This window comes from Elaeis guineensis, chromosome 13 (assembly GCF_000442705.2).
Source record: "Elaeis guineensis isolate ETL-2024a chromosome 13, EG11, whole genome shotgun sequence".
In the NCBI taxonomy this organism is placed as follows: domain Eukaryota; kingdom Viridiplantae; phylum Streptophyta; class Magnoliopsida; order Arecales; family Arecaceae; genus Elaeis; species Elaeis guineensis.
Genome location: NC_026005.2, coordinates 4,614,349 through 4,684,540, shown reverse-complemented (window position 1 = coordinate 4,684,540; position 70,192 = coordinate 4,614,349). Strand labels below are relative to the sequence as shown.

At 37.4% G+C, this 70,192-nt stretch overlaps 3 protein-coding genes across 6 annotated transcripts in view; 1 reads left to right on the top strand and 2 right to left on the bottom strand.

Annotated features, from left to right (window-relative positions):
* Nucleotides 1-26,727: 26,727 nt before the first annotated feature.
* LOC105060553 (ATP-dependent RNA helicase DEAH12, chloroplastic-like) lies at nt 26,728-59,671 on the top strand. The gene is made up of 3 exons (XM_010944320.4): nt 26,728-27,792; nt 51,817-54,958; nt 58,131-59,671. The coding sequence occupies exons 1-3, from the start codon at nt 27,010-27,012 to the stop codon at nt 59,339-59,341; spliced, it is 5,136 nt and encodes a 1,711-aa protein (XP_010942622.2). The 5' UTR covers nt 26,728-27,009; the 3' UTR covers nt 59,342-59,671.
* A 45-nt stretch (nt 59,672-59,716) lies between these two features.
* Nucleotides 59,717-60,727, bottom strand: LOC105060555 (uncharacterized). Its single transcript, XM_010944321.4, has 2 exons — nt 60,316-60,727; nt 59,717-60,236 (listed from the first exon to the last, which is right to left on the bottom strand). The coding sequence occupies exons 1-2, from the start codon at nt 60,579-60,581 to the stop codon at nt 59,864-59,866; spliced, it is 639 nt and encodes a 212-aa protein (XP_010942623.1). The 5' UTR covers nt 60,582-60,727; the 3' UTR covers nt 59,717-59,863.
* A 4,969-nt stretch (nt 60,728-65,696) lies between these two features.
* The window catches only part of LOC105060556 (28 kDa ribonucleoprotein, chloroplastic), a 6,374-nt gene continuing 1,878 nt past the window's right edge, over nt 65,697-70,192 (bottom strand). The window contains exons 4-5 of one of the 4 annotated variants that reach the window (XM_029260579.2): nt 70,141-70,192; nt 65,697-65,984 (exon numbers count right to left, since the gene is read on the bottom strand). The exon at nt 70,141-70,192 is cut by the window's right edge and continues 113 nt beyond it. In XM_029260579.2, the coding sequence (XP_029116412.1) occupies nt 70,156-70,192 (37 nt within the window). In that variant the 3' untranslated portion in view covers nt 65,697-65,984; nt 70,141-70,155. Of the gene's footprint in view, nt 66,332-70,140 lie in introns of all 4 variants that reach the window. The other 3 variants (XM_010944323.4, XM_010944322.4, XM_073247601.1) reach the window with 3 other exon arrangements.

The following is a 70,192-nucleotide window of genomic DNA, read 5'->3' as shown; positions in this document are numbered from 1 at the left end:
TCACCGTTCATTCAAAATCCACTTCTTTTTTCCACCAAAATTCTTCTTTACTCTTTAGTGATCCCTCCTCCACTGAATTCAAGTCTTCTTGTCTGCTACCTTATTGGATATGGCTCCAAAGATGAAACTTCCCCAAAGAAGGAAATCAATCCGAGAGCCTGAGGAAATTGTCCGAAAGAAAAGGCATGCTCAGTCTTCCACTGTTCCCAATCCAGTTTCAGTACCTGCTCAAGGTCCCTCTCAACCCTCCATAAGCCCCAATGTAAATCTTCTTTCTGATAGAAAAGTAGAAACCGGGAAAAATATAGATTTTCGGTTCTTTGAGAAAGAAGGCTTTACTTTTGCTACCAAGATCAAAAATCAAGGATGGGAACTTTATTGCTCTCTTAAGGAAGTCACCTATGTTGATCTAGTCAGAGAGTTCTACCAGAACCTAAATTATGGAAACGGATCTGTGACTTCAACTGTAAAGGGGATTGACATCTGTTTGGATTCTAGGATATTGGGAGAGATACTTCAGTTGCCTAGTGAAGGATACTCATATATGGAACTCCCAATTAAAGAAGAAGGGATCAGAATTATCTTAGGAGAAGATTTTTCAGGAAGTTTAAACAGATTGGAAGCAAAGCTACTGTCCATTGAGATGAGGGTCCTGCATCAGATTGTGACAAAACTATTCTTTCCTAGGAGTGGTAGACATGACTTACTATCTGGCAGAGATGTATGTGTCATGTTTCATATCATCACTCAGACCCCCTTAAACCTCCCTACACTTATGATAGAGGCCATGAGAGAAACTTTGAACAGATCCAAGGCACACTTGCCTTATGGTATGGCCCTTACTAGAGTTTTTAGGAGGTTTGGAGTTAGCTGTGAAGGGGAGACACCTACCAAGCTCTCACATGTGGACACTTTCAACCAACACAGCCTGCACCGAATGGGAATTACAAAGACTGTTGGTGGTTGGATCAAGGGCTCTGAAGAAAGAGCTGAGGAGAGAGCTGAGGAAAGAGCTGAAGACAGAACTGAAGGCAGAGTAGAAGAAGAAGGTCCAACTTCTCCTGTACATGATTTCAGGGCAGCTTCACCAGATACCCAGTTCATTCATGATACTGAGGCTGGCCCTTCTGAGTTTACTAGGATGCCCACACCAGTGTATCAGCCAGAGAGCAGAGCACCTCATTCAGAGTTCAGACTGGCTGACGATCAGATCGAGCATATATCTCAGCGTGTGGCTTCTTTGTTGTCTAGCCAGTGGAGTAGTACTTCTTTTGCACCTGGAGCTACTTCTTCTGATCAGACCATTACTCCCCACATCTCCACTATATTTCAGATGATTTCAGATCAGTCCGTCAGGATACAGCAGCTTGAGGATACTGTCTGGAGACTTACTGGCAGAGTTCTTGACTTGCAGGGGCAAGTCCTTGCATTGGCCCATCCCCAGCCACAGAGTCTACTATTGAGGTCACAGACCTCACTGCAGAGGCTGGAAGGCTCAGAGGAGCATTAGAAAGTGGATATGAGCTACTGAGGAAAGAGATCAGAGGATCGAATGAGCATGCTACCACCCAGTTCACTGCTCTACTTCAATCTGTTTCCAGAGCACTGAACGTACTTGATTCTATCAGACTCATGATATCAGCCCTAGTATCTCAGCATTCTCAACCACCTAGTTCATCTCGTTCTCCTGCTCGTGCCATCACCTCCACTCGTGGCAGAGGCAGACGGGGTAGAGGACGCACTTCTGATCCATCATCTCCTCACCCTATATCTGATGACTCCGATCCATGATTTGTCTTGATCATTGACTTATCTTGATCTTTACTAGGTTCTAGGAGTTAGTATCTTGTTCTAGGATCTATACCTTGGGGCCATGTATTGACATTTAGCTGGTTGAATTTTATGTATTGAAACAATTATGATATAAATGGAATCATCTTTTACCTATATTTCTACCTCTTTGTAATGATTATATTTTGGTTATATTTCAATCTCCGATACATCTGTTGAAATATTATCTTCTCCTTATTGTTGTTTGCTATTGATAATTGCTATATTGAGGGGGAGCAAACATCTGTGAAAAACTCTAAAGAGGAAGAAATTAAAGAATATTTTCAGAAAAGGAAAAGAAAGAGTTAACTATGTTTGATGATGTCAAAAAGGGGGAGAAATTAAAATTAAACAAAAATTGAAATTAGACAAAAAGCAAAACCCTAAATTATGAGAAAATGGGGGAGAAATTAAATTAAAACAAATATTAAAAAAAAAAATTAAATAAATATTGGAGAAATTAGACAAAAACAAGGATTGAAAGATTAAACAAAACTTTGAGAAATTTTGGTATCGAAATTTGGTATCAGACAGAGAAATTTGGTATCAGACAGAACTTTAATCCATCAAAAGCAAAATCATGAGTACAATGCAAATAAGTATTTTTTATATATATGCTCTGATATTCAAACTTGCTTTTGAAATTTTACTCACCTTGAGACATCAATAAGAAATTTGTTTTACTCTGATTCATCCTACAATTTCTTTCAACTTGATCTGATACATGATAACATTTGATCCGATACAGTGTGAAGGTTTCTCTAAAATATTATAACATTTGCTCTAATACTGTATGAAATTTGCTCTGATACATTATAAAATCTTTTCTGATATCATTGTAAAAATTATTTTTGCTCTGATACATAGAAAAAGTTATTTATCTTCTCTTGCTCTGAAATATCTTGAACTCAAAATGATCTAATACCCTTTTCAAATCTTTAAGAAAATGGACAAACTATTTTTGCATTTATATTACATGCCAAAAGAATCATACTCTTTTCAAGCATATACACCCATAATGGATTCTTTTGAAATTAATGCTTTAACATAAATATTTTTGTTCATATGTTTTGTCATCATCAAAAAGGGGGAGATTGTTGCTCCTAGATTGATTTTGATGATTACAAAGCAGATTGAAGGGATACAAACAATTGAAAAAGTCCTTATGCTCTTCAAGGGCAAAATCGTAATTTTGCTAAAATCCTGATTTGATAGTACCATTTGGTAGAACAAATGATTTGAAATCTATTGGTGAAAATTTCATTGTGTTTGGACTAATATTTTTGAAGTTATGAAGGTTTAAAGTGCATGAGTCGACTCATGAGTCAACTCATGGCACTATGAGCTGAATGGCACGAAAAAAAATTCCCATGGCACGCTGGATTTTTTGGCTTGGCACGACCTGTGAGTCGACTCATGAGTCGACCCACAAGGCATGAGTCGACTCATGAGTCGACCCCTGCTGATTTGAACCGAAAAATTCAGAAATCAGATCTTCTGGTCTGTTGCAACAGAAGTCGACTCATGAGTCGACTCCTGAAGCATGAGTCGACTCATGAGTCGACCCCTGCGACGGGAAATGTCAGCAACGGCTATTTTTTTGCCCGTTTTAATTGCCATTTATGCTTCCTAAAAATCCTCTAACGGCTCTTTATCTGCCTAAATTGTTTTCTCTTGCTTCTAATGCTACAAAATGCTTTAAATGATGAAAGAAATTGCAGATTAAATAGCGGATCAAACGTGAAATCAAATGTAGAGAAGAGAAGAGAAGAAAAGAGAGAAAAAAGAGAAGAACAGAAGAGAGGATCCGAAATTTGCAAGAAAAAGCCTGAGATCAACGAAATATCCATAGAGAAAAAGAGAGAGGATCCACAATATACCAGAGAGATTGTGAAAGAGAAAAGGAAGATCTTTCAAGGAGAGAATTCTTCACGCCTATCGTTTCAACCTTGATCTAGAGATCGTTCAAAGCTTTCAAGAGATCTTCAATCAACAATCAACCTCTTCTCAAGCGTTCAACCGTTCATTCATCTTGAGAAAATCTGAAAAAGGGGTTCTTCATTTGAGTAAAGCTTTTATTGTTATATTTGCTCATTTAAGGAGCTGTTTTTGTATTCATCTGTGCTCTAAATATTCTTACTCTTTGTGAGTTTTTGCTCTTGTTTTTGGAGGATTTCCAAAACAAGGAAAGGTTGATCCGAACCTGAAATCGGAGTGTTGTGGGTTGGCTTGTACCCGGGAAACAAGTGTTCTAGCTTGGGATAGCTAGGGTCGGAGTTTCCGACGTCCTGTATTCTAGCTTGGGATAGCTAGTGTCGGAGTTTCCGACGTTTTGTATTCGGGTTGAATACAAAGGATAGTGGATTAAAATTCCCAAGTGGGATCTTGGGGAGTGGACGTAGGTGCAAGGTTAGCACCGAACCACTATAAATCCTTGTGTTTGTGGTGTGCTTTATCGCTTTATCATATTTATATCCTTGCAATACTGCTTTAGTTAATTAATATTGATTTAAAGCCATTATTTTGTTCTTCATAAGTTATCTGTTGGGCTTAAAATTTTTAGAAACCCAATTCACCCCCCCTCTTGGGTTGCATAGCTGGGCAACAGAGGATATGCCATTAACTCGTCAGAGATCGAATCAATGCAAGTAGCTCTCACTTAAAAATCACTAGTCAGACTGTCGAACTTACCTTAGACACCAACCGGTTCATTAGTTTTAATTTGATCAACTTAGTAAATAGGGTTCCAGCGCGTAGCCATGAATTAAGTCCATCTTGGTCTAGTTAAAGACATTGAACCATTCAACTACACTATTGGAGTTGAGTCTAGAGTGTCCTTGACCTAATCTAATTCAACTTTTGATTAGATTTGACCAATTACTCTAATTTAGTCCATTTCTTTAAGCTAACCTTAGGTCTAACCCAATTATGGATCTAATCCATCTAACCTATTGACCCATAAGTTTATGTAATTATCTTAGGTCTTAATTCACAATTCTAGACCAACTAGACAATACTTAATTCTTTTAATTAAGTATTTGGGTTGATGGGTCGGGGTTTGGTATTTCAAAAATAATTTTTAAATTTGAAAGGTTTTATTTTTTGTTCACCAAATGTGTTGACTCATTTCACAAACAGATCAGCACATTTCATAAACAGCAATCCTATTGCTAATTACATAACAGAAAATAACTCAATCAAAATAAATCATGAATATTACTTTAGATCTAATCTAATACATTCATGATAAATTTTACAATTGAACCTTTACAATTAAGTCCTTTCGCTGCTTCATCTGTATGGGATATAATCGTATCGGCACCCCTACCGTCATAGGAGAACCCCATCGAATGGGAAGAGAGGGCTTTTAAACTCTACTTTTCTCCTATGACTGGACGACCATGGCAACCAACCCAATTAGACTACTTGCTACTTGGATCAAGTATATCTAAATATACCAATTTTAAAATTTAAATTTTAAATTTCAAATTTTAAATTTTGAATTTTAAATTTTAAATAAATTTCAAATAAATTTTAAATTTCAAATTTCAAATTTTTAAATTTCAAATTTTGAATTTTAAATTTTGAATTTCAAATTTGAAATTTTAAATAAATTTCAAATTTCAAATATTAAATTTTAAATTTTTGAATTTTGAATTTTGAATTTTAAATTTTAAAATTCAATTTTTAAATTTTAAATTTTAAATTTTAAATTTAAACTTTTAGATTACTACTTAATCTACGCATGCAAATGTATATCATATTTTAGAACTTTCTCTGATACCATTTGTAAGAAATTTGAGTGCCGGGGTAAAACGATAATTTTAAATTTTTTTCAAAATTATAATTTTACAGCAAAAATTATTAATTAATCTAATTAATTAATATTTATTAACCCTACATAATGATTTAAATATGATATATATAGCATACATTTAAATTTTAAACTTTTACAGTAAATATTTTACTGTTATGTGTTCAGAACACATTACCTTCGTGCAAGTAGTCGATCGCTGCAATCTGATTACCGTCGGAAAAGTTTGATCATCACAATACAGCCACACAGTATGTTTGGCCTTTGTGGATCATCCACATGAAACTTTCGATCTGATCGGCTCCTCACGAATGCTAGTTCGTTGTAGAACTCTTTCGACGGCTGATGCTGATCGAACTCTTTCGATTTTAATCTATCGACTCCTCAGACACTTCGGATCATCAGCAGATGTACTTGAGAGGTTGATGAAGCTCTCCCTAAAATCTGGTGGGCTCACGACACTCGTAGCTCACTTTCTCACTTTTCGAACCCTAGGCAGAAACCCTAGGGTACTCTCAGAAAACCCTGCGCCCACTTTCTTTCTTTTCTTTTCTCTCGGAAGTTTTTTGAACTTTGATCTTACGCACAAGGCCTTCTCACGCCACTCTTTCTTTCTCAGATAAGATCTTGCACACGCCCCACCTTCTCATCTTTTTAAAAATAGTGCAAGACGCATCTTTTCAGCATTTTCACCGCGTGAGAGGATAAAACTAGGTGGTTGCTCACTTGAATTCAAATCGAATTTGAATTCAAATGCCAACCAACCTATCTTTATCCACTCTATGCATGAGAAGAGAAGGGGCATGGGTTCTTTGTGCGTGGAGAGTCTACACAAGAAACTTTTTCTCGTGTAGAGAATAGGATGCATAAAAGGATAAGGTGGCGTATGGATTAGTTGCCCATTCAAATTCAAATTTTATTTAAATTTGAATGGCCAACCAACCATCTTTATCCACCCAAATGGTGCACAAAGGAGGGGCGTGGGAAGGCTTCTGCGTGGGAAAAAATTTATGAGAACTTGTTTCTCGTGAATTCAAATAGGCACAGGTGAGTGAGGTGGCGCAGGGAGATAAGTCAAAGGTGGTTTCAAACCTAATTGAACCAACCTTATTAAAATAGGTTAGGCACAATTAGACTAAGTTAAATCCAACACAATTAGGCTTAATTAGGCTCAATAAAATTTTAATCAAATCAAAAATTGACTAAGCCCAACCCTTGATCAGATCAGGGATCAAACCACCTCGACGATTAGGTCAACTCTTAACCTAATCGGGTCAAACCCAACTGAATCCAATTCAATTGGACTTGATCCAAAAATAATTACTCAATCAAATTGAGTTAATTAGTGATCAAATCACTAATTAAATCTCTCATAAATACTGAGTCCAAATCCAATGGACAATCGGGCATCAAAGTCCATCGATATGAAACCTTGATAGAAGAGCCCAAACCAGTGGGACTCTTGACTCCGGTACCCAAAATATGTGAAACTCGTGATCAGAGAATCCTGATTCTCAATCACAGAGTCTCCAAGCATAAGGACTCTTGGTCGAAGAGTCTCAGTCTAATGGGACTCTTCACCAGCCATCAAATCAGATAGGAATCTCTAATGTGTGTGACCCCGCAGGTTCGAACCTAAGTCGGTAGCACAGGAACCAATTTCTGTACTAATCGAAGTGACCATCTAGCAATGGTACCCGATATTTGGATAGGTCGAATAGTCGCAATCCCAACATTCAGAATCTACGTAAATATGGTTACTGTATAATTCATCTCTTTTGACCCCTATGTATAGGACGACTCAGGGTTAAACTGTCAACCCTGATCAGATCATCCGAATCGTGCTCAACTCAAACAGTCCTGTGACTCCTCACTAGGACTATCCTGGCCAAGATTTTGTTAAATTGAAACACGACTGTACACAGCTCCTGAACTGGAGTGGTCAATCCCATCTTGACACACGCACCGACAAGTCAAGTACTTGACTACACCCAGCAGCCTTCCGTCACTGAATTAGAAATTCAGGTAATCCAGTGCCTAAGTGCAGTGAGTTGCTCGCAAGTCACTGTGGCGGTCTCAGGTCGGAGGGACAGTTATACCTATATCCCATCGGAGCAAATTTTGACAGCAGAAAAAGCTCCGGAGTCGGTCACGTTCAGTGCAGATGTACCCTTACATCTCACCTGTATGCCATACCAGTGTATCCACACTCCTTGGTTAAGAGGACAACCAACCCATATGGAACACAACGACCTATGTTTGATAAACGTTGTTGTCCTTGGTAACAACATATCATTTGGTCACGAACAGATTTAAGGACTAAACGATAAATCCTCTTTTGTCAAGTCTAAATAGTCCTAAGGACTTCACCACAACACAGGAGTTCATTAGAAGATGAAATAATTTGTGATGAAAAATATCAAAATAACTTTTATTTATTTATAATTCATATACTAATACAAGAAAGAGCACAACCGTCAACAGGCTGACGATTGACTTTGGGACACTATTCCCAACACAAATCTTATTGGATTTATTCAGATATTTGATAAATAAATCAAATTTAATTAATAATCAATAAATATGAGATATAAGGTGGTCAAAATTTTTCTTAGCACAATTAGTATAATCACATCATGACTAGTCCAAGAATCCATGGTACTCATATTCTCTTTATGCTTAAAAAGTCTTTTTTGTTATTATTGAAAAAAATATCATATCTTCCATGATAATACATTTCAAACCACATCAATATTGTCCATTCATTTAAATGACTCAACCACCATACTTTCACTATGAAACTCTAATTAACATCCTCCAAAATTTCTTAATGATCCTAGATTAAAATTCTGTAAAATCCAAGCAAACATTTTGTTGTCTAAGTACATCAGAGATAATTACCATGTTTGCACCATTGTATGATCAAGATATTAATTTCAAAATTTGATTTGAGTCGAGCCAACTTTGGATAACCTTGGCCAGTCAATTAGACAATTCAAATCAATCTCTTTCTTTTGAGAAAATCAACTTCTGACTTATTCATCATGATCCTATAAATTACTGGAGCATCATAATTAGAGAAACAAATCAATTTTAGAAGATCCACTCACAACATTAGATAAATAAGATATTTTTTTTAGCCAAATTTTATCGTGATCATAAAAATCTTCTTTACTCGTAATATCCTTGAGTAATCATTCAATTACATTCTTTCTATTCTCTTTATCAATCAAAACAACTATAGCCTTTTAATAACTTTCAATAAATTGAAGATTGCTATCACATCATATCTTGATTAAATTTTCAAAATAAATCCAATGCTTAGCACAATATAATACAACCAAATTATATTATGCAAAATATATATTTCCTCCTATATCAATTATTTAACCTTGATGTCTTCTTCAAAATTTAATTTGTATCAATCTTTTATACTTCAATCTGAAAGACCATAATTTATATCCATAAGAGAACTTAGATATTGTGTAATAATTTAATCGACTTCGAGCACCCATAATTATTTTGAGATAATCAATCAAAATCTTAATTTCTATCTCACTCTTATTACTAATCTAAGTTCTCATGATCTTAAACCTAAGCTCTAATATTACTCTATTATGCCCCGAATCCAGCATTTGGATCGAGCATGTGATGGCCGCACATTCCTTAGGATAAGGCCCTAAAGAATATGCAAAAATTGTCTTTTTTTATCAATACACAATCCTATGCTCCTCATTGATTGATCCCAAATCTCATACTGGATTTGAAAAAAAAAAAAGATGGGGTGACCATTAATATCTCTGAGGGATCAAGCATAACTATTTTTTTAAAAGTATAACAATATAACAATAATATGTAATAAGATGATTTTTTTTTAAAAATATGCCATGCATATCAATAAATATCTAAAAAATTCTCTCTCAGTCTTCATTGACTATGGCCACGATCAGCCCTATGATAAGATCCAAGAGAGACTAATTCCTAAATATAGAACATCTGATCCATTGACGTGTAACAGTGATTAACCCCACTGGCTAGGCCCAGTAGAGAACTAGCTCTAAGTCACACAGCTACAATTTGCTCCATGATAAGACAAAGAGATTAGTCCTAAAATAAAAAATATATAACGCATCAGCATGTGCCAGTGATCAGCCCAGACTGGTTAGGCCTAAGAAAACTAACTCTGTTAGCGATCAATTTTGACTAGCTAGGCCCAAAAAATATATGTTTTTTATAACAGTATCAAATCAAATTTTCATATCTTCCAAATAAGCAACAATTTTTATTCGAAATTTCATGCATAGATGAACATATATAATTTTTTTGTAGAAATCATGCAATATTAATACAAAAAAAAATCATCTTTTTCTAAAAATTTATACCATCCAAAGGTGACATCATTCTTGATCTAATTTTTTAAATTATTTTTCATACACAAATACATACTTTCAAACTTTAATATTTTTTTAATATTTTATGCATAAAATCTATTTTTAAAAATATAAATATGTACAAAAGTAAACCCAAAGATAAGAGAGAATTTACAGACAATCGAATCTAAATATCATAATTTTCGAGATATGATCTGATCCTTAGATTTGTGTTTCTCCCAATAGATCAAAATCCTAGATCAAACATATTTCATTAATTAATGAAAAATTAGACTAGTGAGGCTCAATCTGATCAGTCGGAAGAGGTACAAAGGAAGAGCAATCATAGTCCGATCTATTTGATCTAATTCAACTAACCTAGAAAAGAATGAGATGCACGATCTAAATCGTGATTGGATCGAATCACGAGATGAATATAACCATCTCAAATTATCAAGATCCAATTAGATTATGATTCAATCAATGAGGTGATTTCAAAAAGATAGGCTTCCCTTTGACCTCTCCCCCCACCCCCCCCCTTTTTTTTTTTTTTCTTCATTTTCATTTTTTTCCTTCTTTTTTTTTCCTTTTTCCTCTTCTTTCCTCTTTTTTTCATCTTCTTTCTCTCTCTTCCTCTTGTTCTCTCTCCCCTTTTCTCTTGTTCTCTCCGGAACCAATGGCTTCTCATGGGAAAGCAAAGGGAAAGAGGGGTAGGGTTAGCAGTGGCCGACGGCCAAGGCAATCGAGCAATGGCGGCTGGAGCATCGACGGTGGTGGAAAATCCTGACGATGAGAGAGACACAAAGCAGAGGAAGAAAAACTTAAAATCTAAGACTTTAAAGAGGAGAACTAGCGGCGGTGCTTGACTTGATGACTGTCGGAGGTGAGGAAGAAGAAAGAGGGAGAGGGATTTTGATTGGTGATCAATCGGAAGGAGAGTTTAAATAGAGAAGGAGAAAGAAAGGGATAAGCTCGGCTTTAGATGGATGAATCCGCTATTTGCTGGTGTAACCATGTCAAACGGCTTATGGTTGTCCCTCTTTGGATTGTGACTCCCATTTGATCGTCCGCGCTCCTTATCCCTTTCCAAGAGATGGGATTGGGCAAGAGATGAGCTTCCCTTATTCGGATCGCTTCTTTAATTTTTTTTTTAAAGCTTTTTGGCGAAGTCGGCAAATCATACGGACTCCACCTTGAATCGGGTCCAATAGGACCGGTCCTCACATGCTTCTCCACTCTTTGATCCATAGCCAGGCCATGATACCACTTTTATATGGTATTGCTGGCTGAAGAAGACTTTATCTATTTTAAAAGAGTTGCATAGGAACAAAGAAAAGAAAAGTGACGACAAGATGACTTGAAATACTCTTGGTTACTTCAGGGGAACCGGAAACGTCCAATAAGAGCACCCAAGTGCCAGGAAAAGAGTTTCGTATGTAATTGTTCCCAACAAAATACAAAAATTCTTAACAGCTTGTTGACTAATTCAACTCAACTACAAATCAGAAAATAGTTAACATATCTAAGAATTTCGGAGATTTTACTAGAAACCAACAAAAATTAGTCAGGGTCCTAATGACTAGAAAGTCTTGAACGGAACATTCCCATCTGCAAAAAGTAAGTAGCATTTTAGACTTCATAGCATTTATTCAAAATTATTTGTACAAAAGGATATTATGCACTAAACTTACAATTATGATGACAATTACCAAGGGTGATTGTCGAGGAGGACGATAGTGTTACCACTATTCCTTGTGCTCCCATATTAAAACTCCCAGGGAAAATTGCAGGATGGGATGATAAGAGATATATGAAAATAACCTAAATTCAAGATGATTCTAATGTAGATGAATGATAAATAAGAAAAATGGTGAGGAGAAAGAAAGTGAATCATGCATTTCGAAATGTGATCTTTCAGCCAGATATTAGGTCCTTAAGCAGCCATCATTCACCCCTATATCATCCCCAGGCTAAGTTCTAGCTTTAGGTACTGGTTGTACTTCCAAACTTTAGATACTGGTTATACCCTCATTAGTCGAAGACCTTTGGGAAAGCTGTGGCGATCAACCACCTCCTAGAATTTCTAAGGAAACCTGGGATGTCATCGCTTCCACCACCTGCCCTGCTGGCTGATTTAGGAAGAAAGAAATAGAAGGCTCTTCCAGTTCAAAGCACTAATGGCAAACACCCTTTATCAGAGAATCTGTCAAATGTTACAAAGCTGGACGTCAGTTATCGAGGATAATTCTAAGCTAAGGATCCAATAAACTTTCCAGCAACTGAAGTAAGTTTAGTCCCAAGGGATTACTCATATCCTGCTAAGACTCTTCAACTCTTTCTCATGATCATCTTCTCTTTTCTTTATTTGTAGGTTGACCTAGGTCAACCAAACTCCTCAATCTTGACTTGTAACCTTTCTTTTTTGAATAAAAATCTTGGGTGGTAGCACCACCCATTCGATCAAAAAAAAAAAAAAAAACAAAAGAAAAGAAAAAGAAAGATCTAGCTTTAGGTGGTGGGAGAATCTTGGTCTCCTGATCATCACTTCAGTGCTTTGCTAGACCTCCAGGGTGTCCCTCACACTCATCTAGCCTTTCTAAGCATTTTTGGAGTTGATGTTGGATACTTATGAATGGCTAGGAACTTAAGTTTAGTGGGGTATTTATATTACTATTTCATGGTCCCAGATTAGGCTGTTGAAGGCTAGAATTTCAGAAGAGATTGAACAATTTGCAACAAACAAGATCCAAGTAAACCAGCCATAGGAAATTTACCCCCATTCTAAGCTCGCAATAGCAAGTCTTATGCCAATTTAAAAAGACAATAGGAAGTCTGCCATCAATTTAACCAAGCGGCAGCAAGTTTGCTACTAATTTTGTGGTCTATTGCGCTTGATTCCCATGGTTTCAATTTTCAAAAATGGAAGAGGTGGGAAAGGTTTATTGGAAGCTGGCGGTAGGGGTTCTGTCTTCTATTAAACATGTGGTGAAGATCTTCCTACAATTTACCCGATTACTGGTACTCGACTCCGATTTAAATAGGTGACAAGAAACCTGCCGTTAGTTTATCAAAGTCCTGATTTCCCATAGGATTTTTGAAATAGAGAAAGGCATATATAGTGAGGATTTCTTGGACCAGGGATGGAGGTATAATATGTTATGACACTTGGCTGTTCTGTGGAGGCACCCAAAGTTGGGCATCCACACAGAGGAAGAACTAGCTGAAATGAATCTTGACTAGGCTAATGTCCATGGGAATCCAACTTGTGGTGCAAGATTTACCATCAAAACCATCTAATGGCAGAAGTAGTACAGTGCATTCCATTCAATGGTGAAGCCACCACACCATCCGAACAAGTCCTTTAGGTTTAAGATTGACAACATAATAACTACCATGGGAAGGATTCCAATCGTGTAATCTTGAAAGAATAATTTCTTATGAAATGTGCTTAAGGCAAGATTTTTTAGTTTAATTATCTTAGAACTTTGTTATATCGAGTTTGAACAAAGTTCTAAGGATCCCACATGTTTCCTTTAATTCAAAAGGCCCTACAACCTATAAAAAAGGACTTTAGTTAAGATTCCTCGGAAAGGATTTCTCAAGATCCCATGGTGCATTTAATTTTTATTTAAATTATTGCTAAGTCATATTATTATTAAGTCACATCATTCAGTTCTTTGAGAAACATCGATAAACAAATTTTTCACTGCATTGGGAACCTAATAATGGCTAGCTAATGCTTCTTATGTCTGGCATGTTTTTTATTTTTGATGTTCATTTTCCGTTGATGTGATTCACTAATGAATGCGATTCGTACCATGCAAGGGTTGTTCCCTTTGTGGGATTAGGTCAAAGTGATTGTTGAGTGACGTAACAAGTAGCAAACTGTTATAGTCCAAAACTCAAACCCATCTAACAAGATTCAAGCTCAAAAAAAAAAAAAAAAAAAAAATAGGAAAAAAATCGAGAAGAAGACTTCCGTCTTCTTCTCCGACGAGACCTTGATGAATCGAGAGTCCTAGGACCTCTCGGAGTCCTAGGACTCTCTATAAAAAGACCCTCCCCTTCCTTAGAAGCCGATCATCGGTCTTCTTTCCCTCTCTTCCTCTCCGATTTTTCCGAATTAGAGCCGCGGATCCTTGCTTCGTTCTCATCGTGATTGCTCACCGGCGGGGTCACCGGAGGTCGAAGTAAGTTCTCCTTCTTTTCCTCCCTTCTTTCTTCTTCTTCCCGTGCCTCTATGCGCGACTGACGGCGACAGGTGTCGTCGATTTTTGGTCAGAAAAGAGACCCCTATTTTGGTCTCTTCTTCCCATGGATTTTTCGGCACCGGCGATCGCAACCGATCGCCGGTCTTGCCCCTCCGAACTCGGGAGAGTGGCCCTCCTCTGTCGTCGGGTCCGCTGTGACGGCCGTGGCCTGAATGGCCCGGCAAAGGAGGGGACCCGCCAGTCCCCTGTTCGGCCATGGAGGAGCCCGAGAAGAAAAAGAAGAAAAAAAAGAAAAGAAAAGAAAAAGAAGAAAAAGAGAAAAAAAAAGAAGAAAAAAAAAAGAAGAAAAGGGAGAGAAAACTTTCTCTCTCTGCTCTCTCTCTCTTAGATTTTTTAGAATTTATAGAATTAAAAAAAAATATATATATAATATATAATAATAAATAATAATAATAATAAATATAAAAATAAAATATAAGAAGAGTTTTCAGGGATCAATCCGAAAATCCTGGACGCTATCGTCTAGTTAATCCATGTGGGGACATTGGATTTTAATAAATTTTAATTATTTTTAATTCGATAAAATTTTGATCAAAAAATGATATTTGACGTACCAGGTCCGGAGAAGAATTTTCAAGATTTCTAGAATTTTAGTTTGGATTTTCTTTTGAGGTAAGTAGTGTTTACTTTTATTGAATTTATCTGTAAATTATAAATTCTGAATTAAATAAATTTATGCATGCTTGTGATTGAAATTATTTATTGAAATAATTGTTGAAATTATTTATGATTAAAGTTAATTGTAGAAATTATTTATGATTGAAGTTATTTGTTGAACAATTATTATGATGATGTATGATCAAAAGAATGATATGATTGATTTGACTCGAATATCATTTATTTATATTATTTTTGAAATAATATATGAATTGGAAGAAATATGAATTGACAACCTGACTATGTAAAGACCCGCCAATGGGGCATATACGTTGGCAATTGACTGTCCTGAGGGTTTATGTGCCAGCGAGACCAGCGACATGTCGCCAGAGAGACTAGCGACAAACCGCCAGCGAGACCAGCGGTTCCAAAGGACTTGACTGCCAGATGATTCGCAGCCCACCGCAACAGATACGCGGTATTATGACCTGCCACAGGAAATATGGTCATAGTCATGGTTGGTAAGAAGAACTTAAGAAATTATGAATTTAAGATGAAAGTATAATTTAAAATTATGATGAATTGAATTTTATATATGATTGATAGTATGAATATGATTTCATGAAATTACATATTGATTTTGTTATTATCAGTAAATCGATATGTATAGATTATTTGTCTGATTTATTCAGTTAAAGGTATACACTACTTACTGGGCTGTTTAGCTCATGATGAGTTTTATGTTTTTCTTACAGATCCAAAAAATTAGCGTGATGCGGGATTTCGGTTGGGAGAGCGATTAGAGATGGAGTTAGCTCATTGATTTAGATTTTTCTCAGAATTGATTCAAGACTTTTATTTTAAGTATTGACTTTGTCAGACAATTATTTTCTTTTGGACACTGAGTTTTTATTTATTATTTGAACTAAGGTTTGATTTTAAAAATTTAAAAAATATTTAACTTTATGTGTAAGATATCATGATGAATGCCTTGCATGCTTATGGAAAAAATTTCTATGAGTATGCGGCGGTTGCCATGACCCTCGATTCAATCTCGGGTCGGGGGCGTGACAATTAATATGGTATCAGAGCATAAGTGGATAGATAAAGACATGTAGAATAAGTGAGCGAGTGATGGTAGATATTAGGAAATTGAAAGGTTAGTTATGATGATTATGATCTGACCTGTCTCAAGTAAGTTATAACCTTATTAAGGATAAGTTATTATCTCAAATTTATCATAGGTCAATATGCCTTCACGACGAGCGAAGAATACTCAAGGAGCGTAGGAGGGACATCAAATCCACATGGCATAACACTCCCCAATTAAATAGCGGCACAACTCAGCAGGAGGAATCCTTGATCCTACCGAAAATACTCCGACAGTATAGAGGAGCCGAATATGACTCAACTAATGCAAACCTGATCGGAATAGTTCAAACACAGCAACAGTTACTTCAACAACAACATGCACAGCCCGTCAGTATTTTCCACCGACACCTGGACATGGAGAACATCGATGCAGAGAAACAATATCGTCGAATTTAAGAAGCTAGCCCCTCCAGCCTTCAAAGGGACCATCGAGCCACTGGAAGCAGATAACTGGATTATGAAAATGGAGAAGGCCTTCGCGTGCAAGAATGCCACGATGAAGAGAAGATCCGCTACACAGCATATCTGTTACAAGGCGAGGCATACAACTGGTGGCGTATACTGAACAAAAATATGAGCACGATAGGATACCACTCACTTGGGAGAGATTTCGAGATGAATTCTTTGACAAGTATTTCCCTCGAAGTGTCAGAATACAGAAAGAGCAGGAGTTCATTCATCTGAAACAGGGGAACAGATCCGTTGCAGAATATGAAGCTAAATTCACGGAGTTAGCCAAGTTTGTTCCAAGATTAGTTGAGATTGAGCAAGACAGAGTACACAAATTTGAAATGGGACTGAAAACAAAAATTAGAAAATAAGTTGTACCTATGAGTTAACTACTTATGCCTCAGTTGTGAATAAAGCTCTAATAATTGAGAGAAAGTTAATGAAGCTCATGCGGAGAGAGAACGGAATCAGAAGAAGAGAAATAGGTTTGGTGGAACTCAAGGACGAAATCAGAACAATAAGGATCCAGCAAAGAAGCCAGCAATTGATAAGAATCGTGAGAATGAGGCAGCTAGATGTTGAGATGTGGCCGAAGAGAGCATGAGTCTTCTAATTGCCCATGGAATACTGGTTCGTATTTTAGATGTAGACAGAAAGGATACAAGATTGCAGATTGCCCCTAAATGGATGAGAATAGACCCACAAAACAAAGGATGGAGGTCAAAGGTCGAAAACTCAAGGAAGATCTATGCACTCACACAACAGGATGCTCAGGCCTCCAATGCCGTGGTGACAGGTATCATTCCTGTATCTGGTATTCATGCTTCAATTTTGTTTGATTCTGGTGCTACACACTCCTTTATATCTACTACTTTTATTAGACAACATGATATAGTATGTGAACCTATGAAAATCAAATTATATGTTGAGACACCAGTAGGTGATATTCTGAGTACCGAAAGTGTGTGCAAGTCATGTAGTATCAGAATAGGAGAAAGAGAATTACCGACAGATTTGGTGGTCCTGGATATGCATGATTTTGATGTCATTCTAGGAATGGATTGGCTGCTACTTATCATGCCTCTGTAGATTGTTATGGAAAGAGAGTGAACTTTCACATACCGGAAGAATTAACATTCAGTTTTGATGGAAGTACAGGAACCACCCCTCCACGTATTATTTCATTTGTGCAAGCTAGACAAATGTTAAGAAAGGGATGTAGAGGTTACCTAGTATCAATAAAGAATAAAGAACATGATGAATTGAAGTTACAGGATATTCCTATCGTAAATGAATTTTCGGATGTATTCATTGATGATTTAACTGGACTACCACCAGACAGAGAAATTGAATTTACCATTGAGGTGGCACCCAATACCAGTCCGATTTCTAAAGCTCTTACAGAATGGCCCCTATGGAGTTGAAGGAGTTAAAAGATCAATTACAGGATTTATTGGATAAAGATTTTATAAGGCCTAGTGTATCCCTTGGGGAGCTCCAGTCTTATTTGTGAAGAAGAAGGATGGTAGTATGAGACTTTGTATCGACTATAGAGAGTTGAATAAGAATACTATTAGAAATAGTATCCTCTACCTCGAATCGATGATTTGTTTGATTAGCTGCAAGGTGCACAAGTCTTTTCTAAAATTGATCTTCGTTCAGGATATCATCAGTTAAAAATCAAAACAGAGGACATACCAAAGACTGCATTTAGAACTCGTTATAGACATTATGAATTTCTAGTAATGCCTTTTGGGTTAACCAATGCTCCAGCAGCCTTTATGGATTTAATGAACAGAATATTCAGATCCTATCTTGATAAGTTTGTTGTCGTATTTATTGACGATATCTTGATATATTCAAGAAGCAAATTGGAGCATGAAGAATATTTACGGTGTGTACTACAAATATTGAGGAAAGAAAAGCTTTATGCAAATTTAAGAAGTGTGAATTTTGGTTGGACAAAATAGTCTTTTTAGGACACATCGTATCTAAGGATGGAATTTCTGTGGATCCACAAAAGTGAAAGTTGTGATGCAGTGGAACAGACCTACAAATATTTTTGAGATTTGAAGTTTTCTGGGAATGGCAGGATATTACAGACGATTTGTAGAAGGATTTTCCCGCATAGCTGCACCTTTGACTCGTCTTACTCAAAAAGGGTTAAATTCGAGTGGATCGAAGATTGTGAACAGAGTTTTCAAGAGTTAAAACAACGATTAGTTTCAGCCCCTATCCTTACTATACCAACAGGAGATGAAAGATTCACAATATATAGTGATGCATCTAAAAAGAGACTCGGCTGTGTATTGATGCAACATGGTAAGGTAGTGGCCTACGCCTTAAGACAATTGAAACCATATGAACAGAATTATCCGACACATGATTTGGAATTAGCTGCAGTGATTTTTGCCCTAAAAATTTGGAGACATCACTTATACGGTGCGCAGTGTGAAGTGTTTACTGATCATAAGAGTTTGAAGTATATTTTTACGCAGAAAGAATTAAATATGAGACAGAGAAGGTGGTTAGAACTATTGAAAGATTATGTTTTAACAATCCATTATCATCCTGGAAAAGCTAATGTTGTTGCTGATGCCCTTAGTAAAAATCATGTGGAAACTTTGACGATTTTAATCACACATCAAAGTCAATTATTGAAGGATATAAGAAAACTGAAATTAGACATCCGAATATATGACTCAACAGTACGATTAGCCAACATGAGGTTCAGCCAAACTCATTGAAAGAATTACAGTTGCCCAGAATGATGATCCACAACTAATGAAAATAAGGAATTCAGTGGAAGCTGGTGTTCAATCTGAATTCAAGATACATGAAGATGGTTCGTTGAGGTTCGAAAATAAGATTTGTGTACCCAATGATTCAGTACTCAAGCATGAAATACTTCAGGAGGCACATCAGACCGGTTATACAGTTCATCCGGGAGGTACTAAGATGTATAGAGACTTAAAGAAAATGTACTGGTGGAATAATATGAAGAGAGAGATCGCTCAATTCGTGGCTCAATGTTTGGTGTGTCAACAAGTTAAAGCTGAACATCAGAGATCTGCGGGACTACTTCAACCTCTTGATATTCCAGTATGGAAGTGGAACATATCACTATGGATTTTGTAACTGGACTACCTAAGACTCCAAGTAAAAATGATGCAGCCTGGGTGATTGTGGATCGATTGACAAAGTCCACACATTTTCTACCAATTAGAGTTGGATTTACTTTGGAAAGACTAGCAAAGTTGTATATGAAAGAAATTGTAAGGCTACATGGAATTCCAGTGACCATCGTATCGGATCGAGACACCAGATTTGTATCACAGTTTTGGAAAAGCTTACACAAGGCATTAGGAACAAAATTGAACTTCAGTACAGCTTTTCATCCACAGACTGATGGTCAGTCAGAGAGAACTATTCAGATCTTAGAAGATATGTTGAGAACCTGTATTTTGGATATGAAAAGTTCATGGGATGAGCATCTACCTTTGATTGAGTTCACTTACAATAACAGTTATCAGGCTAGCATTGGTATGGCACCTTATGAAGCTTTATATGTAGAAGATGTCGATCACCGATTCACTGGGATGATGTTGGTGAGCGAAGAATATTGGGTCCCGAACTTGTTCAACAAGCAGTCGAGAAGATTCAATTAATTAAAGAACGACTTCGGGGAGCACAAAGCAGACAGAAAAGTTATGCAGATAACAGGAGACGAAATTAGAATTTCAAGTTGGGACCATGTATTTCTCAAAGTATCTCCTTCAAAAGGAATCTCAAGATTTGGCATTCGTGGCAAATTGAATCCTAGATATGTGGGTCCGTTTGAGATTTTGGAAAGAATTGGTGAGGTGGCTTATAGACTTGCCTTACCACCTTCACTTGCAGGAGTACATAATATTTTTCATGTTTCTATGTTAAAGAAATATTTACCAGACCCAAGTCACATCGTGAAACTTGAACCAGTGCAAGCCAGAAAAGATCTATCATATGAAGAATATCCGATACGGATCGTGGACCGTAAAGAACAGGTGCTGAGATGTCGCAACATTCCTTATGTCAAGGTACAGTGGAGTCGACATTCGAAAGAGAAGCTACTTGGGAGCTAGAGGAAGAAATGAAGCAAAAATATCCCCAGCTCTTCGAGACCACAGGTATAAAAAATTTCGAGGAGAAATTTCTTTTAGGGGTGAAGAATATTATAGCCCAAGCCCATCTAGCAAGACCCAAGCCCAGGAAAAAAAAACAACAAAAACAGAAAAAAATCGGGAAGATCGGGAGTCTTCTTCTCCGACGAGACCGGGGTGAATCGGGAGTTCTAGGACCTCTCGGAGACCTAGGGCTCTCTATAAAAAGACCTTCCCCTCCTTAGAAATCGATCATCGGCCCTCTTCCCCTCTCTTCTCCCGATTTTTCGATTCGGAGCGCGGACACCATTTTGTTCTTGCGTGATTGCTCGCCGTGGGGTCACCGAGGCCGAAGTAAGTCTCCCTCCCTTTCTCTCTTCCTTCCCCTTCCTTCCGTACCTTTGCACGTGACTACCGGCGACGGGTGTCGTCAATTTTTGGTCGAAAAGAGACCCCTATTTTGGCCTCTTTTCTCTTGGATTTTCGGCACGGCGATCGCAATCGACCGCCGGCCATGCTTCTCCATAACCGGGGAGTGGCCCCCCTCTGCCGTCGGCCTCCACCGTGGCGGCCGCAGCCTGAATGGCCCGGCAAAAGGAGGGGACCGCTAGTCCTCTGTTCCGACGTGGAAGGAGCCGAGAAGAATAACATAAGAAAAAGAAGAAAAAGAAAAAAAAAAAAAAAAAGAAAAAGAAAAAAAAAAAAAAAAAAAAAAAAAAGAAAAAAAAAAAAGAAAAGAAAAGAAAAAGAAGAAAAAAAAGAGAGAGAAACTTTCTCTCTCTGCTCTCTCTCTCTCTTAGATTTTTAGGATTTATGAAATTAAAAAAAAAAAAAAATAATAATAATAATATAATAATAATAATAATAATGATAATAATAATAATAATTAAAAAAATATAAGAAGGGTTTCATGGATTAGTCCGAAAATCCTGGATGCTGTCGTCAAGTTGATCCATGTGGGGACATTAGATTTTAACAAATTTTAATTATTTTTAATTCGATAAAATTTTGATTAAAAATATGATATTTGACGTATCAGGTTCAAAAAAGATTTTCAAGATTTCTAGAATTCCTAGTTTGGATTTTCTTTTGAGGTAAGTAGTGTTTACTTTTATTGAATTTATCTGTAAATTATAAATTTGAATTAAATAAATTTATGCATGCTTGTGATTGAAATTATTTATTAAATAATTTTGAATTTATTTATGATTAAAATTAATTATAAAATTATTTATGATTGAAGTTATTTGTTGAACAATTATTATGATGATGTATGATCACAAAGAATGATATGATTGATTTGACTCGAATATCATTTATTTATATTATTTTTAAAAATAATATATGAATTGGAAGACAATATGAAATTGACAACCTGATTGTGTTAAGGACCCCGCCAATGGGGGCATATACGTTGGTAATTGACTGTCCTAAGGGTTTATGTCGCCAGCGAGACCAGCGATATGTCGCCAGAGAGACCAGCGACAAACCGCCAGCGAGACCAGCGGTTCCAAAGGACTTGGCTGCCAGATGATTCGCAGCCCACCGCAAGCAGATACGCGGTATTATGACCTGCCACAGGGATAATGTGGTCATAGTCATGGTTGGTAAGAAGAACTTAAGAAATTAATGAATTTAAGATGAAAAGCATAATTTGAAATTATGATGAATTGAATTTTATATATGATTGATAGTATGAATATGATTTCATAAAATTACATATTGATTTTTGTTATTATCAGTAAATCGATATGTATAGGATTATTTGCCTGATTTATTCAGTTAAAGGTATACACTGCTTACTGGGCTGTTTAGCTCATGATGAGTTTTTATGTTTTTCTTACAGATCCAGAAAATTAGCGTGATACGGGATTTCGGTTGGGAGAGCGATTAGAGATGGAGTTAGCTCATTGATTTAGGATTTTCTCAGAATTGATTCAAGACTTTTATTTTTTTAGTATTGACTTTGTCAGACAATTATTTTTCTTTTGGACACTGAGTTTTGATTTATTATTTGAACTAAGATTTGATTTGTTAAAAATTTAAAAAAATATTTAACTTTATGTGTAAGATATCATGATGAGATGCCTTGCATGCTTATGGAAAAAGTTTTTTATGAGTATGCGGCGGTTGCCATGACCTCGATTCAAATTCGGGTCGGGGCGTGACAGTGGATATGGTCCCAAGCATATAGATTTGAAAATCTAAAGACCACCGTGGTGGCTTGATAGAAGCAACGATGAAGAAGTGTGCAGACTTAACATTCTCAATTGCACCATCATCAAGTTTGCTATCTTTACTAAGTTTCTTCTTGAAGAAGAATGGCCAGTAATTATGGACTATACAACTAAAGATCTTGAGTATTTGCTCTAGTTGGAGTAGAATGGAAAAACCAAAAGAAAAATAAATCAAAAGTAGGAATCATTTTTTCTTTTTCTTATCCTCTTTTGTTTTCCATTCTTCTTGAGTTCGGGTCAAACTCTTTTCATTTACATTTTAGGAAAAACAAGATCAAAGAATGGAATGAAAGGTTAAATGAATAATGTGTGACGTGGTGTTGTATAGTAGTCATGTTGATGTAGATTTTTTTGCTTATATATATTTATGTTTGTTTTGACGGAAGGTAGGAGGATAAGATGGAGCTAAGGATCGATATAATTGAAGATAGAGTATAAATCAGCAATATAATAATATATTATCAATATAATTTTCTTATTTTCAATATATATTACCTCTCCATTTTAGTTTAAATTATCATCTTTATATTAATTTTAGATTAATCACCCTTGAAAATTAAAGGACTTAATTAAAGATTTTTTTATAATGTAAAAATATTTGTAAAAGTAAAAGGGCTAAAGACATAAATTTATGATACATGGACGATGATGTGACATATGAATATGATGTGGCATTTATGATTGGATATTTTTGGCTAGAAAATTTCACAACACATGCTATGTTATTATCTATATGCTATATCATTACCTATATAGCACATCATCAAAATAAGAGTTTTCATTTGTTATAGTATGTCATCTGCGCTACATCACCTTTGGTTAATGCCATGTCATCTCTATTTAGTTGATTTTGTAACATAAGGATTAGTTTTAGCTATGTAAGCATCAATTATTACTAATTGAAATTTTTGGTGAAAGAAAGTGGTCAAAATCTAAGGTAAGGATCACATTAAAATAGTTCAGAAAATGAAGGGATCAAATTTGAACTATTTAAATTTAAGAGATCATTTAAAAAGTTTCATTAAATTTCAAAGATCAAAAATATATTTTACCCGATATTTTACTCATAAAAATTTAAACAATGTTTGAATATAGTCGGTAGTTTTTGATTTATCATATTGACTTAGATTTTGGTATCTATGTCCTTAGATTTTGCCAGATTCTCATAAAATCATACATCTTTCTGGATTTTCCATTTGCTACATCCACAAAAATAAATTAAGATACTATTGAGATATTAGCGAATCTTGCCCTTTTTAGATTTTCCTACCTATCAACTTGGGTAAACCAAGCTCTCAGCATATCTTAATCTCAATCACTTTCAAAATGATCAATATCTCAGAATTTAAAAAACTTGGATAGATTATTTTTGGCTTTATGAATGAAATACTATCTAAAGTAGTCTCTTTCAATGACTTATCTAATTACCCTCCTTTTATTTTAGTTGAAAGAACATTTGTGCAGTACTTAAGTACCTCCATGAAATTTTATTCCATGTGCAATGGTTTTACTTGGGCAACATATTAATCAAGATATCAATATAGAACGTAGCAAGAGCTTACAAATATGACATTTATCAATGCTTATTTTGCTAACTAATATAAACCAATATATCATATTCTAAAACAAAAATAGAAAACTTAATATACCATGAGATATTGGCAAATATAAGTTAAATGTATAGACTAATTTTTTAAATCTTTTTAATTATCTAAAGTATGTTTAATCAATAAGTATTAAAATCAAACCAAAAAATGGAGTTAGTTTTTACATTATAGGCACTATATCAGTATCTTGGTTAGCATATGTCTATATTGAGATCATAGATCTTTTTCAAAGTCCTCATATCCCATATTACCCATGAGAAAACATTTTGATCAAATAGTCGAGAAATCAATTTAGAAACTTACAAATATGATATTATATATTATATATTATATATTATATTATATTATATTATATTATATTTATAAGTGCTTCTTATGCTATGTGTCGATATCTTGATTTACTTGCTGTTTGGAAAAAAATCTAAAATTTTATTTTAGATCTTCATTACTAAAACAGAAAAAGTTGGCTTTTTGTATATATACCTTAGCAAATATAGCTTATTACATGTTTACTTTGCAAAAATCATTATTTACATATATGCCCCCCTAAATCATCTTCCTTCTACAACAATACTCTCCCATTGAATTCTTCATTAATGGTATTAATAAATAAACGTTTTGAATATAAATAACTTTACTATCCTTTTGTGTCAATATCCATGAAAAATTTGTGGAAAATAAAATTCTTTCCGTACAAAATAAATGCTAATTTTCAAGATTATTTATCAAAAAGAGTAATCTTTCCATTCTATACCTAAAATGGTGATGCATTGGCACCCTAAATTAAAAATGTATGGAGGTGTGTTGCTAAAATACAAAATGAGTTGAGGATAATTTGCTTCTACACCCTCTCCTCTCAAACATAATTCGTGCCTAGCAAGAGAAGCACCGCCTCTCCATTGTCAAAAAGGAGGCTCAGGGCGACAAATCCACGCCACCTTTGTGTCTCAGGGGTCGGGCTATCGCAAATCAGATAAAAAGTAATAAATCCAACAATTAAATCTCCAACCCCCTGCTACAAGGCCCAGCTATAACAGCAAAAGCGCGCATTGCACCGCTGGCTTGCCTCGTGGGATTAACCCATTGATCACAGCGGTGGGGTAACGTAACATATATCTGATACTGTCAAAATGGATCAATCCGACCTAATTCATAAGGGCTTAAAATTTGATGGTCAGACTGGATCAGAACCATCCAAAAAATGAAACATAATATTACTGGCCCAGCTCAGTCTTTTAAGGACTGTGGGCCGAGTCAGTCCATGGACTTTGAATCTCAATATTCATACCGACTATCGAGAGGGATAGAGACCGAGGAGGAGGAGGAGGAGAATCATCCAATCGGCGACGTCGGTCGTCCGTCAGTCGGCGGCGATCAGAAAGGAGGAGAGGCGTCGATCGGTAGAAATGAAAAGGGGCCCGGAGAAGGAGGGGGATCGTCCGTCGACGGTCGGAGGCGTCGATCGGCGGAAAGAGGGGTCCAGAGGAGGAGGAGAATCGTCCGGCCGACAGCGTCGGTCGTTCCGTCGGTCGGCGGCGATCGAAAAAGAGGAGGGGCGTCGATCGACGAAACGGAGAAGGGGCCCGAAAGAGGAGGGGATTATCCGAATTCGGAGGTTGGATGAGGAACGTCCATCGGTAGAAGAGAGGAGGGGGTCGGCGATGTGGAGCTTCGTGATCGGATTCGAAGGTCGGAGGTAGCGACATCGACGACGAGGAGGAAGAGGAGGGGGCGAAAGGGTTAAGAGAGAGGAATCGGCTGTTTGGCATCCTACTCTCGACGGAGGTGATCGTTCTGCTAACGAGAAGAAGCAGTCATCCTACGGCGATGTAGGGACAACGGAGCGGCTACGGCGGCCGATGATGTAGGGGCAGCGGGGTAACAGCGGTGGCTGACGATGTGGGCAGTGATCGGAAGTCGAATTAAAATCTTTAGATTCCAGCCTCCCAATTTCAGAATTCAGATAGATTAAAAATTTAAAATTAAAATAAAATATAATATTAATAATATTAAGTTTTTTTTTAATTTTTTTTAATTTTTATAATTTATTTGAATTAATTCGATTCAATCCATATTAGTCCTCGGACTGCATCATGCAGGACAGGCCAAGTAAATTTGATTGTTATTTAAGTTACTCATATGACAGTTCAATTCACTTTATTTATTTATAGAGTTTGATCGGAGTGGCTCCGTGGGCCCAGCTTATTTTGACAGCCCTACGTATACCTCCTTTGGTACAATTCCTGCGCTAAGACGAACTTTGGTAATTTTTGGATTCGTTCTCCCCGTCACCACCAACCGTAGACACCGACCCCGATAACTACTATTACAATTACTCTTTGTCTTCCGGCTCCTCCCCTGCTTCCCTTCTCTTGTCGTCTCTTCTCGGCCGTCTCTCTTGCGCTTCTCCGACCGCTTCGCTGCCCCCCGCGCACCCAAGATTCCAGGCTTCCACCGCCGCTGCCCCGGCTCGCCGAGGCAGCCGCCGTAGGATGAGGCCGGGAACCGCTCGTGCCCCCTTCCCACCGCCGCCCGCCGGCCAATGGCGTCGCATCTCATGGCCGGCCAACTCCCACCCCCGTCCCCAGCTGCCGACGCCTCTGCGTCCGTTCATGGTGCTCCTTACCGCGGAAGCGGTAAGAGAGACCCCAGCCGGAGGGAGCTGGACGTCATCGACGCCCTGATCAACTCCTGCCCCTCCCGGCCGGTGGAGTTCTTCGTCTACGCCTCCGGCCGCGTTGTCGCGAAGCTCTTCTACCGGGATGAGAGAGAGACTATGGATACTGTCCTCTTCTTCTGGCGGCGCCGCCTCGATGGGGACCACCTTCTGCGTCCCAAGGTGGTCGTCTCCGGGACATCCGTTCGCTACGACGGGGAGGAGGCTGCGGCCCGGGTGAGGGCTCTCTTTGTCGCCCACGCCTGCGACCTCCTCAAGGGCGAGTCGGTCAAGAGGTGCGAGCAGAGGATTGGGGAGATCACTGCCGAGATCAAGAAGGTTTCAGCGGAGCTGGGCGGCCGGAACCGGTTGAAGGACTACGAGGAACTCTATGCGAAGCGGACTCAGCTACAGACGGAGGAGGAGCAATTGAGGAAGAAGATGGAGGAATTTAGAGCTGCCATGCATTGCATTCTCCGTCATCTTGGGGAGCCTCTGGAAGAGGTTGGGGTGGAAAAGGAGGCTGCTTTCGAGCTGCTTAAGTTCGCAGGTGGCCGGGATTGGGGCTGCATTCACTCAGTCATGGTGCGCGAGTGCCGGAGGTTGGACGAGAATTTGCCACTTTATGCATGCAGAAGGCAAATTTTGAGAAATATAGTTGCGAATCAGGTATGGCTACAGAAACTTTGTACAGAGGATTGGGTAAATTTAGCGCTGTTGTTCTGCTACCGTTTGTGTTTTCTTTTGGAGATTGTGCAAAGAATTTGATTCCCTGCCATTTTTTTTATTGTTCCTGGTCAATATTCTGCTCATCCTGCTGTTTAATTCTCTGATATTGGAGCCTTTATTACTGAAGGGAAGTTTTAGATGGAGTTGGTGTCACCTGTCTGCTTGTTATTAATTTAGTTGACCTGACAATTCAATCCAACTGCTGATTATGGTGGATGGGTTTTGCAGATTGGTACAAAGGGAAGTAATGGAATCTTTTTATTATTTCCTTTTTCAGTACCCCGTTCTTTTGCTATGTGGTTATGGGAATTGCAAAAGATCTTTCCTTTTTTATTTAAAATTATTAGGATCTATTTAATGTTCTCATTGACCGGGTTGCTGTGACAAATTTTTTCTCTTGAGGGTCTCTTTTTGTGGGGAGGGAGTGGGACTTGTGCTTTTGTTGGAAAGAGAGTAGAATCCTTTCTTTTATCCGTTTTTCTCTCCTTATTATTATCATCATTCCTCGGGTGGGGATTCAGTTCAGTATTACACTCCTTTTTTTTGGTGGGGTGGGGGTTGGAGACTCGGTAATGTATTGGCAAACGCCTTTTTGGAGCCCAAAGCCCGAAGAGACTATCTGTAATTTGGTCTTGCATAACATGGAAAAATCAGGCCTTTTTGGTGCCAGAACACAAAAAGACAATCTGTAATTTGCTCTTGCGCAGCATGGAAAAAGCAGGAAGGTGGAAGATCTCCACCGACTCAAACAACTGTTCTTTCATTAAGGAGTTCCCAGGGAGCTGATCTCTGAATTGCAGCAATATAGATTATAAATTAGTTTCTTATACTTGATTTTGTCAATATTGTCCCATTAGAAATCATTAAACATATACCATGGTTATTTGAGGTTAAAAGTGGTTTATATATCTTGTTTAGTTGATTTTGTTGGAATAGTTGGAAAGGCTATCTCATGATAATTGATCATAAAAATATACTGAGATATGTCAATATGTCTTGTTTGCATATTTGGAATCTCTCTTTTAGAGCAAAAGCTGGAGACTTATGTAGAGGCAATAGTAAAATATATCTGCATTCTTTGAGAGAATTTGAATCAAAGAAAAGGGTACAATTGGATAATTTTATATGAAGTTATCATTTGTCGCAAGGTTTGCGGTGTTGGAATTGGATCCAATGTCGGTCGGCCAATGGCATGGTTCAGTAATGCTAGCGTATTATTCTACATCAGGCTCAAACTGACACGGTAAAAAAAATGAGGGAGAGGGAAAATCGAAGAGGAAAAGAGAGAGAGAGAGAGGTAGAGGGAGGGGGAGGGAATGACGGAGACACCGGTGGTGGTTGCCGAAGGGCTGTGGAGGCCCCCAGAGGAGCGAGGAACTTTGAATCGAGAGAGAAAATGGAGGGGGAGAGAGAGGGAGGGAAGGAGAAGAAAAGGGTGGGGAGGCTGGTGGTGGTTGCTGAAAGGCCGCAGAGGCCCGATTACTCCCGCCCTTTATCGATTGAAATAGGGATGATTGCTCTTGTTTCGATCATGACTTTAAATTTTTTTGCCGACTCACAGATAATCCAGAAAATCTGTTGCCAGAAGTTGGCAATAGAACTTCTAACAATAAATTTGTCAACTTCACTGTTTGTTGGCAAAATAAAAAAAACCTAAGTGAAGTTGGCAAAGGCATTGGCGATGTCACCTGATACCTAGGAAAAAAATTAAAATAGGGGCTTCTGTCCTTGTTTCGATCGGCCAACTCTAGCCTCCATAGGCCTCGACAGGCCTTCGGTGGTTCTATCTCCCTATCCCCTCTCCTTCCCTCCCATCTCTCTCTCTCTCTCTCTTTTCTTTCTCTTCCTTCTCCCTCCCCCTCCTTGTCGCCCTCCAACGGGCATAGTAGTCCTCCGACGGTTTCCAGAAGGATCTCTCTCCCTCTCCCTTTCCTTCCCTTCTTTTCTCTTTTTTCCTCTCTTTCCTTCCCCTTTTGCCAATGTTCCGAATTTTATACTAGAACCGTACTAGTGGGCCATGGGTACAGTTCGGCATGCCCTAAATTGTCTGATTTGGGATGGTTCGGCGAACGCTGATTTTTTGCCTTTTCACATCATTGGTGCTACCATTATCATTCCTTGTTTTTTTGGATTAGGTGGTTTCATTCATATGAGAGAATCAGATCCCTTCAAAAATGCTGTGCAACGAAGATATCATGCCATACAATAACATAAGTATGTGCATATGTTAGTTTATCTTGATAAGTAAAATAGATGCCAAAATGTTTCCTAAGAGATAAAAGTATGAAAGTCACTGCTAATTTTTACATTACAAATGAATGCACATAGACACCTTATAAATGCTAATGAATTCACGCATTGTGCATGTACGTGTATATTTATGCATGTTTATATATATATTGGTGTGCCTATAAAATCTTACAGTTTCAAGCATGGTTTGCCTACGGGACCGAACTATCCGATTCGGCCCGTACCAAGCTGAACCGACATCGAATCGGGATGGTTTAGCCATGATTTTTGGAATATGGTCCGAATCAGTTTGAATTGGGCTGAAGCGTCCGGTCCAATACTATTTGGCCCTGTTCCACTTATATTTTTTATTTTTCAGTGGATGCTACAGTATTATGTCGGTTGGGGGGGTCTAAACAAAAGTTAAGGAAGAGAAGTCAAAGATTTATCTTCCTCCTCTTTCACTATCGAAATTTTTTCTTTCCCCATCTACAGTGTAAACGACAAGCAAAACGAGTATAACTCATCAATTGGCAAGTAAGCTTATCTCATCTTCTGCTTCTCCTCTACCTTCTTTTTTTTTAAAAATTTAAAAATAAAAATTGAAAAAATAAAAAAAAATTATGTGAAAATTTTTTATTTTGATATGATTTCATTATATATTGTAGATCTATGGATGATCTATACAATGACACTGAAATCATTAATTTTTGTTAAGTATATAATTTTTAAAATTAAATATACATTTTCAGAATAAAATTTATTAAAAAATAAAATTTAAAATTAAATATTAAATTAAAATATTATTTAATAGCTTGTAAGCTATTTTTAACATAAATTTGATATCCGTTTATCAAAATTTTGATGCATCTTATGCATAGTGGTCTTGACCTAATTTTGAATTAGAGTAAAAAATAAGTAGCATTTCGTACATGTCCAGTGTCTTAAAAAATATATGCAGCATCTGTTGTAGGATTCTACATATATCTAAGATCAAATTTATTTTTTAAATTTTTTAAATTTTTTTAAATTTTTTAATTTTAAAAATATTTAAAAAATAAATTAATAAAAAATGGAAGAATAAAATTTTATTATTTTTACATAATTATTGAACTGCTATGATTGTTTAATTTTCAAGAATGGATCCATCAAGAAAGAAGAAAGAATCAAAGCATGATATTGGTTTGGGATTATGGGTAGATGCTCTCAGATTGGCACCATTGGAGATGCAATTGGTAGTTTAGTATAATACAAAAAGTTCAAGAGAGCAAGGGTAACTAGGCTAAAACCACACTTGACTGGCGGTTACCTCGATGTAGCTATGTGCCAAAAGTACGCACAAGAAGTCCGTCAACTAATGAAGAAGCACTTCGCTGATTTCAAAATAGTGAAGGAGAGAACTTCGAAAAAAAAGATGGAGATAGACTGCTGAGCCATGCAGCCACCTTTCTATAACTTTAGAGAGTCAGAGGAAGTATCTGTCCAGATGATGAGCATAGATTCAGATTGCCATTAATGCGAGCTTGAAAGATCAGTGGTGGCTCGAGAAGTTGGTCAGATATAAGGCTCAGTTCGGACTGTCAGTTTATGAGTCGGGGTCGAGCTCTGCGAGCACTACAGCAGAGTTAGAGTTTAGGAGGATCTCCTTAGTTAGAGAGTCGTTAGTAGAGGCACAAGCCATATAGTTTTTATGTTGGGAGCTTTTGGTAGTAGGAGGAAGTCTTCTAAAGAGATTTCAACTGGAGCTAGTATCCATGACTTGATCTATATGCCCTCTCTAGCAGGAATTTCTAGCAACAAATGGTTATATTATGTTGAAGAAAGACAAGAAGAAGGATATATGGTAAGCTATTGCATTCTGATTTCACTTCAGCCACATCCTAGCATATGCAATAGGCAATATATATTATCGTTTTGCCATTGTATCTATACTGACTGTCGATCTAAGTGTAGACCCTCCAAGATCTAAGGACATCTATGATAAGCTTCTTGACAATAATGAGGAACTACAGAAATGAATTGCATTATATCAGGGTAATTGGCTGATATATGGAGTTACGATGATGTGTGATAGTTGGATTGATCTCACTAGATGGAGCATCATCAACTTTTTGATATATTATGATGACAAATATTTTTTTAGAAGTCCATTAATGCTTCAGATCAGGTGCACGCTGCATATATCCTCAAATTGATGGAGGTGATTGATCAGGTCAGAGAGCAGAATGTTGTGTAGATTATCATCGATAATGGGCCACAGTATAGGGTTGTAAGGAAGATCCCGATGCAGTTATGACCTTATATATTTTGGACACCATGTGCTGCATATTGTATCGATCTAATGTTGATAGATATTGAAAAGCTTAGTAGAGTGCAGAAGATAGCAGACTGAGTATAGTCGGTTAGTAGATTCATTTACAATCACATATGGGTTCTATCGTTGATGCTACGGTATATATGAGTATATTGAGATCAGATGTCACACGGTTCGCTACGAATTATATAGCATTTGATAGTTTGATTAACAAGAAAGTACAACTACATCAGATATTTATCAGCTCAAGTGGCAAAAGAGTAGATATGTCAGAACAAGCACTGAAAAGAGCAATATGGAGGATTTAGTAACGGGACAGACATTCTGGTAGTAGACTGAGAATATATTGAAGGCTATCAAACCTTTATATGAAATGCTTCGGATAGTGGACAGTAAAAAATATCCCCAAATGAGCTTCTTGTATCACATGATGGAGAGGGCAAAGGATCAGATTAGGTTGGCAGATCCAAAAGATGTTCATGACTACGTCCAAATTATTGAGCATCGGATAGACTATCAGATGGATAGGGATTTGTATCTAGCAGGTAAGCAACAAATCAAGAATACTTTGAAAATTTGATTACTTTAGTATTTATAAAATGTGCTTAACCAATTTTGAAATTTATCTATAGCTTACTATCTGAATCTGAGGTTTCAGTATACGGTATCTAGGATAGATATAGATGATGAGCTTTCGACGTCCCTACTAAATGTGATAGATAAGATGAAGTTCAGTCTAGAAATCACAACTATGTGCATATAAGAAATAAGTTAGGTTAGGTGATTTTTGACTTTTTGCTAACTTAGTTGTATTTTCAGCCATGAACACATTATAGCAAATATATTTTTTAAGACGGAAATGTTTGGGGAGGGCACTGATACCTTTGCAATAGATCTAATGGTCGTAAGCAAAAAAAAGTTAAGTTTAGATAGATTATGTATGAACGATAATTCTTATTTGACATTATGTAGTTACTAATAAGTCTATTATGATAAATTTTTATTTTTAATTTTGTTCAATTTTAATGCTTTTGTAGCTGAATGGTGGGTCCATTTTGAATTGATGGCACCCACTAAAGCAACTTACATCCGGATCCTCTCCCAAACGGTCTCTTTGAGTGGCTGTGAGTGCAATTGATCAACCTTCGCTCTTATCCACAGCAAATAGAGACTGTCTGATACAAAAACATCTTAACGATCTTATATTATGTTCAATATAATCTGAGATTGAGGTTAAAATATATTCAAGAGGAAGTTAGAGTTGAAATACTCGAATCCGACTGTGAATGATTTTATTAATCATGAGAAGGATCCAATGATCGGATGGATTATGGATCAGTAGTAGGAGCTGGAGCTTGATGAGTCAGGATTACCTCCATGATTAGTCAGTTTTGTAGCTAATTATGTTGGGGTGGATGCTGAGTAATGGGCAACTAGTAATATTCTATGCAGGCTTCTAGCTGATCAGCCACAATAGACTTCTTCCTAAGGCACGATAAGAAGGTAGGCGGCTCCTCAATATAGAGACTAAAGAAAAAAATAAAAAGACAACGCCAGCCTCGATGAAGAGGGTGGAGCAGTTAGTTGATCTAGTTCATTTAGATATAGAGATTAGGCAAAGTGGTGATGATAGTTCTTTTGATGGTCATGAATCTGATAATCATGAAGAGAATGAAGGATAGGGACCACTGTTTATGAGACACAACCGCAAGATGGTATTTGATTCACCGGTGAGTCCTAATTTATGCATGCCACACAGGATAGGGACCATGGGATATGAGTTGGTAGAGCTCGCGAGGATACGATTTCATGTAGATAATATGCTCCTCGAGGTCATTCAAGATATCATGCAGCTGCAGATAACCTTGCATGTGGAATTGAATCCATGGACGTATCAGTTTATTCTGAATCTATGAATATGGATATGGTGCGTCGAGGTATTATCTTCTAGCACTACTATCTTATGCAGCTTGGAATATCTTACGGATCGGATTTTGCTGTCTGTATATTTGGAAGAATCTCTCCATAGCCATACTATCAGCCCAAGGATACTTCTCAGAGCCATAATTTCAACGAGAGATTGGAATAAGTTACAATCTGGCATGCATACCTTATAAGATGAAGGCAAAGGATTACAATGTATATGGTTAGAGAGATGGGCTCATGTTTCATTAGATTATGTAAATGATCAAATATTTATGAACAACATCGATGCTCGATGAGATTTTAAATCTCGATATGTATTGATTATTTATTTTTATATTTCTTAATGATTTGAGTATTTTAGCATTCAATAATATCTAGTCCTTTAAGATTGTTCCCCTCTAACATAATATTTGTTAGATTCAGATCCGCATCACACACTTAATCATGGATGTACGGAAGTGATACAAACACCAAATAAGATCAAGAAATAATAATTTGGACTTAAAATCATTCAAGAAATGATAGAAAATTGATTAGATATTCTAGAAATCGAAAAAAAGAAAACAAAATAAAAAAAATTGGGCATGCTGATTGACTAGCACACCATGCCAAACCGACATGCCATATCATACCAACACTCGGTACGGTACCAATTTGGTACCGTACCATACTGGCTGCTGATTAGTATGCCATCCAGTATTGGTTTAGCCTGCCTTGGTTTCAAGAATTGGCCTATATGGGTCAGTGCAGAAGAATGTCCACACTTGGCAAAGGGTAGTGTGTGTTATTGTGTATTGTACTAGCTCATATCAACTTTTGCTATTTGTATTCGCTTGTATCAATTTTTTTGAGGGTTAATACGGCTCTGGATTGTATGTTACTGAGTTAATCCCTTGAACACGCCCTCTCTATTTCAGTGTGGCATGACATGTGATTAAAATTCCGATGATGTCCATTTGCTGGTGAACTCCCTGCCAATGAAAATTAAATAGTCAGCATAATATGCACATATATATGCTTTTTATATATGTAGTTATACAAACTTATATGCATGTTAATATGTATGGGGTACGCATGTTAGTACTTGCTTGTGTGAGCACGAGAACAACTCAATTATTGATGCAATGTTGCTTAGCCTCGGGTAATTGCCCTGGAATCTCACTTGAAGCTCATTTGGTCACCCACTTCCTAAACTCTTATTTAACCTTTATAAGGGATCTGCATCCCTATACCTACACCAGAATATGCTCCAACACTTCTCATAACCAAGGTTCCTTGCTTAGCTACATCAGCAACTTAAGAGGTTGACCGGCTTTATTAGGCTTCTTGTTTAGAAAGAGAGAAGAAATAGATTGTCCACACCTCTTTTCACATAAGTAGAGAGGCATCCCAAGTTCATCATCTTGGTACCAAACTTCGTATTTGTACCATCCTATTATGGTATCAATAATGCAGTATGGTACGAGATGGCGAGATGTATCGAGTGTCAGTATGATATGAAATAGTGTACAGTTCCATATCGGTAGGTACTATACAGTTCATATCAAGGTTCGTGGATTTGATACCAGAGCCCGTGCCAGCCGGCCGGCGGTACGGGTTGGTACAGATCCGTACTGTATCGGACTAGCATGAACCGAAATCAAGAAAGGAAGGAAATTGGGAGTAGGAAGAGAGAGAGAGAGAATAGAGAGAGGAAGGAAGAAAGAAAAGAAGGGAGGGGAAGGAGTCGGAGGGGCCGTCGAACGGCTTCTGGCTGGCCACCGGACGGCCTCCGGCTGGCTGTTGTGGCCGTCGGATGGTGCAAACCACACGCACGGTGCCGTGGGCGTGAAACAGGAGTGACGTCCCTGTTTCATGGGGTTTTTTTAAAAAATCAGAACTTAAGTGAAGCCGGCAAACTATTTGTGGGCTTCACTATTTTTGCTTTTTTAAAAAAAATTCAAAAAAATGAAGCCACCAATTCGATTGCCGATTTCACTAATTTTAAATTTTTTAAAAAACCTCTTAAATGGTGAAGCCGGCAAATGATTTACCGATTTACTGTTCATCTTCATTTTTAAAAAAGGACCGATGCGTGAATAGGGGCTGTCGCCTCTGTTCCGTGGTCATGACTCCACCCACATGGTTTCTGCCGCTTGCTAGCCACGACGGCCATCCGAAAATCTCCAGCAGCCCCTCCGCTGTCCCATCCTCCCTTCAATAATCACTCCCCCTCTCTTTCTTTCTCTTTCGTTTAACAGTCCTATTGGACGAACCGAGTTGTAGAGGCTTCTGTGGCCCTCCAGTGGCCACGCGGGCCTGCCGGCTTCCGACAGCGTCCTCCTCTCTCTCTCTTCCTCTCTTTCTCCCTCGACGTCGGAGTGTGCCGCCTTCAAGCCAGAACCATTCCGATTCCCCGCCGGTCCGATTCGGCATGCCTCAAACTGTCCGGTTTGGGACGATTCTGAAAATCTTAGTTCATACGGTATATTATTGACTGGTACGGCGTACCTTGGAGGCATTTACTGTGTTTTGGATATCTAGAAAGGAAGGGGGGACAGGGGAAAGAAAAAGGAGGAAGGAGAGGATTATGGAGAAAGTATTGGCTGTTTGCAAATGCCTATCACCTCTTTCCCTCTATCTGGTCTCTAGCCCTTTTGCCTTCTTCAGGGACTGTTTGGTCGCCCATAACTAAGCATCTGAACTTAGGCCGATGAGCCCATTTCAAGTGTTTGGTTGGTCAAAAGTGGAGCCTACGTGGGTTCCCAACATGACCCACAAAGAACAAAATCGGCTCAAGTGATTTTTCTCTAAGGGGAGCCAAGGCTACCTCAGCAAAGTGGGCACCTACTCAGCCACTTACAATGAACCAAATAGGCCTGTAATCTTATTCATTGATTGAAGTTGGGTAATGCGCGATGTCCAAAAATGGAGAGCAGGGGAGATATTGTTTGTTGGCACTATCTCAACTCTTCACCTTATGGAATATCATAAAGTTTGGGAGAAGCAAGGGAGAAGAACTCCTCAAAGGTACAAGTTGAAACTTTTGTCCAAAATTCAAGCATGATGCAGAGGTTATATGACATAGGAGGGATCAGATTCTGCATTTCATTTTCGATTTCGAGGAGAATATGTTTTTAGGAGCAGGTCAAAATCTATCCTGCCACAGTCCACCTATACAACTCAAGAGTGGTGATGATAAATGACCCATTTAATTTTTCAAAATCAACCAGTTAAATATCCATAGTCGATACAAATTGGGTTTGAAAATGGGTTGAACTGATTTCATATTCTTAGAATTGGACAAGCTAAGGCCCTACATTGGTTGAGCTGTGGTCTCCTCCTTATAGGCTTGTTTAATGTTGCTTTTGTTGATTTCTTTTCATCATGCTTCCCTTATTGGTGAAAGACTCACCCTTGAATCAAAGCTTTTGCACTTGGCATAGTATAGAGAGATCTGTGATGTTGGAAGTAAACGAACCTGATAATCACCAAGAAGCTCATTCTTGTAGCTATTCTTTCTAATGCATTGGGGAGCTTTGAATGGATCATCCACCCAATATTGAGGCTCACAATGATGTTGGCACTTCTAACTCAGCATGAAGCACTTCTGATGATGATCATATACTAAATCCTTTTCTTTAAAGCTGCAATATCCAATGATTGTTGGACACACTTCGCCTCAATTTCAAACATTGGTTGTGGTCTATGGATTGTCAAGGGACTACGTAATGCATATGAGTATACATGTATACGCCAAGACATATAATTTATATTTTTAATTATTTAATAATAAATGAAATATATTAAGTACAATAAAACAACAATAGTAATAGTAATATTTTTTATATAAATAATATCAATATTTAATAATAATAACAACTAATGATTAGTGCTTATTACTTAGTGCTCAATATTAATCACAATAGCTATGACTTAATTGAATGTGCATCTAGCGTAACCATCAGTTTGAACATGCTTCATCTGCACTTGCTCACAAAATGATTAGTAATCATTTTTCTTAATGTACTTGTTATTAATATGTTTGAGAACAAATACATTAAGCATAAATAAACAACAATAACGATAGTATTTTTGGGATAAACAATCCAAATAATAGTAGTAACTAATAATTAGTGCTTGTTATTTAGTAAATATAAATAACATTAACATAATTGAAACCTAGATCTAACTTGATCATCAATTTGAAAAATGCTCCACTACACATACCGATGTAACTCGTAAGAGTTGGCTACATATTTGGCCTCATAATGCTAAGTGGGCCTCATATACAGCTGCATAATGCTAACAGCCACATATAGGACTGTATAGTGCTAAGTGAACTGGATTTTCGGCCCATATGCGGTATGATCACATATCAGAATCACATATAGGCTATGTAAGTTGTGGTCAAGGGACTGTATCCAAGCCCTCATGTATCACATTTTTTTAGGACAAAAAACTGCTTTTTCATACTATTTAATTTGTTTGATGGTGTATACTTGCTCATTCTTTCACTTATCAACTCCTGGAGCATGAGTTCACCAACTTTCTTTGAAGTTCATTGTGATCTTTTGGATCTTGTCTTTATGTTGGCTTATATGGAAATATGAATTCAATCCAAGGTCGATAGGGTGATGTATTCCCTTGTGGGTGGAAGGCTTGGAGTCTTACTTTGCACAACATCATGAAATTCTCGAAGACACTTTTTTTGGTAAGTTGGATATATTATGCCATTCTCATATAGATACATTTGTGGGAGTCAGAATACAAAATTTCCAAAAACTGAGTAGTTGTCATAGAGTTCCACAATGTAGTTCCAGTGTGGTTGATCATATAAGCCGCCATCCAATCAGCAGCATTGTTGACTTTCCTATAAACATGTGTCCTCTCAAAAGAAAGTAGGGTGGCCACCGTTCACCAGCAATCCTATACTAGGGGATGAGGACTGGCCTCTATAGATGGCGACATTGATATATCACTTACAACCATCAAAGAGTCCCTTCCTAGAAGGATGTGAGAAGCCCTCAAGGTTTCCATAGCATATGCTAGCCTTTCTTATGCACAACCCAGTTCCACCATCAAAACTATTGTATCACAGACCTTGGCTCCACCTGTCACTATTAGAGCACCCTTGGCACTCCTTTGGATGAGGCTTCACCATCTGAGAAAATTTCTCTTTCAAAGTATTGCCCTTGTCCAAGCTTTTGGCAGTAAATTATTTCCACTTTAACAGGCTTGGGCACACTGTTTGAAATGACCTATTGTGATCTTTGAATATATCTTCAGGAACTAATACAAACTATGAAGTGTCATGGATCCCTTCTAGTGACGTGTGAATGGGGAAAACATTCATCTCTATAGTTCTTTCCAACAGAAGTGAACTAAGCATCTTTTGTTAACTTTTACCTTATTTCCCTGTTGAAGCTATGAAAGCTTGTGCGTTTTTGCATTCTCTTTTGCCACAAATTGCAATTTACCAAATGCCTTTGTAGAGACTACATTCACTCGATTCCCACAATTGATGATGGTGTCACAGACTTTGCTATGTGGAAGATTTTGTGGAGTTGATTGCATGGATGTTGTATGTGGAATATGTTATAGAACTGTCTGCCCTAATGAGTTGAGGTATCGTATCGTATGCTGTGCCATGCTAGTGCCTAGCATGCTTGTCATGCAATGATTCTTTGGCTTGTTAAGCGCTGGTATGCAGATGGTACCATGGTAGCGCAATGTGTTGGTAGCGCCCTTTTATGGTATGTACAAGGTTCACTGTACTGTAGCAAATTTGGTGGTACAGAGTGTAACATACCATACTGGTTTGATACCTATGTGCAGTATGGGGGGTGTGCCAACACTCAATATGCTGAACTGGCTCTATACCAACACAATAACAGATTGGTATTAGTACGGGGTCCGATACCAAGATAGTGATAATATCATTTTAATCCATAGTCTTTTTTAAGCTTGATCGAGTAAAAGAAGGTTGCAGTGTTGTGGAAATTCGGATTGAGAAAATCATAGAGGGGGTTGGATCAGATCCATTCAAATTGTGGATTGAAGTTCCAATGATGCATGACCGGTTAGGGGATGGCCTGCAAGTGTGAGAGGTCTCAAATATGAAGTTGCGGTTCCAACTACTTTTGTTCTTTGCTCCCTAGAATCTGAGAAACGGGATGACCAATAACAGAACTTGGATTAAGGGGCAATTGCTGTTCAAGAAAAATCAACTTTAGCATTTCCTAGGTGTAGGAGGGCAGTTGGTAGAATCAATATCAATTAGGGTCTAGCAAGCAAGCTTGCTTATCCTTTAATTAAAGCACAGTCAGAGTAAGTGCGGGATATCAAATTAACAGAACATTAAGATGATGGAAAGCAAATATCTTGGACTCCACATAGGAAAATGTCTCGAGAGCATTCAAGTTCTAATACAAAAAAGTAACCATCAAACCTATATCTTTAATAAAGCAAAGGTAAGATCTGCTGTATGTTCAGACAATAAGGGTCAGAAGAATGACTTGAAGTAAAGAATTAGAAGGGCAAAGAAAGTAGATTGATGGGAAAGTGCACTAGAAGTATGGGAAAAAAAGGGAACAGAGAGTAAGTTAAAAATATCAAAATAGAGGTCGATGCTAATTTCTTGAGTACCTTGCATTGGATTGAGGATGGATCAAATGTTGACATAAATTGTTGCTTTTCCTATGGGTGGAAAGTGAGTTGGAGCCATGAAATAGTTGAGCTTTCAGAAGAACTAATGATGATAGGGGATGCATAATCATGAAGTCATGAGCACATGTAGCAATTAATTTTACTGATGCTTTAATATGACAAAAGTGGAATATGGTAATAAAGCTAGTCTCCAGATTGCTAGTTTGGAATTGGAACAAGTTACAGCATATTTCTCACCATTGAAGTGGCATATGATGAAGGTAATTTGATGAATGTTGCAGCAAGAGGTGCTCATTGTTGCAAGATTCTGCATGTAGTAACTCGATGACTAAGAGATTTTGAAATTGTGATGCTAATATCTATGAATAGGAATTTATGAGGATGCTTACATTGACTAATTGAAAGATGTGAGGTGAATTCAATTGGAACTTTGGAAGTAAAATGGATTGGCATGGGGTGACAAAGTGATGCCACAAGTCGATGATTCTAGATGAAAGCATTGTTTTGACAAGACATGAGCTATTAATGAATGCCGATCATTAAAAACAAAGTTGTGGGGTTGTTGTTTGCAATGATGGCTTTCTTTTTTTGGGGTATACATGTGTATGTGTTCGATTGATAGGCATGGTTGCATTGGTAAAAGGCTTGGGTCGACAAGTGTAATAGCATGGGTTCTAATCCCAGCAAGCCACTTTGTGAAAAAAATAAAAATAAAAAAAAGCCAAAGGTTGGGTCCTTCCCTAGTTTGCCCCTCCTATGACCTTAGATTTCTGGGACCACAATTGGGTAATGGTGCTTTATACATCTATTTGTCTTGGAGAGGGATTGTTATTGTCACAAATGGCAATGATGGTTGTCACAAGCATCTTGAAAGATTCAAGTAGGTTTAGACTGTGTCATGGCATAAAATGTTGAGGTGCATGTCATGAACGTACCTACTACTCAAGCTGCGAATTTTCTAGTAGGATGAAGGGTGTCTCGGTCATCCTGTTCCATTCCTATGAAAAAAAGGGATTGGGATAAGGTTGGGACACTTAAAGTTTCGTCTTGTTATGTTCCCAGCCATACCATCCCATTTTTGTGAAAACAGAGGCTGAATTAGTCCAAATCGAGCGGTTTGATACGGCCTTAAGGGAGATGAATGGGAAGAAAAGTCTCCCGACTTCTCTTTCCATCTGCTTTCATTTTTGAAAATGCCTCCTCCCCTTCTCCACAGCACAACTAAAGTGCAAAAAGGGGAGAAATCATTAACTAGAGGCATGCGAGCTTCTTTCCCACCTCCCTTTCTCTTCCTCTCTTTGTTTTAATAACTTGAAAATTTGTGAACATCGAAAAAAGAAGAGGAGATCATGCCAAAATTTTTGATTTTGGTTTGATTTCATTATATATTGTAGATATATGGATGATCTACACAATGACACTGAAATCATTAATTTTCGTTAAGTATATAATTTTTTAAATTAAAAATATATTTTTGAAATAAAAATTATAAAAAAATAAAATTAAATATTTAATTTAAAATTAAAATATTGTTTAGGACTTTGTAAGTTACTTTCAACATAAATTTGGTGTTCATTTATCAAAAAAATTTTGATGCATCATGTGCAGTGGCTTAGGCCTAGATTTGAATGAAATTTAAAAATTAGCATTTCATGCATGCCTACTGTCTTAGAAAATATATGTAGCATCTATGGTAAGATTCTATATGGATCTAAGATCAAATTAATTTTTCATAATTTTTTATTATATAATATTTTTAATTTAAAAAATAATAAAAAATATACAATCAATTTAGTAAAATAAAAAATTAAGATAATAAAATTTTATTTTTTTACATAATTATTGAACTGCTATAATTGTTTAACCTTTAGGAATTGATCCATCGAGAAATGAGCCAGAGCATGATATTGGTTCGAACCATAGGCAGATGCTCTCGGATTGACATCTTTGAAAATACAACTGATGCAATACAAATTTGGGGGAGGAGAGGTAATTAGGTTGAAGCAATACTTAGCAGTAGTTATTCTGATATAGTTATATACCGAAAGCATCCACAAGAGCTTTGTCAATTGGTGAAGTACTTTACTGATTTCAAAGCAGCAAAGGAAAGGACTTTGAAGAAGAAGGCAGAGATGGACCATCGAGCAGCACAATTAACTTCCTATTACTCTAGAAAGTCAGAGGAAGCATTCGCTCCAGATGATGAGGCACGTATCTAAGCTGTCATTTGTGCGAGCTTGGAAGATCAGTGGTAGCTTGAGAAGTTGGCTAGATATGGGGCTCAGTTGGGACTGTCTGTTTATAAGTCGGGGTTGGGCTCTGCAAATACTGAAGGAGAGTTAGAGTTTAGGGGGAACTCAATTAGAGAGTCCATCGATAGAGGCACAGTCATATTGCTTCTATGTTGGGAGCTTTTCGTAGTAGGAAGAAGTTCTTTAGAGAGATTCTAGCTAGAGCCACTATCCATAACTTGGATCCATACATCTTTCTCAACAAAGATTCCAAACAACAAAGGGTTGATGGTATGCTAAAGAAGGACAAGAAAAATGATATATGACCATATTACATTTTGATTTCACTTCAACCACATCCCAGTGCATATGGCAGGGAACACATATTGCTCTACCATTGCATCGATACAGGCTGTCGGTCCCAATGTAGATCCTCTAGAATCAAAGGATATCTATGATGAGCTTCTTGATGATAAGAGAAGCTGTAGAAATGGATTGCATCATATCAGAATAAATGATTGATGGTTAGACTGGTCCTACCAAATGGAGCATCATCAACTTCTTGATATAGTGATGGAAAAATATTTTTTTTCAAAAATTCATTGATGCTTCACTTCAAATCAAGTGCATGATGCCATGTATATCCTTAGATTGATGAGATGATCAATTAGATAGGAGAGCAAGATATTGTGTAGGTTATTATCGATAAAGGGTGACAGCATAAAGCTGCATTGGAGATCCTGATGCAGTAATGATCATATATATTCTGGATATCATGTGATATACATTATATCGATCTGATATTAATGGATATTGAGAAGCTCGGTAGAGTGTAGAGGGTAGTGGACTCAGCACAGACTATTACTAAATCATCTACAACCATATATGAATTCTACCATTGATGCAGATGTATATAGAGGGAGACATATCGAGACTAGATATCTCACGATTCACTGCGAATTATATAGCACTTGATAGTCTTATTAACAAAAAAGTACACCTACATCAAATATTTGTCGGTTTCGAGTGGCAAGAGAGTAGATATGCCATAGCAAGTATTAAAGGGAGCAATGTGGAAAACTTTGTGACGAGACAGATATTCTAGTAGTGGAGGGAGAATATAGTGAAGACTATCAAGCCTTTATATGATGTGCTTCGAGCTATGGACAATGAAAGATATCCCTAGATGGACTTCTTGTATCACATGATGGAGATGACAAAAGATCAGATCAGGTTCGTAGATCCAAAACATATCCATGAGTATATCCAAATCATCGAGCATTGGTGGGATTATCGGATCGATAGGGTCTTGCATATCACAAGTATCAAATCAAGAACACTGAAAATTTGGTTACTCTTGTATTTGTACAAATATAATAAATCAATTTTAAAATTTATCTGTAGCTTACTATCTGAACCTGAGGTTCCAGACATGATACTTGGAATAGGCATGGATGATGAGCTTTTGATGGTCTTACGAAATGTGATATATAAGATGGAGCTTAATCCAAAAATCGTAGCTATGTACCTAGAAGAAGTTAGGTTGAGTGATTTTTGTTAATTTAGTTGTATCTTCAACCAGTAATACATTATAAGAAATATATTTTGGATAGATGAAAATATTTAAGGAGGGCATTGGAACCATTGGAGCCAGTGTGGCAATGTAAGCAAAAAAAGAAATAAATCTAGATAGATTATATATGAATGACAACCACTCTTATTTAACATTATGTAGCTACTAATAAGTTAATATGGCACAATCTTATTTTTAATTTTGTTCAATTTTAATGCTTTTTGCAACCGAATGGTGGGTTCAATTTGGATTAGTGGCAAGAAATTTAAAGCGACTTGCCATCCAGATCCTCCTAGACGATCTCCATGAGTAGCTGTACTGCAATTGGTCGACCTTTATCCTTATCCATGGAAATTAAAGGAACCATCTAACGATCTTATATACGTTCACTACAATTTGAGATTAAGGTTCAAATGTATTCAAGAGGAAGTTAACCTAAAGTACTCGGACCCGACTATAAATGATTTTGTTAATAATGAGGATTCGATGATTAGATGGTTTATGGGCTAGCAGCAGAGTCAGAGCTTGATGAGCTTGGATCGTCTCTATGATCAGCCAATTTCGGAGCGAGGTTGGGGTGAATGCTGAGCAATAGGCAAGTAGCAATATTCTATGCAGGCTACTAGCCGATCAGCCACAATATCCATCTTCGTAGCTTAGCCAGATAGAACGAGGCATAACGAGAGGGCGGCAGCTACTCAATATAGAGATAAAGAAAAAGGCAGTTGCAATCCCAATAAAAAGGATGGCATAGTCAGTTGACCTAGTTCACTCATATTCAGAGATTAGATAGAGCGGAGAGCCGGTGATGATTCATGATTGTTCTTCTGATGGTCATGGATCTGATAGTCAGGGAGAGAGTGGAGGACAGGAGATCAATGTTTGTGAGATGCAATGCAAGATGGTCTTTAATTCATTGATGAGTCCTAGTTTATGTATGTCATATAGGATAGGGACCATGGCGTATAAGTTGTAAAGCCCGTAAGAATATGATTGCATACAAACAATGGGCTCTTCGAGGTTGCTCAAGATATCATGCAGTTGCAAATGACCTCACACGTGGAGTTGGATCCATAGACGTATCAAGTTTATCATCGTATTTTGGATCTTCTTATCCATAGTCACAGGCAGCTTATGATCCATATTCCATACAAATATGGATACGGTGCATCTGAGTCATCATTTTTCAGCAACGACTATCCTATATAGTCTGAAGCATTTTATGGATTGAATTTTGCTGCTGGTATATTCGGATGGATCTTTCTATAGCTGTATTATTAGTCCGAGAACATCTTTTAGAGTCAGAGCTTCAACAAGAGATCTGAAATAAGTTACAATCTAGTACGTATACCTTATGGGATGAGCGTAGAGGACTATAATGCTGCATTATTATGTGGATGGGCTGATGTTTCTACTAATGATGTAAGCAATCCAAATATTTATGAATGACATCGGCACTTACAAGATTCTAAATCTCGGTATGTATTGATTAGTTATTTTTTTATATTTTTTATTTGATTTAAGCATTTTAGGGTTCAATAATATCGAATCCTTGTAAAACTATTTGTAGGCTACATGTTGAAACATGTAATATTGTTCCCCTCTGACATAACATCATGTCAAATTCAGATCGGCATCACATATTTAATTGCAAGCATAACCAAGCAATACAAGTGTCAAATGACATCAACAACATTAATTTGGGCTTAAAATCATTTGAGAAATCATGCAAAATGAGCTAGATGTCTTAAAAATCCAAAAAAATGGAAAAAGAAAACAAACCGGCACGTCCCGCTATATCGAGTGTCGATATGGTACTGAACCAGTACCATATCAAATTGGTCACCAACCGGTATAGGTATCAGTACTGGTTTAGCCTTCCTTGCTAATAACCATCCATGTAAAGAAAGAAGAAGAAAAAGGAAAGAAAGGAAAGATGAAAAAGAAAAGCAAAAGGAAAGAAGAAGAAAGGAAAGAAAGGAAGAAAGAAGAGAGATTGAAATGAAAGAAAGAAGGAAGAAAGGAAAGAGAAAGAAGAAGAAAAATGAAGGAAAGAAAAAAAGCAAAAGAAGGGATAAGAAAAAGGAAGAAGAACAAGGAAACAAAGGTAGGTAAGGAAAAAGGGAGGAAAGAAGGAAGAAGCGAAAGAAAGGGGAAAGAAATGGAGGGTACCTATGGGATTCTCAATAGAGATTGCTGCCAAGACAAGGTGGGAAAGTGGAGCACCCTATTTCATGGAGAAACTAGGACACCCCATCTTAGGGATTTAAAACCTTGAGTGCAACCATTCGGCAATGTTGTGACTAGATGTTGGAGTGAGACATAGACTATGATGGACGTATAGACTGACCCAATGAAAATGGGGCACATCTTCAATGCATTGAGTAGAACTTAATAAACAAACCAAGGTATTTCAATAACACAGTAATAAGGGTTGTACTAAAGCAAAAAAGGTCCAAGCTATTGAAAAGTGACATTAATCCTCAAGCTTATGAATGGCAATAGAACTATAATTAAGGTTAAAAAAGTGATGGCTTCTAGCAATAAGTTATAAGGGTAGAAAATCAATAGCTCAAGGAAATAAGCTCTAATAATGGAACGTTAATAGCTGAAAGTAGTAAACACTGAAAAATAGGTGGTTTAGTTAAAAGGGACACAATTGTTGCATCTAGAGCTAATTGGAAAATGAGGCAAATAGGATTCACATTCATGTTATTTTTTGTAAGCAGAATGTTCTATCTGGTAAACCACGAAACTGTAAAGGACCAAAGGAGGATTAGTAGATTGGCAACATGAAGCTTATATGGATGGTGATAATATGCATATGAGCAAGAGAAAGTGGGCCCGAGAAACAAATATGGATGCAATGAATATCTATTACTAGTTAGAGAAGTTGATCATAAAGTATAGGTCAACTAGCAAGATAAGAAGATAATTTGTGTGATTAATTTGTTTTTTTGGTGGGAAAATAATGTGGATCTTAGACAATAGCAAGCCCAATATGGGGGGCAACACAAAAAATTCTCAACAAATAACCTGTATACTTGCTAGAAAATGCATTTAATATAGGATGTGTTTTGCGAGAAACCCATTCAAGAAATGAATTTAATATGCTTCCGTATAAAAAGTGAAACAAAGGGGAAATGCTGTATGAACTCACAGAACCTTTCTAACCTTGTTACTTGGGCATTTATTTTTATAGGTTTCTTGAAGTGTCAAAACTTTTGCACCAAGGTTGGTTGTATTGGTATTGGGACCCATATCGGTTGGTTGGCGGTGCATTATAACATGGTATCATGCAGTACTGTTCTAGTGCATACAACAAAAGGAGAGCCAGACAAAGTGGGGGAGAGGGAGAAGAAGAGAGAGGGAGGGAGAGGGAGGGGAAGAGAGAGGCTAAGAGAGATGGAGGGAGGGTTGGAAGCTCTTGTTGATATAGAACTCCTATTTCGAAACTGAAACACAACATCCAATTTTTTTTTGGCCCAAACTGAAGTTGGCGACGTGCCGATTTCAGTTTGAAGGGGCAAAATAGAAAAAGACCCCTTGTTTTGAAGAGTTTATCCCAAGACTCCTGATGAGGTTTTCCAGCCCTCCCTCTCGGCCTCTCTCTCTTCCCCCCTTTCCCTCTCTCCCTCCCTTTTCCACTCTCCCGTTTGCTTCCTCCCTCTCTTTTCCTCTCTCTCCTTCCTCTCCCACTCCTGCCGGATTTCTCGAACTGAGGGGCGGAACTGTGCTGGTCTGCCCTCGGTATGGTTTGGTACACACTGAACGGGCAATTCGGGATGGTACCTCCTTTTTTTGAACAAGTAGACATGAGACAATATGGCACAACATGGTTGGGCACACTATTTTAAAGTGTCCTACTTACATTAGTGAGCTATGTTGGATACTTGGCATTTTATTTGTGGTCTCATGCAAGAGCCTCTTAGTTTCAACTTTCAAGTTTTGGAAACTTAAAGCACTCTTGGTTCAACCATTGGAAACTTAAAGCAAAGTGTTGATATGCCTTCACTACAAAGATATCCCAACTATTCATTAACTTAAATTATTGAGGAAATAATGTAAACAACTCCTTAACATCACATGGGAACATATATGTTTGTTTATGTGTGTGTATATATTTTTTGTCTATATATGTTTGTGTATGCATATGTATGTAAATACACAGATATTCATGTTCCTTCATAGGTTGCAATATTGAACAATTTCAGGACATTCGGGCACTTAACATTGGTACAAACTGTCCAAGTACTACGACTCCTATAATTAAGTGTTTGGAAACATGATCAGATATTAAGAAAAAAATGTTGCATGTGTACATGTGTAAACTTTATACATTAATTTTTCATGCCCTTTGTTTGTCTTTTATGTATTTATATTATATACTTATTGACTAAGGTCAACTAATATATATGTAGTTATCTACAAACTTTTTAATAATTCTTTATTTTTTGAAATTAAATTAAAAAGGAGCAGGCCTAAATCTTTCAACATCTATTGTATAAGCCAATTATATGCTAATTAATGATTCTTGATTTTTCCTTAAATTAGAAACTAGTATGAAGTGTGAAACATTTATTTTTATTTTTTTCCTATAAAAAAAAGGTTATACAATGTGTAGAACAGCAAATATGTGGTTAGCTAATGCACATAGCATCTTTGGGGCTATACATAGAAATCATCTATTAAAATCATGTCACCAAGACACCAACTCCGTCTAAATCTTCTCAACTCAAATTTCATACGTTGCAGACATCAGATTTTATGATAAATCTTAATATAAAGGTATCATTTGTTTGATCCTTTCATATTAATATTGACTTGGTTAAGAATTGTTTCTCAAATTGTCTATGCATGTAGTGTCCTAATAGTATTATGTAACTTTGTGCTGAATTACATGCTAATCATTTCAATTAATTCCTGAGGGATCCCTGTTAACTCAATTGGAGCTGTCAATTGCCGAGCTGTATCTGGCATTTATGTAACTTTGTGCTGAATTACATGTTAATCACTTCAATTAATTCCCGAGGGATCCCTGTTAACTCAATTGGAGCTGTCAATTGCCGAGCTGTTTATTTGGCATCTTTTTCATGGCTTTGTCCATAGTATATTAAAATTTGATAGTTTCAGAACTGAAAAATGATTCTTTCCACATTCTCTTTCATTTTCATTTACTAAAAATATCCTTTCATTTATCCTAGAACATATATAATCCTATATATAAACAAATAAGGAAAAAAAAATTAAAATGTCAGCCATAGATGACCCTGAGGAAATTTCACCTAATTACGGTTTTGTTTATAAACAAATGGGGGAAAAATAATAAAACCAGCTTCTATCACAAAAGAAACAAAAACTTAATTATAATATTTTTTGGTGTAAGCAAATTTGGAAAAAATGGATGCAAACAAGGAAAAGATCATACCAAAAAAATAATGAAAGTAAGAAGAATTTGAAATATCATTTGCAGACTGATAAGGAAAACCCTAATTACAAATTTCCTCTTTGGCTAGATTGTACCAAAAAATACTCTGTCTATTATTCTCTCATTGCCATTTTGCGAGAAAAAAAGTAAACAACAAAATTATTGCTATAACACAAATTAGTGAAAAGATTATTTTAAGACAGCTTTTCGAATGGATAAGGTCAAACAGAAAAATTTGTGAAAATAACATAATATTGAAAATTTACATAAATTGGCAAAATCTAGGAAAGATCATACTAAAAGGATTATGGAGTAAACAAACAAGGATTTTTCTAAAAGAAAGAATGGGTTATAATGTCATGGCCCAAAATTCACACATGCTTGAACTTTGAGGTGTGAAACCAAAATACCATTAATGTTCAACATCCTCAAAGGAAACCATATGATTAAATGAAATTATATAAAAAAATGTATTATAATCAAGTTTCGCCATCACAATACCGGATCCTGTACTAGTAGCATCATATTACAATGCTGGTATGCATTTTGGTACGGTACGAGATGGCTTATCGAGTATCAGTACAATACGAGATACCATATCGGTCTCAATATAGTATGAGATGTCATACCAATGTGAGATCGGGATGGTACAGTATGGGGTGTACCAGGCAGTTCGATCTGGTACAACATTCCATGATTATAATCAATAACTCTTAGATAAAGTCCACTGACAAACTTTCTGATGCAGGAGCATCCAAGGAGTTTGCTTAATTAGGATTAGTTTAGTTCATGGTTAGTAATTATATCTCTAGGACAGTAGAGTTGCCATGTTTCTGATATAATTACTACTCCCCCTCTTCAAACTATTTAAATCAGTGCTGAGGGTAATCTCCCTTGAGTCCTAGAAGGGGAGGGCTTTATACACTCATACATGTCATATATATGCATGTGTATGCATACTTGCCCAAATGCAGAAAATAAAGGACAAGTAGATACATTGATATGACTTAGGACACCAAGGGAAAGAAAGTAAGAAAAGGAGCAGTTGACTAGCTGTTAAAGCCATAATCATAAAAATAGGGATAGAAGCCAAATTTCATATCCTCTTCGCTCTGGTTTTCCTCATTGTCTTTGTTGTAAGTTGTATGGCCTATATAGAAGCCAAATTTCATATCCTCTTCGCTCTGGTTTTGCTCATTGTGTTTGTTGTAAGTTGTATGGCCTATATATGAGCCTTTGACAGTCCTCTTTTCCAGCCAGTGGATGGTCTTGTAACTTTAAAGTTGGCATCAATAAGCTTATTTTCCACTTCTTGAAAATAGGACTAAACTAAAATACCATATTTGGCCTTCTAATGTTGAATATTAAATCATTAAACTATGAACTTGTAAATTGTTACTAAAAGCTAAATAAAAAGAGAAATCAAGATAGAATCCCTCCACAACCCCAAGCATTCACCGGCACACACAAGAAAAACAGCAAGTGGGCCTAATACTTGGTGTGTTGACGTCGATTTGCCCTTCCAATTGTGTGATCTTGTACTATGATAGAGAGTTTCTGTGTACTGATCATCCAAAAGTCAATTTTAAGATTTTGTCCACTTTTATAATCACAGGTAATGATCTTGATTGGGGAGACTGGTTCTGGAAAGAGTACACAATTGGTCCAATATCTTGCTGATTCAGGGCTAGTCACTGATGGATCAGTTGTGTGTACTCAGCCACGTAAAATTGCTGCCATATCTTTAGCACAAAGGATTGCAGAGGAAAGTTATGGATGCTATGCTGAGAATTCTGTGGTTTCTTATCCGACCTACTCATCATCCCAGCTATTCAATTCTAAGGTGATATTTATGACAGACCATTGTCTTCTGCAACACTGCATGAATGGGATCCGTCTGGGTGGTATTTCATATATCATCATAGATGAAGCTCATGAAAGAAGCTTGAATACTGATCTGTTGTTGGCATTGATAAAGAGAAAGCTGCTTGAGAGGAATGATCTAAAGCTTATAATAATGTCTGCTACAGCTAATGCTAGCAAACTTTCAGATTACTTCTGTGGTTGCAGCACCTTTTATGTAATGGCAAGAAACTTCCCTGTTGAAGTCAAATATGTTCCTGATATATCTGCTGATGATTCTTATGCTTTCATTACAAAATATTATTCTGGTAATTATCCTTCATATCTTTCTGATGTGGTTAAGATGGTGAATGTGATTCACAAGACAGAGGATGATGGTGCTATTCTTGCATTCTTGACTTCACAGATCGAAGTAGAATGGGCTTGTGAAAAGTTTAATGACCCCTCTGCAGTTGTTTTGCCAATGCATGGAAAACTTTCTTGTGAAGAGCAAAATCGTGTTTTCCAAAGTTACCCTGGAAAAAGGAAGATTATATTTTCCACTAATGTAGCAGAGACTTCACTTACTATTCAAGATGTCAAGTATGTTGTTGATTCTGGAATGGTCAAAGAGAGCAAGTTTGATGCGAGCAGTGGTGTGAATGTGCTTAAGGTTTGCAGGATCAGCCAAAGTTCTGCAAATCAACGAGCTGGTCGAGCAGGTAGAACAGCACCTGGCCGGTGCTACAGGGTTTACTCAGAACATGATTTCCAATCAATGCAAATGCATCAGGAGCCTGAAATTCGTAAAGTGCACCTTGGAATTGCGTGCTTGAGGATTCTTGCATTAGGTGTAAAGAATGTACAAGACTTTGAGTTTATTGATGCCCCAAGTCCAAAGGCAATTGAGGTAGCAACACAGAGTCTAATCCAACTAGGTGCCATAATTCATTGCAAGGATGCATTTGAATTAACTGAGACTGGACACTGCCTGATCAAATTGGGTATTGAACCAAGACTTGGAAAAATTATTCTTGATTGCGTTAGTTGTGGCTTGATCAAAGAAGGCTTGGTTCTTGCTGCTGTAATGACAAATGCTAGCAGCATATTTTGCAGAGTTGGTAGTCATGAGCAGAAACTTAAAGCAGACTGTCTGAAAGTGCCATTCTGCCATCATGATGGTGACCTTTTCACTCTGCTTTCTGTTTACAAGGAATGGGAAGATGAAAATGAAAGTAAAAGCAAATGGTGCTGGCAGAACAGCATCAATGCTAAGTCAATGAGAAGATGTCAGGATACCATGCAGGATCTGAAAAACTGCCTTCTACATGAACTCAAAATTGTCATTCCAAATTACTGGTTATGGAACCCACATAAACCCAGTGAGCATGACAAGTCATTGAAGAAGGTTATACTTGCATCCCTTGCTGAAAATACAGCAATGTATTCTGGATGTGATCAACTAGGTTACAAAGTGGCTTTAACAGGTCAAAATCTGCCCCTGCATCCTTCATGTTCCTTAATAGTATATGGCCACAAGCCAAGCTGGGTAGTTTTTGGTGAAATTTTGTCGATATCAGATCAATATTTGTTTTGTGTGACAGCTGTTGACTATGATTGCTTGTACAACATTGAGCCTCCATTATTTGATGTCATGCAGTTGGAGAGCCAGAAGATGCATATGAATGTGGTTACTGGAGTTGGTGTTAATCTTCTTAAAAGGCTATGTGGAAAATTTAATAATAACCTACGGTGCCTAGTTTCAAGTGTTCAAGAAGTTTGCAAGGACAAAAATATCTGTATTGATGTTGACTTCAACAAAAGAGAAATTCAGTTATTTGCCCCAAAAAACAGTATGGAAAAAGTTTGTTCTATTGTTAATGATGCCTTGGAGTTGGAAACACAATGGTTAAGGGATGAATGCATTGAGAAATGCTTGTATCATGGAAGTCTTGGTGTTTCTCCTATTGCACTGTTTGGTTCAGGTGCTGAAATTAAGCATGTAGAACTTCGAAAGAGATACCTAACTGTAGAGATATCCCATCCAAATGCACATACTCTCGATGACAAGGAACTTCTCGTGATGGTTGATAAACATGGGTATGGAATAGCTAATTTTCATAAGCATGCAGGGAGTGGACAAGGGGGATCAGACTTAAACAAATGGGGCAAGGTAACCTTTCTGAGTCCTGAGGCTGCAGAAGATGCTGTAGCCAGGCTAAATAATGTAGAGTTTCATGGTTCCTTATTGAAAGTTCTTCCGTTGAGGGCAGGAGATCATAAAGTGTTGCCATTTCCTTCAGTAAAAGCCAAAGTTTGTTGGCCACGTAGGCCTAGCAAGGGAGTAGCGCTGATTGCGTGTGCAAAAGAGGATGCTGAATTTATAGTTAAAGACTGCTCTACATTGCTCATTGGTGAAAGGTATGTTAATTGTGAAGTCAGTGTGAAATCCAAGGATTGTGTTTTTGTGACAGGAATTCAAAAGGATATTACAGAACCAGAAATATATGATGCATTTGTAGGAGCAACAAAAAGGAGAATCCTGGGTGTTCGTTTGTTGAGAGGGGAAGCCATGAATAACCTCCCACCATCTACTTATGCAGAATTTCTTGTTAGAGAAATTGCTCCTTTCATGCCTAGCAAGAATTCAAGTAACTGTTTCTGGGTCGAAGTCTTTGACTATGAACCAAGAGATTGGATGGTGAAAGCAATAATTACATTTGATGGCAATCTACATTTGGAAGCAGCAAATGCTTTGAATTACATCCAAGGGAGAGTGCTCCCTTGCTGTCTACCATGGCAAAAGATACAGTGCCAGCATATGTTTTACAGTTCAGTATCTTGCTCTCCTCATGTTTATTTTGTTCTTAAGAAGCAAATGGATCAACTACTTGAAAGGTTCAAGAATCAGAAAGGTATATGTGTTTTAACCATTTATCAAATTGAGTCATCTTTATTCACTTTTATTTCTGTTGCATAAATTATTCTTGGTTTAATAATTTAGTTTCACCTTGTACTTATGTTTGCTGAAAATCATGCCTGATGATCTAGTTGATGCCAAATGTCTCTATTTTTTATCTGTTGATCCACAGATGTATGTGCATTACTCCGTAGATGAATTACTCAATTATAAGAACTGGAGCATGAGTGTGGGATGTAGAGCACCGCTGGAGAAATTGCAAAATAGATCAATTAAATAGTGTGTTCATGTCTGAAAAGAAATGGATCAATTTATGGGAGAAGTCCAATGGGATTACTTATATATTACACATCTCTTATCAGCATGACATCAGCTGGGTTCACAAAAGTAATATTTAAGCCTCTTTCTTGAGTCCCAGGTGATGATGAGTTTCAGATTAATTAGTCAATTATTAAAATAGTAACCTCCTGATAGCGCGCGAGCACGCACGCATGCCCCACACACACACAGAGATATATATACACACACACACACACACACACACACTGGAAGAGATCCAAAGTTGTTTCTATATTAAGGACCCAGACTTGTAATTGCTAATTCGATGCTCTACACTTAGATTTGGTGCCAGATTGTAACGTATGTAGAACATATAACATCGAGGTTCATTGTGCCGGTATTGGAGCTCGGACAGGTCTTCCAGCGGTATAGTTTGGTATGCCCCTATGTTGTCCGTATCAAGTCCGAACCAACACAGGGAGAGGGCAGATGGAGAACAGGAGAGGAAGAGCGATAAAAAAGGGTGGGGGTGGAGTGCGGGGGAGGAAGAAAGAGCCTCTGGAGGCTGCCAGAGGGCAGCCAAGCTCTTTGCACTGTTGCCGAGCTCGGTGGAAGCTAGAAGAGGGCAAAAAGAGGAAAGGATAGGGAGAGGAGGCTGCTGCTCCGCCAGCAAGGTCGGTGAAGGCCAGAGGAGGGGTGCTGCCCTCCTCCCAATCGAAACAGGGGCTTCAGCCCCTGTTTCATATTATTTTGGGGGGATTTATTGGGTGAAGTTGGCAACATGCTGGCTTCACTGTTTTTTCTTACTTTTTGGGATTTTCAGTTTTCTGTTGCCGACTTCACCGTTTTTCTTATTTTTTGGGATTTTCATTTGAAGTCGGCAACCGGGTTGCATTTGATCCAGCTGATGATTTCTGTTATGGTCATCGTTACAAGTTTGCATTTTGGCTGAGGCACATGAATCTTCTATTTGAGAACACATGTTTAACTTCTGTGCTGCATGCATTGAAACTGATTTTTGGAACCCAAAGAACCATAACAGGAGTATAACTGATTCCTTTAGCCTAACAGACAAGCACATGGAAGCAACTTGATTTCTGCAGCCTAGGGATTCCAGCTGCTTCTACAATCTCCATTCAATCGTGTTTGAAGGTTTCATGGTCAATGGATCACACAAAGTTGAGCAAATTAGCCCTTTGTTCACATTGTTCTTGTACATTTATAAAAAAGAGGCCGATGCCATGAGCATCATGCTGGTGTGAGTGATGATGAGTTTACACCATTGGAAAAAATAAGTTTGATTACCCATAAGATAAGTGGCTTGCAGAAAATGATCAAAAAGGTTAAGGATAGGGAATGATCTTTGGTGGAGAAAATGAAAATTGATATCCCAACCTTGATATTTAAGGTTCCCAAAGCTGTTTATCTGCCTCATTGTTATGAAATGCGGTGGATATTTGTCTAATAGTAAGTTGTAAGAATGGTCGTCCATTTTCAGTTGGGCTCTTCAGTTTATAAATTTGTGCCTTTGAGCTAAATGGGCTTCCTATATCACACGTTGCCTTCCCTTGTTGTCTGGACTATTTCCAATACTCAGGAATCTTGAAAAGTTGCACCCCTGTTGCATGAGTTTAAGCTGCATAACCAGGTAGGCAAGTCTCACTACTTACCAAAGACCTTCTAGATTTCATGGTAGGTTCTTTCTGGCCCAGAGTTGCTTTCCAGATTTGAAGGGCTCACTTCATGTAGAGAATCATTTTAAAATGTTCTCATGCTTCAATGATATAGTTTATTAGAACTAACTTCCTTCCTCTGTATAGATGGGACTTGCATTATTAGTTTGGTGCAGATTAAGGTTTATGCTTAATGTTTCAACTTTGTGTCTAGTTTCTTCTATTCTGATTGCTCCTTTATGACTTGGAATTATGTCATGGAAAAGCGTGATAAAATTTTGATTATTTTCAAATCTTTCATACAATTGGATGCAACATGGTGTTCAATAAATTGTCTATTAGAATCGACAATATGGAGTGTCGTTTCTGGTGCTCTGTATTATATGCAGGATCATGGAACATTTTTGTGACCATCATGCTGGATTTTTTTGACTAAATGAGTTGCTGATAGGAAAAGCTGATAAACCAGGGGCATCGTTGGGCCATAGTTACCATTTTGAAAAAAGGGGCCCAAGTTGCGCAGAAATGTTGCTATATAAAATGCCTAGTAATCAATTGAGGTTCATTTATCCTTAATTATTAATCCTCATTCCAATAATATTATCCTTTTATGCCTCGACTTGTTCTCATGATTTTCAGGTGACAGTTTTGTATATGCTACTAATCCTTTTTTTGGGAAGTTAAACTCTAAATCTATGAGTATATTTTTGCGGGATTTATTCGTGCTCTCAAGGGTCCCTGTTGCTATGGTCCTCTGTCTGATAGAAGTTATCACTCGCTTAATGATTGCTTAACTGCTTTCGGGAATCTGCTTCTTGCTCAGGAGTGTCCATAGTTGTTAGGTTATTCTCATTCCCTTTTGCCAGTTCCAAGTGATGATTTTGATCACTCATCACAAAGGAATTTTCTCTAAATGTATTTTGCAAATTTCCGTGGTTGTACTCAAGGAAGAGGAGGAAGTATCTAAGAAGAAAATATATTATTGTGCTGCTTGCTTATTTTCTAACGTCATGTTGAACTATTGCTCCAGTCTTGATATTCTTATTGTGGTTGCATTTTCCTTATTTCCTTATCGGGTACCCAGTATGGTGACTGTTAAAAAAACTAGCTTTACACTAACAGAGTTTGATTGACCGAGTGTCTTTCAGTTGTCCTAGTTTGTTAACCAGCATTTGGATCATATCCATTTACTCCCTGGTTTCTCCTCCTTTACAGGTGTGTCTTATAATTTGGAAAGGAATGAAAATGGTGCCTTTCGGATAAAGTTATCTGCTAATTCCCCAAAAACCATCGCAGATTTGAGGAATCCTCTGGAGCAGTTGTTGAAAGGCAAGACAATAAGTCATCCAAACCTCACTCCAAGAGTGCTGCAATCCCGGGATGGTATTGTGCTTATGAAATCTGTGGAGCGAGAGACCAGAACTTGCATCATGTATGACAGACAGAACATGATTGTTAAAGTGTTTGGACCTCAGAAAGCAGTGGATGCAGCTGAGGTGAAGCTGGTGAGGTCGGTACTTTCGTTTCATGAGAACAAGCAACTTGAGATCCGACTTCGGGGCCACAACCTGCCTCCAGGCTTGATGAAAGAGGTTGTTCGGAGGTTTGGACCAGACCTTCAAGGACTGAAGGAAAAGGTCCCTGGTGTCAATGTGATTCTTAAGACGCGAGATCATATCCTCTCGGTTCAAGGAAGCAACGAACTGAAACAAAAGGTGGAAGAAATTATATCTGAGGTGACTCAGTCTCTTGGAAGTGGCAGTGCATTCGAGCAATCACTGGACGAAGCTATTTGCCCCATTTGCCTGTGTGAGTTGGAGGAGCCCTTCAAGCTTGAGGAGTGTGGTCATGATTTCTGTCGCACTTGTTTGATAGAACAGTGCGAGTCTGCTATCAGATCACGGGATGGATTTCCATTGTGCTGCACCAAGAAGGGTTGTGGAACGCCTCTACTGCTTGTGGACCTGAAGTCTTTGTTATGTAGTGACAAGTTGGAAGAACTATTCAGAGCCTCCTTGGGTGCCTTTGTGGCATCCAGTGAAGGGGCCTATCGCTTCTGTCCCACTCCTGACTGCCCATCGGTGTATGAGGTCTCCACACCGAATGCAGCGGCCGGGCATTTTGTATGTGGTGCTTGCTCGGCAGAGGTCTGCACCAAATGCCATTTGGAGTACCATCCTTTTGTATCCTGTGAGCAATACAGAGAGTTCAAGGAGGACCCAAACCTCTCGGTGGTGGAATGGCGACTGGGGAAGGAGCATGTCAAGGACTGCCCCTCCTGCAGCCACATAATAGAGAAGGTGGATGGGTGCAACCACGTCGCATGCCGTTGTGGAGTCCACATCTGCTGGGTGTGCTTGGAGTCATTCGAAAGCAGTGAGAAATGTTACAGTCACCTCGCTTCATCACACCATGCTATAGTATGAAGTATCTTCTGGATTTTGCTGAAGTTTTTTTTTTTTTCCCGTTATTATGTAGATAAAAATGCTCTGTGAATAGGAAACCATCTGTTTGTGTAGCTGTTTGCAAGTTATATTAGCCTCAACTATCCTCTTATCTAACAATGTTGTCCCATATGATCAATATATGAAGCAGTGCTATAGGAATAACAGCACTTTTCAGTAGACATCGGACGCGGAGCCCTGCATCAGTGGGATTACAATGCAGGCTTCCATCCAGATGTCTCCAGACAAAATAACAGTGCACAGCTTGTGCTTTATCGTCCCATTTATGTATAAAGAACGTTAATTTGTAAATATTCTCTATAATTATGTTTCTTCTTTTTCCCTCTCTCAAAGTAATGAAGGAACCTGCAAGCAGTGTCATCTATAATTGCTTGAATTGTTTAATTTGGTTTCATGTACACAGGTATAGCATTTTAAATCTATCTAATTGTCATTCTGTTTGATAGAAACTAAATCCACTATGTTTTCTTTGGACAACAGCCATCAAAATATGTAGCGGCCGAATGCAAGGCCAACTCCAGCAATTCCCAGACAGATTGCCAACGTCAAGCACCATGCAGCTGCTGCGGGCACTGCAGTATCTTCCGCATGCTCCTCCTCTTTCTGTGACCACAATATCTTCTCTTGAAGCATGGAGACCTCCATCTCGAGCAGCTTCACCCACTGCCTATGAGCCGAGAGTCTCAATGACTCCTGCAGGAGCAGCGAGGCCATCTGCTCGTTTCTAGCATTCGCCTGAAACGCCGCCTTCTCGGCTTCCCTTGCTCGTGTTTGCGAGAGCTGCAGAGCTCTCAGCAGGCTTGGATTCTCTCCACCATTATCCGATCCCAATTCACCATCCCACCTGTTAGCCTTGCTGCATAGATATCATCCTTCTGTTAAACAACCTGATCGAAATGAAATATCCAAAAGCTAATCGATGTCCCGCAACTAACCTGGGAGCTGCTTTTAGGAGCGACTTCTGTGGCACAACCAAAGGTGTAGAACCGATGGTATCGATCTTATTCTTTTTATCATCATCTTCGATTGGTGAGAAGAGCTTGAGTGGAGGGGGAAGGTCACAATTCTGAAGGAGGTCGGCGACACCAGAAGATCGATTGGAGAGCTCGAAGCCCACTAACATCTCCTTGTCATAGTGTTCAAACTGCCCGTCGAACCACCCTTTTTTGGTTGGTGGACGACAGCTCGGCCTCTCATCCATGAGCTTAGAGGAAGGAAGAGATTCTTTCTTTCGTGGGAGGGAAGCAGAGAAGGAAGAGGAGAGGAGAATAGGTGGGTTGGTTGGTTTGGTTGGGTGGGGAGGGAGAATGGTTGGAAGAAGAGTGCCGCAAGTAATGCTTTTAGTTGGTCTCCAAAAGAGCCGGTTGTTGTCGTTATAGTTTTAGTTTGGATGATGCGGAAAAGGATCTTTCCGTAGCGTGTGATAGCATCCTCTTGGAATACGCGTCACTGCATGAAATATTATATTAATACCTCGGTGTCCAAATGCCTGCCTAACCTCATGACGTGTTTCACGGTCATTAAGTTGATAAAGTTTTTTCATATTTCTAAAGGGCGTTGCTTCTCAGCATCACTAGTCCTCTGTGGCAGTTTGGAATTTTGGGCAAACACGAGTCACGTAGGTGATGAGTAGATCCAATGTGCTAGCTCGCAAATTATCACCACTGATATTGTGAGCACAAAAATAAGTAGTGCAGTGAAGTTTTTTTTTTTTTTTTCTTTTTTGAAGAAAATATAGTCCAAATAGTGAGATGAGGTGGTTTTTTTGTTTTTCTTTTCTATAAAGAAGGGTGGTTGACATCATATAGGTGATCGGGTGCTTTTCTTGGAAATTTTTGGGGTCTAAAGCAATTGATTTTTGCTGATATTTTTCTATATTTGCAAGATATTTTCAGAATGAATTAGAGGAAAAATATTGGGATATAAATATTGTGATATGATAATAATGCGTTAAAAGATCTGGATACAATAATTAAAATGCTTTTGAGACAATATGATACCCAATTATCCCAAAATAATTGGGAAAAATTCCAATAATAGTATCTTGAATATTTTGATCCCCCAACAGTAACTCATTTCTAGTCAAGTCAGCATATAATCCATCCTATGAGCCAAAAAAAAAAAAAAATCTCATGAATTTTAAACAACCAAATCAGCCCGTTGATATTGACGACATCAATTTCTTAACACTTCAAGCTTCTGCTATTTTAATTTCCTTGACAAGTAACTCCTAAGAAATGGAATTGGGGATTAATTAGTTCTGTCATTAAAAATGGCTTGGGGAAATGGCGGGCCTATTCCTTCTCCTAAAATTTTTAGAATTGAATACTGCTTCATCGCTCTGTTGACAAAAGAATTCCGAATTCCATCAATGCAAAAGGGCAAAAGAATTCCGAAGGATACCATGGCAATCTTGTGGACTAATGGATGCATTGATAGAGCTGCTGAGCTAGGAGGCGCAGTTCCCAACTTTTTTAATGTTGCAAGTCTTAAGGATGTTGGTTGGCATCCCACAACTAGGAATCATCAGCCTGTTTTGAGTTTGACCTACAAATGGTTGTTGGTGGCAACAAGCATTGCTGTGGTAGGTTGAAACATCATCTACCAGCCAATGAGCCCCAAGACCTCTTGTTCAAAGGTAAGAGGTGTTACCACTAAGCTATAGATAAATTTGCTCTTTATGCTAACAAAGTAGGAGGTTTTGGATCTTGAATTGGGAGACCTCACTCTCTTAATATTTGTAAATGTGACAGCAGGGAGATTGCTTCTGAGTTGGGTTGTTCTGCAGAGAGGATGAATATGAGAGCATTTAGATCTAGCTGGGTTGTCATCGCATGGCTTTTTGTTTTTGTTTATCATTTCATAAGCTTAATGATATGGTGGTTAACCTTGTATCACCATTTCTTTGAAAAATTATAGGAGCAGAGCTAATATATGGGTGCTCATAGAATGTTCTAAATAAGATCAGTTCAGATCGGATATCTAAGATTTGGTGCTGGTGACTTGAGTTGGTGGATATGGTCTACTATCTAAACTATTTATTATCTATAACTTATATGATTTTCGAGATCTCTAGCTTATATATCTATAGGTAAAAAAAAAATTATATTTTTTGTACTATTTGATTTAACTATTTTTAACCACGGGATGTATAAGAATTTTATATGCTAAAGATTTCTAAATCACATGATGTTTTTATGATAAGAAATTTAGAGATAATAGGAAACATCCAACAATTTGGATGGGCGATATTTAGCCTCCAACCCTCTAGTTAGGACCTATCTTATCTCTGTTATTATGCCGGCACTTACATATTAACTCTAATCAAACGATAGAGCTCTTCCTAATAAGAAAGTGCATTACAGAAAACATAATATTTTTTAGCAATTATCCATATCAAATATTTCTTTTGTTATGTAGAATGTTATTATCTTCTCCCTCTCATACCTAATTGATGTGCGCGTATATGTATATCCAAATCGACCTCGTAGGTTGTCTTCCGAAAACAACGGCATCTTGGGCCAAGACCTGGACCAATTCCAGAGGACGTGGCAGTACATTCCTTTCACACAATAGATGATGAGGGTAAACAAATAACAGAGTGGGAGCAATATAAATTCCCTATTTACACTGACTTCAAGCTACGTGTGGAAGGTATACTTCACTTCCATCCACACTTGTTGAGATAAAGAAACAAACTGTTTACGTAAATAGAACCATTTCTTATATCCAAAGAACGTAAATAAAATCATCTCGAGTAATACTTTGATAACAAGTTGCAAGCCCGTCCAATATTCTAAGAGTTTACTTCTTGGCGCAAATTATCTGTTGACTCTGCGGATATTTAGGAGACCATTATGTCAACGCGGTGCACGTTCAAAGGAAACAACCAAATCAAAACATAGGATAGTATCTTGCACCTACTTCTCCGTCTTTTCAAGATCCAATATAATATTTAAAGTCTTGAGAAATAGCCCCCACCGATAGTAAAATTATAACTCCATATGTACGCATCGGTGGGACTACAGTATCCACTAGAAATCCTAACTCGCGAAGGGATTCTCATTTTTCCGTCCGAGGAGTGTAAGGATTCGCAGGAATAATAGGAGGTAGTTTGTTTTTAAAAATAAAATCTCTAAAATAAACTAAAATTAATTACAAAAATCTAACTAGAAATTTTTTATCTCTATAGAAAAATTGTCAATCTCTAAGTGATTTGCCTGTTTCTTTGAGTACAACCAATTGTCAGGTTCCAATTGTAAGAATTGACTAAGAGACTTGAAAGGTGTTTTGAGTTCTAAGTAGCTAGATTGTATCTTATATCAGAAAATGCTGATAGGGACCTTGAAGAGTTCAAAGAACACGCATTTAGAAGATATATCGAACATGCTCGTGACTAAGATTAACCTTACAGTTTTTTCTACTACCAATTGGGTAATAGACTCTGATTCTAGTGTATACTTGTACACTTCAATGCAAGGTCTTAAGGAATGTAGAAGGTTGAAATTAGGAGAGATAACTCTATGAATAGGCAACGAAGCAAAAGTTGCTGTTATGGCCATACGGACCTATCCTCTTCGATTACTATTTGATTTCTATCTAGAATTAAGAGATTGTTATTGTGTACCTGCTCCGAGCAGAAATTTGATTTCTATTTTAAGCCTAGCAAAGGATGGTTATAAAATTAGTTTCAAGAAGGACTATTGTGCCATTTATTTTAGAAATAAATTGGTTGGATATGGTCACTTAATTAATAGTCTCTATTATTTGCATGTTGATGCAAATAAATTAGTTAACCAATCCAAACAAACAGTGAATGTCATTGGATCTAAGAGATCCAGAGATGAGGTTAACTTAATGTATATGTCACACTTTAGGCTAGATCATATTGGAGAAGAAAGAATAAATAGATTGGAGAAAGATGGTCTTTTAGACTCATTCTTAGATGAGTCATTTTCCGTCTGTGAGTCCTGTCTTCAAAGAAAAATAATCAAGCTATCCTTTGTGGGATACGGAGAAAAGGATCACTGAGGTACTTACTCTGGTACATACAGATGTGTGCGGTCTATTTGATATGCCGGTCAGAGGAGATTATCTCTACTTCATTATCTTTATCAATAATTTTTTTTATGATATGGGTACGTATTCCTTATAAGACACAAATTTGAAGCCTTTGAAAGATTCAAGAAATTCAGATCTGAGGTAGAAAAACAAACTAAAAAATCATTTAAGATTTTTCGATCAGATCGAAAAGGACAATATTTGAATAATGAATTTCTTGATTATCTCAGAGAAAACGGCATAGTCTCTTAATGGACTTTATCTGGAACGCCTCAGCTCAACAGATTTAGAACGAAGAAATCGAACCTTTTTGGATATAATTTGATCTATGCTGAGCTTCACTAACCTCCCTCTATTTTTTTAGGGACATGTCTTATTAACAGTCAATTACTTAATTAATCAGATTTCCTTTAAATCGATTCCTACCACATCATATGAAATATGACATGATAAGAAACCAAATTTTGATCACCTCAAAATTTGAGAATGTCTGACCCATGTCAAACAACAACATGCGAAAAAAAGTTAGAAACTAAATCTATAAAAGCTCGTTTCATAAAATACCCAAAAAAATCTTTGAGATACTATTTTTATCTTTCAGAAGATCATAATATGATTGTGAGCCAACATACCATATTTTTGAAAAAAAAAATTATCCAAAATGAAAACAATGAGAAAAAAATTCACTTCCAAAAGAACATCTCTCAATAGAGCGAGTCATAAAACCTAAAGAACCCATTTCATCTTAAAATAAATTTAAAATTTATGCTTATTATTGCCAAGAAGGTAATTTCTGTCAAGTTTTTTGCAAGATGACTCATATGTCAAGTTGTTAATGTTAGCTATAGGAAAGTTCCATTATTTTTTCTACCTAAGACTAGACTGAACTAGCTTACGTCCATTACATGTATTACCTTTTAGGACATAGCTTTTCCCACCACACTCACTTTTATCAGTCATTGGTACCCCTGTTTGGCTTAGAATAATCTATTGTTCATGGGCTTGGTCCAAAAAATTATCAGGATAGAACTAAGCTGATTTAAGCCTTAGATACAAAAAACAATTTATCAAGTATCTGAAGAATCCATACAGTTGGAGATAAAAATTAAAGTAGTCAAAATACTTGCTGTCAGAATAACTGAAATGTTGAGTCAGTTGGTGAATAAAATATTATGATGATAAACTTGATCATATCCACCTGATCTTCTCAAGATCACCCGAGGCTGGGCGGATTTAGCAAACAAAATCCTTAAGGTTATGAAAACAAAATCATGAGGATGCATTATTCTTTTATGACAATACTTCTTCTTTGGTACATAATTTCATGTATAAATTTCTGAATACAGTCAACAAAAAATAACTGATTGGTAGTCATCCACTTGTCTTTGGCTATCTGTTGATCTTGCTACAGTTGCAAGCTTGCTGTCATGCCTCTTCATCCCCCGATTTGGCAGCATCTGGAGGTGCTTCTTTCTACCTTGCAACAACCACTTGTGGCCTCTTTCTTTCTTCCAGCTGCATGGAGACTACCTTGCAATGTGAGCTGCCTCAAAAATTTTGGCATGATTTTGTTATGCAGGCAAAGACAAGCATGGTGCTGGGATAGTTATACATACTACCATTAGCTTCTATATCCTAAGCATATATTGATCCGATAAGAGTTTTTATCTTCTGATACTCCACTTTCTCAGAAGCAGCACAACCAGATGGTTTTTATTTTGGACATGGATAAGACATGGCCATCTACTAGTCAAGCTGGTGTACCAATATCTTGCTTGTTGAAGGTTCCTTCTAATGCTTGGTTGATTGATTTGGATGCATTAGACCACGTTCGCTTTCCCTCAATCTTTATCAAATCATGCACCTCATATCCATTGATGCTCTGTTCACCTACCCAGTGACACCACCTCTTTTGTCAAACATGTTGGAAGTACTACTCTATCACCTCATATTCAATCAGACAACATTTTTTGTGTGCATTTCTATTCTTTCAATGTTCTTTCAGTCAACAAAATTACTAGATGCTCAAGTTATCCATGGCTTTCTTCCATGCAGTGTAACATGGACAAAGAGATGAACTGAATTTGGACACATGTCCAGAGTGTCTGACGCGGCAAGAGGAGAAAAAGGAGATATAGGGATATATAGAAATAAAGGTTAACTAAAATATATATTTAAGTGTTGTATAAAAGAAAACATTAAAAGATATTATTTGTTATGGTCTTTTATAACGTGCATTTATCATCCAAACCTTCCAATAATCTCAAGGAGTTTAGGAAAATGACAATTTTGCAAAATCATTTTAGTATTTACATTATCAACCAATACCTAGAAAGAAGGAAACCATATTTTAAAAACTATTATGCTGGGTCAAACTCATTGTTGCAGGAGTTAGCTCTCTACCAATTTCTAAAAAAAATGCAATTAATAAATTTTGGTAACTATTCAAGTATCTGAGGCATATCTCACTCGGGTACATATTGGAATGGATTCTAGGAGCTGGATGCGAGTGTCTAGGTAACATAGCTTCCTTGAATTTGGTTTCTTTCAGGACCTCATCATAAAGAAGAGAAACAGATAGAGAAATCCATGGATGAGGGCAGAATCTTAAATGGCTACCTCCTGGGGTGTTGAAGGCCAAATATCAAGGCTGACTTATTGTTTCTACATATTTCCTCTAAACTTTTTGGAGAGAAAACTTCTCTAATATTTTGAATTTGTTGTTGCTTTCAAACTTTCTTTCCTTTTTTTTTTTTTAAAGAAAAAAAAAAAGAGTTGTCAAAGTAAAGTTGACAATATCTCCAAAAAAAGGTTTCCTCTTTATAGTGTCTCTTACATATCTGCCCAGTTTTCTTTATACATAACCTACAGAACACCTATAAAATGGAAAACCACTCAAGGAACAAAGAGTCCTCACTATTATTAGTTTTAAATTAGAAAAACCATATAGAAGTGAAAGCATCAAATAGATTTATGTTCAAAATAATAAACAATTCTCACTAATTTCATTCAAAGAATGCTAATTTTTTCGTCAAAAAGGTTGGCTTATGCATCTTGTATGGTATCACAGACAATTGTATCACTTACCATAATGTGTGCTTTTAGTTGGTTCTACAATTGCACAATACCTAAATAATCCTGGTAACAACCAAATAGTGGTGGAAGAATTAAATATATTTGTGCTCAAAACAATGTCAATAATATTCATTTATAAAACGATACACTTTTTTTTGTCAGAAAGATTAGCTTGTGCTTTTAGTTGTTTATACAATTGTGCAGTCTCTAAATAGTCCTGTTAACAACTTGCTCCCATTATTAATCCTTGTTATGGTCAGATTCCTACCATGCACTAAATCCTCAATTTTTTTTGACATCTCCCTCGCAAATTTTAACACAAATTATTCAATTTGCTGCATCTATGTTATATCTACAATACCACAGCCTCGACGCTCATAAACAAGCGATTTTGAGAAATCAACTAAATGACATATAATGCTTCTTTTACACTACTATGTCTTCTATCAGGATCCAAATCGCCAGTGAATCTCCCTAGTCAAGCTCTCCCTTAGAGGGAAAATGTTATGCCCTCTAATTCCACAAATTAGTTACAGATTCTCAATTTCTCATGCTTTGAATTGTCATAGATATGTAGATGAAAAATTTGCATTGCTAGCTTGTCGGTTCTAGGTTTGTTCTGGTCTTCTTATTATTGTTTTCAAGAACTTTGTAGTGGTTAAGGATTGGGACATAGCATAAAGTTGAAAGCTTATGTCAAACAAAACAGTTGTATTGTGTGTATCTTTTCAAAATAGTTCATTGGTTGTCTTAGGGTCTTGGAACTCGAACTTCAGTCGGGGTTATGCAAATCATTTATGTAATACACTAATGATACATGTAACCTTACTACTCCAACTGCACACATGGTTTTAAGAATTGGCCACCATGGCTGTTATAGCAGATTCTATAACAGCTGCTGTAACAGCCTTAGCTTGAAACCACTATGCTAAGCATCATAGAGGCGCTAAATGGTGCTCGGATGAAAGTGCCTGATATAATCAGCAAAAAGGTAATATAGCGGCTGCTATGCTATGGGTTCAAAGTGGGATATTTGATCCATAGCAGGCCAGACTTGTTTCCTGTTGGATTGGTCCAACAATCAACCATCCCAATAGGTTGTTTAAAGCAATAGCTGGTCTGGTTATTTCATGCTGTAGACAAATGGAGTGGTCTAGTTATTCCATGCTCTAGCCAAATAAAGCAATGGATTTCCTCCCTCCCTTCCTTCCTCTCCCTCTCTCCCTCTTTTCTTCTCTCCTTCTTCCTGTCCCCCTCCCTCTCTGACTCTCCCTGTTGGTACAACCCAGAACAACATGATATGGACTTGTACCATGCCGACCTATTTGCCTGCCGATACAACCTCCGGTACTAATTCGGTGAACCTTGCTTAAAAAACATATTAATATGTTTTAGTAGGCTGTTTGAGTAATAGTGACTACTACAACAGCTGCTATCCATTATCTGCTGTGAAAACCTTGGCAGCTACTTCCTCACCATCCGCTTTATAATACATTGTGCATACATTGAGATTCCTAATTCACTCATTCTAACTAGTGTAATATATCTAAGTAGAATGACTATAACAACACTCATGTAAACAACACTCATTTCCTCTATTTACCTATCATTTTCAGAATTACACTATTCTTATCTCCACCTAAATTATTCTCCCTCCTTTTTCATTGTGCATACGCCCTATGAATGCATATACACTAATCCCTTGGTAGCGGACATCTTTAGACTCTTTTACTTGTTACATTCTGCTTTCTCTTGATGAATGCAGAAACCTCTCTATGAAAGAAACCGGATGTCTTATCCAGGGAAAAGCTCCAAGCATGGAGAAAACTTTTATCATGACCCTCTGCTTGATAGCAAGGAAATTCAGGGAATGCCACGACATTGGAGGAAGCAAGCGCTACCTCCTCAGTGTTAACCTCCACTCAAAATCTTCCCTTTTTTTTCCTCTTTACAAATTGTTGAAATCCTAAGGCTTATATGCTTCTTACACCTCCTTAAAGCCATTAAATCCAGTTCTCTTAATGCTCTATATGTTCTTTTGAACCTTCTTTTCTAACTTAAGGTGTTCTTTTGAGTCTTCTCTTATTATCCATGTCACCACATAGGCATATGCTGAGTTATCCTCTACTCCTAGTGTTTGTCTTAAGAATCTTCTCACCATTTATGTTTACGTGTTTTATCTATTGAGAAGCGAACAGTAGATCATTCAAGTACTACTTCAGAGTGACACAAAAATCATACTAGTTCAGAATTACTTTCCTGGTGTGAGCATACACGGGGCTCCAGTATTTATTTTGTCACTATAAATTGTTATTATCAAATCGAAATTCTAGAAAATCCATCTTGATAATTTATTCTGAAGTACTGCCCTGCCAGAATGTCGGGAGTATGGAGTGAACTACATACGTCCATACACAAACTTAAAGCATTCTACCTGCCATGTGACACTCTTGTGGTAATGTCATGTCATGCCTATTTAGCATATGGAACCTTGTTAAAAATAAAAAATAAAAAACACACGATTTCAATAAAGATAAAGTGAAGGTATATACAATATGATATTTATTTGATGGTATATTCAATATGATATTTAATATAAGTTTTTACTATGCCTCATTCAATACCTCCTCATATTTTCCTCACATTTCACCATCTTCGTTTGATTGCTCTCTCCTG

Bases quoted from the DNA above. Each gene is read 5' to 3' on its own strand.
- LOC105060555 (XM_010944321.4), bottom strand. From the start codon at position 60,581: ATGGATGAGAGGCCGAGCTGTCGTCCACCAACCAAAAAAGGGTGGTTC. The intron at 60,237-60,315 runs GTTAGTTGCGGG...ATATCTATGCAG, and splicing joins CTCCTAAAAGCAGCTCCCAG to CAAGGCTAACAGGTGGGATG.
- LOC105060553 (XM_010944320.4), top strand. From the start codon at position 27,010: ATGGCGTCGCATCTCATGGCCGGCCAACTCCCACCCCCGTCCCCAGCT. The intron at 27,793-51,816 runs GTATGGCTACAG...TTATAATCACAG, and splicing joins GAAATATAGTTGCGAATCAG to GTAATGATCTTGATTGGGGA. The intron at 54,959-58,130 runs GTATATGTGTTT...CCTCCTTTACAG, and splicing joins AAGGTTCAAGAATCAGAAAG to GTGTGTCTTATAATTTGGAA.